Raw genomic sequence first — 70,453 nt, 5'->3', positions numbered from 1 at the left:
CAGAAATTAATGAGTCAGAAAACAAAACAAAGGTAGAATTGATCAATCAAAGAGCTGACTTGTTGTGGAAAAAACCTCACAGAGTAAAGAGATAAGCCACTAGCAAGCTTAAATCAGGGGGAGCAAGCACAATTAGAAGTGAGAAATGACAGATAAGCACAATAAGAGGACATTTTAGTATGTACTTTACAGAAGTCAAAACAAAAGTCAAAGAAATAAAAATAGAGCAAAAAGTTGAAGCCCTCTGTATCAGCTTGCTAGGGCTGCAATAGCAAACACCACAGACTCAGGGGTTCAACTACAGAAATTTATTTTCTCATAGTTCTGGCGGCTTGAAGTCCAAGGTCAAAGTGTTATCAGGATTGGTTTCTTCGGAAGCCTCTCTCCTTGGCTTGCAGATGGCTGCCCTCTTGCTGCCTCTTCACATGGTCTTTCCTCTGTACGAGTGGCCCTGTGACTGAATAACATAGGGCTATAGACAGAAGTGCACACACATGTTGTGTTCTATTTAGTAATAAATGTATACTAGTATTGAACAAAAAACTAAATGCATTGTGGGTAACAAGAGCCATGTTTCTCATCGTTAGAAAAAGAAATTAAAAGTAAAGAAAGAGCCCTGCTGAGTAGCTCAGTTGGTTAGAGTGTTGTCTCAATATGCCAAGATTACTGGTTCGATCCTGTCAGGGCACATACAAGAAGTAACCAATGAATGGGTAAATAAGTGGAACAACAAATCGATGTTTCTCTCTTTCTCTTTCTCTCTTCTTCTTCCTCTCTTTAAAATAAAAGAAATAAATAAATAAGAAAAAAAGAAGCATACACACACACACACACACACACACTAGAGGCCAGGTGTACAAATTCATGCATGGGTGGGGTCCCTTGACCTGGCCAGAGATTGGAGCCTATCAGGACTGGCCGGCCGGCCAGGGGGAGGGATCACGAGAGTCACTTAGGTTTTTATGTATATACTAGAGGCCCGTTGCACGATGATTCGTGAAATAGGCCTTCCTTCCCCTGGCTGCCAGCACTGGTTTTCCTCTGGCACTCGGGACCCAGGCCTTCACTTCAGGTGCAGCAGAGAAGCCAAGCTTCTTCAGTCTTCAGTCTTTGCTCAGGCCGGAGCCTTCAGTCTACACTCCGTGCCTGTGTATGCAAATTAACCCGCCATCTTTGTTGGGTTAATTTGCATACTCACTCCTGATTGGCTGGTGGGCATCACAGAGGTATGGTCAATTTGCATCTTTCTCTTTTATTATTGTAGATATAGATATTAAGGAAAGAGCTAGAATGAACACTGTGTGGGTTGGAATCTGAAATATAAGTATAAACCCATTATTTTACATGTATTTACAAATGGATTAACATAGAAATAAATATGGATGTGTGTATGAATGTGTTAGTTTACCCATGTGTATTTCTTAGTTCAATGACATCCTAGTAGCAATAAGCACATCCATATATCTAGTGCCCAGACCATGGTTTCTAACTACCATTTTCCTATTTTATTTTTAAAGATTTTAAATTTATTTTTTTATACTTATATTGATTTCAGAGAGGAAGAGAGAGGGAGAGATAGAAACACCAATGATGAGAGAGAATCATTGATCAACTGCCTCCTGCACACCCCCATCTGGGGATCGAGCCCACAACCTGGGAATGCGCCCTGACCGGGAATTGAACCGGCAGACTTTCGGTGCATGGGACAACACCGACCAACTGAGCCACACCAGCCAGGGCGCCATTTTTCTATTTTACAAAACTAAAGTTTCTTGTATAGATGTTTAATTCCAGAGCTTGGGCAGAGAAAGTAAAACATGAGCCTGGGATATATCCGGGTGCTGGAGAGTAAGGTAGAGCTCAGAAAATGATGGGTCTATTGTGAAAGATCCCAGGAACCAACCTGCAGTCATTGCTAAGGGCTGAAAGCTGTGACTATTTGAGTAACAAAGATTGGATTATAACCCTGTTCTATTTTCTTCCATAACCATGATCATCTCTTAACCTCCTATATAATTACCTTATGTTTTTGTTTATTGCCTCTCTCTCCCACTGGAATAAAAGCTTTACAGAGGTGGGGATTTGGGGGTCTGTTTTGTTTACTGATACATCCCAAGTTCCTTAACAGCACCTGGCATACAGTGCAGACTGGGTAAATATTAGTGGAATGAGTGAATTTCCTCTCCTCCCCACACTGGCACTTAGATTGAGGAAACGGAATATTCTAATGGAAACAATGAGGATTTTTCCAAATAACTGGACGCCAAACATCAGCAACCACCTCACCCTCTGATCCTCTGCCATGGTGCATGGGAGATTCACATGGCGTGCAGGAGCGGTCCTGAGGGAGCTGAGCAGGCTAGGACATCCCCTGAGGAGAGAACATGACAACCTGGGAGCCCTTTGCCCAGGGAACACTTTGGGAGCTTTTCCTCTCATGAGAATACTTGAAACAGCTGTGGTGAGTTTGCAACCTGGGTGAGAAAGCTGACTTGCGCATGGCTAAGTAAAGCCCATTGGAGTCTTTATCTCAAGGGGAACCCTCCCCCTCTCGGAACGTTGACATAAAGTGCTCATTTTATGGACAGGAGAAAGGAAATGTGGACAAGGTATGTGTTTTAGTTTGCTAGGGTGACTTAAAACAACACACATTTTTTAAAAAATGTATTTTATTGATTTTTTTTTTTTTTTTACAGAGAGGAATAGAGAATTAGAAACATCGATCAGCTGCCTCCTGTACACCTCCCACTGGGGATGTGCCCACAACCAAGGTACATGTCCTTGACCGGAATTGAACCTGGGACCTTTCAGTCCACAGGCCAATGCTCTATCCACTGAGCCAAACCAATTAGGGCAACAACACACATTTATTGTCTCGCAGTTCTGGAGGCCAGAAGTCTGAAACCAAGGGACCCACAGAGGGGCCGTGCTCCCTCTGACTTTGAGGAGAATCTTTGTTTGCCTCTTCCTCGCTTATGGTAGCCTCAAGTGTTCCTTTAGCATCTTTATCAGTGCAGTCTCTGCCTCTGTCATCAGGGGGATGCCTTTACAGCATCTTGCCTGGGTATGTGTCTGTCTCTGTGTCCAAATCTCCCCTTTTTATAAGGACACCGGTCATATGGGACAAGGTGACCTCATCTTAACTTGATTACCTCTGTCAAGACCCTGTTCCCAAATAAGGTCACACTTTGAGGGACTGGGGGTTAGGAGTTCAGCATATATTCTTGGGGAGACACAATTCAGCCCATAACAATAAGTAACTTCAAATCATGGAATGTTAGAGCTAAAAGGGACTTTTTTCTTGGAGTCTCTCCTCTCCCCTCCCACCCCCTAGTCTATACTCCTTCTCTGCATGACCTTAACCATGCCCAGGCTCTCCTGAAAGGGGACGTTGTCATGGAAATCCACCCAATATTAACTGTGGCAAAAATTATCTCAGTTTACCAGGCCTCCCATCCCTGTTGCTCTTGATCACCCTCCAAAATGTAGGACTCTGTTTCCTGCTGCTCTGGGTTTCCCCCCTCCTGGCTTAACATTTCGCGGCTCATCTACCTTCCGAGTACCCTCTGGAGCCCCAGCAGACAGCTTGGAATCATCAGAAAGAGTGAGAACAGCGTGAGATAGCCTTTGGGGAGCCCTGTGATCTGAACAGGAGTGCAGGGCAGCTGAGCATGTGTGGCACAAGCAGAGGACATGGAGACAATGAACAGCTGACTATAGATTGGAGGAGCTATGTGGTAAGGGCCTAAGGCAGCCGGTAACTGGGGAAAACATAGGAATGTTAGGCTAAGTGACCAAAGACTTCAAATTAAGCCACCAGATACATATTAAGTACCCAGCGGAGCACTGCCATGAGCTATGGGTGACACAAAGACATAACACCTGTTTCCTGCCCTCAAGGACATTTTAATCTTCTTAGGGAGGTTAGACATACAATTCCGGAGAAGTTAGATAACAAAATATTAAATAGCGGTTTACAGTACCACATGATCAATTGCCAGATGAACTGTAGAGCTGAACACAGGCTTCTAAAATTCCGAACCAGAAGTGATCATTTGGTTATTTATGGTCTAGACAGGTGCATATGTTCTTACTGGAGAAAAGGAAGGATTAACTGAGCAGGGCAAATCAATAAAATTCAGAGTTGTTTTATTTTTTTTTTTTAACAGAAATCAACAAAGTTGATAAACCTTTGACTAGACTAAGAAAAAAACAGAGAAGACTCAAAATCAGAAATAAAAGAGGAGACATTATAACTGATGCCAGAAATAAAAAGGATTACAATAGACTGCGCAACAAATTGGGTAAGCTAGAAGAAATGGATACATTCCTAGAAACATAAAACTAGTCAAGATTGAATCATGAAGAAATAGAAAATTTGAGCAGACCTATAACTAGTAAGGAGATTAAATCAGTAATTAAAAATCTCTCAGCAGAGAAAAGCCCAGAACCAGATGGCTTCGCTGAGAATGCTACCAAACATTTAAAAAAAGAATTAATGCCAATTCTTCTCAAACTCTTCCAAAATATTGTAGAGGAGGGAATACAGCCAAACTCATTCTATGAGGCCAGTGTTACCCCGATGCCAAAGCCAAACAAAGACAGTACAAGAAAAGAAAAGTACTAGGTCAATATCTCTGATGACTCTAGATGAGAAAAATCCTGAACAAAATGCTAACAAATTGAATTCAACAGCTCATTAAAATGATCATACACCATGACTAAGTAGGATTTATCCGTGGGATGCAAAGATGGGTCCACACACACAAATCAAATACCACCTAACAGAATGAAGGACAAACATCACATAATCATCACAATAGATGCAGGAAAAGCATTTACCAAAATTCAACACCTTTCCTGATAAGAAATACTCAACCAATGAGAAAAAGAAAGAAACTAACTCAACATAATAAAACCCATATATGAAAAGCCCACAGCCAACATCATACTCAATGGGGAAATACGGAAAATGTTTCCTCTGATTTTTGGAAGAAGGCGAGGCAAGGGTGTCCACTCTAACCACTTCTATTCGACATACTACTGGAAGTCCTAGCTAGAGCAATTAGGCAAGAGAAAGAAAAAAAGGCATCCAAATTAGAAAGGAAGAAGCGAAATTATCTCTGTTCAAAGATGACATGATTTTCATGTATACAACATTAAGGTTCCACAATAAAACTATTAGAATTAATAATCAAATTCAACAAAATTGCAGGATACAAAATTAACATACAAAAATTAGTTGTATTTCTGCACATGAAAAGTGAAAAATCTGAAATGGAAATTAAGAAAATAATCCCATTTACAACAGCATTAAGAAGAATAAACTACTTAGGAATAAGCTTAACCAAGAAAGAAGAAGACTTTGTTCACTGAAAACTAAAAAACATTGCTGAAAGAAATTAGAGAAGACACAGATGAATGGAAAGACATCCTACATTCATGGATTGGAAGATTTAATACTATTATCAAAATGTCCATACTCCTCCAAATGATCTGCAGATTCAGTGCAATCCCTATCAATATCTAAATGAGATTTTTAAAAACATGTATTTTTATTGTTTTTAGAGAGAAAGGGAGAGAGAGAGAGAGAGAAACAGCAATGATAAGAGAGGATCATTAATTAGCTGTCTCCTGCATATCCCACACTGGGGATCAAGTCCCAACCCAGGCATGTGTCCCAACCGGAAATCGAACCGTGACCTCCTGGTTCATAGGTCGACCCCCAACCACTGAGTCACGCTGGCCAGGCTAAATGACATATTTTTACAGAAGTAGAAAAACAATCCTATGTATAATTTATATGGTTCCAAAAAGGATCCTGAATAGCCAAACAATCTCAGGAAAGAAAAATAAAGCTGGAGGCATCACAATTCCTGACTTAAAAACATATTACAGAGCTACAGAAATCCAAACAGTACTGACATAAAGACAGACATATAGGCCAATGGAAGAGAATAGAGAGCTCAGAAATAAACCTACACATATATGGCAAAATGATCTTCGACAAAGGTGCCAGACTACACAATGGTGGTGGCGGCGGGGAGGGTAAAGTACGGGGTGGGGCAAAAGTAGGTTTGCAGTTGTGAGTACATGAAACATAGAGTTTATTCTTGTATTATTGTTTATTAATTGTTGTTTTACTTCCCATGCAAACATATTATCTTTAACCAATGATGGTGGGGAAACTAGGTATCTAGATGCAAAATAATAAAATGAGACTGTTCTTTTAAGTTTATTTTAAAATAACACTTTTTTTTAAGTTAACATGTGCATATAGTAGGAAACTGAAAAACACAAGAAGCAAAGAACAAAGCCATCCATAATCACAAGCAGTTTGTAGTCTGACGTGTCCTTCTAAGTTTCCTGAGCGTCTATCTACACAACTAAGCTTCCCTTTCTTTTGTAATTGGGATTGTACAGTTATGTATCATGCTTTTTCACACATCATGAATACTTACCATTTCAAAGCCCCAAAGCTATATGAGTGTTTTGGTAACCAAGAATGCACTGCACCAATGCAATCTGAAAGAAAATAACGGAATTCTGACTTTCTTGGAAACAGAAATTTCATAACAGACAAAAATGGCAACACGTCTCTAGATAAAGACATTGGCGGAATTACAATGAAAATACTGCATTCCCTTAATGTTCAATTAAAAATGAGACATAAAGCAACAGAGTACACAAAGTATAATGCTTCTAAGAGAATTCATTATGATTTATACTTTTAAAATATTAGCAAGGAGCTAATATTCCCTTTGAGACCATGGCTTCTTATTATAAGCTCTTCTGCACATTTGATTTTTTAAACAGGTGCCTAAGTTACTTTGATTTACATCTTTACATTTTTATTTTTTAAAAAGTAATATTTGTGTAAAAAAAAACACACACACAAAAAACAGGCATAAGAAAGAAAGTAAAAACTTCCCAACTTTAGAAACCCTTTATTTCCAACCTTCAGAACTGACTTCTGTTCCCAGTATTTTGGATAACCCCCTAGAAATTTCCTGTATACTTATAAGCATATGCATATGTGTCTACAGCACTTTCAATAAAAGGGGATAATACCATATCTGCCTAACTTACTCTTGCCACTTAATAATGCCTTTGCCAGCTTTTTATGTTTGCTCATATGGTCATTCTTTTTAGACTGCATAGTCTCCCTTTGCATGTAGGCCCCATCCTTTATCTACCGGTTCTTATCCAGGGCCACAGGTTGCTTTCAGTTTTTGTTATGTTGTGCTTTGTTATTGTTTTGCTGTTGTAAACAGTGCCGTGATAAACAGCCTACGCAAGTTGTGCGTCTGTTTTATTGGGTGAATAAATCTGGAGAAGTGGAACTTCATTGGGAGCCTAAGTAATCAGACATTATAAAAAGTCTCATAAATACAGACTTGTCTTATATATACTTCTTTGAAGTATAACATGTGCAGAAACGTATGCAAATAAGTGTAGATAGATGGATGCTGACCAAGTGAACTCACACACGTGTCAAGAAGCAGAACAGAATCAAAACCCCAGGAGACCCTCCTGCCGTTTGCCGGTTACTCCTTCCTGGCAGCATGAGTGCCCTCCCGACTTTGACTTCCATGAATTCCTTTTGCCTGTTTTTGAACTTTGTATGAGTGGAACCCAACAGTCTGTACCCTTTTGTGTCCGGTCTCTTTCACGCAGCATCCTGTTTGCAGGATTCACCTATGCCACTGCATGCAGTTGAAGTTCATGTGGCTCAGTGCTGCTTTCCATTCCATTGTGTGACTCTTCCACAGCTCACCTGCCCACTACCGAGGGGCATGTGGGGCATTTTCAGGGAGGGCTTATTCTGAAGAGTGCTTTATGAACACCAGCACCTGTCTTTGGTTGAACACATGCAGCCATTTCAGTTGGGTGTCCTTGAGGAGTGGAATTGCTGGTCATGGGGACAGGCATGTTCAACGTTAGCAGATCCTTCCAATGGATGTACCCATTGACACTCCCACCAGCAACGGGCAAGTGTTCCAGCTACTCCGTCCACATGCTTGCCAATGCTTAGATTTTGTCTGTGTTTTTCATTTTAGCCATTTTATGTTGACTCTTTTAAATATATATATATTTTACTGACTCGGAAAGGAAGGGAGAGGGAGAGGGAGAGAGAGAGAGATAGAAACATCAATGATGAGAGAGAATCACATACAGATCAGCTGCCTCTCACATTCCCCCCACTAGGGATCGAGTCTGCAACCTGGGTATGTGGCCTGACCAGGAACCGAACCGGGACCTCCTGGTTTATAGGTTGACGCTCAACCACTGAGCCATGCCAGTGCAGGAGCAGTTCTTAGAGAACCATTCTTTCTTTTTTTTTATATATATTTTATTGATTTTTCACAGAGAGAAAGGGAGAGGGATAGAGAGCTAGAAACATCGATGAGAGAGAGACATCAACCAGCTGCCTCCTGCACACCCCCCACCTGGGATGTGCCCGCAACCAATGTACCTGCCCTTGACCGGAATCGAACCTGGGACCCTTCAGTCCGCAGACCGACGCTCTATCCACTGAGCCAAACCGGTTTCGGCAAGAGAACCATTCTTGATTGGACTGCAGATCCAGAAAACTTGCTGGTGGGGGGAGGGAGGGCGCTGAAAGCTAGCTGGGCTTGATTGGGTCTTGGGGGTGCAGGTGATGGCTCGGGCCTACCCCTGCACCCAAGACGAGGTGGTAGTGGTGAAAGCGTCCCTTTAGAAACACAGCCTAAGGGCCCCGTGAGATCACTTGTGGCGAGAGGCAAGCCTGAGCTCGGGGAAGTGGAGAATTCAGCTCTGGATTCTTTAGTGGCCCCAGGTGGAAAACCGTTCCTTCTGGCCCATAAAGCAGCCGTCTGTGTTGCTGTGTTTTACTACCAGCGTTCCTCTGCGGCCTGGGAGAAGCAGGCCCAGGCAGATGTGCTGGGGGTGGGAGGGTGGAGGGATGTATGCACCAGACTCCAGGGACAAGCCTCGGGGACGCCTTTACAGATTCCCTTGTCACAGGAGCCAGGTGCAGCCCTCACAGCCAGTCCGCCCGAGGGGACGGGATGTGAAGCCTGTCGTTAGGGGACAGGTCAGAATCGCAGAAGAGCGGTCTGGACCAAAGGCATATATAGCAGGTCCTTGAATAATGTTCTTGCATTCAGTGTCATTTCATTATAATGTTGATGAGATGCCATAGGAACTTAATTCTTGCTTATGTCAGTGGAAAATTGGTTTCATTGTATGTCTCTTCACTTAAAGTCACAGAACCTATTGAAGACGCTAAGTGAGGACTTACTGTGCATGAGAGTGAGTGCAGCCTCTGCTGGCCCTAAGGCCTTCCTGCTTCTGCTGACCACAGTGGATTGTGAAGCGTGCAGTTAGGGAGCCCGACCATAGGGGGACTGTAGCACCCACACGAGCAGAGCTGAGGGGGAGTCAGCTGGGGCAGGAGGTGGGGGCCCTCCAGGCCCAGCCAGGCTACAGAGAACAGATACCAAGTGTCATCGCTCGGGCTCAGTGTCTGAGGCAGCAGCGTGTCCTGAGGAGCCGGAGAACAGGAGACACCTCACCCCCCCACCCCACCCCCCCGTGAAGGGAGGTGTGGCCCAGTCCACAGACCACCCTCACTTCTGACACCAGGTGCGAGTTTGAGGGTCCCCATGACCACCTGTCAGTTCTATAACTCACTGGGAAGACTCACGGGTCTCACGGAAAGCTGTTACACTCACAGTAACCGCTTGTTAAAGGGAAAGGATGCCAACTAAAGTCAGCCAAGGGAAGGGGCGCATCGGACACTGGCCTTTCTTTGCCTGAGAAGTTTCTGTGGCTGCTAGTGCCCGCTCTGCCCAGACTAGAGCCAGGAGCTCCCCTCCAACAGTGACCGAGGGGGGCGGGGGGTATATACATACCTCAGCGCCCGTGGCCCTTAACTGGCCGATCACATACCCTTCATAGGCTCCCTCCCTTCCCCATCTCATTTTGTCTCCATGGAAACCTCTCCTCCTTGTCTCAGGCTCTGCTTCTGGGGACCCCAGAGTGAGGCAGGTGAAGTAGCACCAGCTGTTTACCAGGACCTGGCTATGCCCGGGGCATCCCCAGAAGCTTGACATGAACCCATCGCGTCCCTAGTCACCCTGAAAGGAGGGGTCCCCGGCCACACTGGACACGTGAGGACACCGAGGCTCAGCGAGGCCTTGCCAGGAGCCCAAAGCAAGGCCACCGGAATCAAGGCTGGCTCTTCCCGCCATGCCCGAGGCAATGCTCTTAAGAGTAGGGGCTGGCACTGGGTCTAAGCTGCCCCTCCGTACCCCATGCTGAGCAACCCAGTGCCCACACATGGGAGATGCTTGGTGAGCATGTCTGGCCAGTACATATTGAGTCCTCACTATGGCTAAATAAATCCTTTTATACAGGTTACCTAACATCATCATTATCACAGCCCTAGGAAGTAGCTACTGTTACTATCACCCCTATTTCATGGATGAGGACCCAAGGGGAGAGGGACTGCCCAAGACCACATGGCTAGTCCTGGAAGAACCCCGAGCCCTTCCCCCATCCACCCCAGGGATGGATGCTGGTGGCGGAAGAGGGAGCCAAAGGAGCTAGGAGGGAGGAGGGGCAGCCACGGCTCACCCTGCTGGCAGCTGGATGCCAGCGCATCGCCCCATCTTGGATGGCTTCTGTCACACACAGGGTAAATCGGTCTATTCCCTGTGACTTACCTGCTAGCGGCAGCGCCATCCATCTGCTCATGAGCACAATAAAAAAACACCAAACGATCCTTGTGATTCCCAGTCCTGGGGTAACCAACTACATAGGCTGGAAGCCGCTTGTTAGTAAGTCTGATCAAAGTCTGGTTGTGCAATGATTAGAAACCAAGGCCTCTTCCTCCAAGCAGGGGGCTCATACACAACAGTGGGATGAGCTTTCTATTTGGGTCGGACCAAAACCCTAGACGGGTCAGTTTCCTCCTAATTTATACCCGAGTCAATGGGGAAAGCAGTGGAGGCTGAGTTTTTGCTCTGGGAGACCCATTGGCTCCGTGTCTGCATCAGGTAAGAGGTGAGGGGGTTGGGAGGCATATATTAAAATTCCCCATAAACCAAGATGGACAAGCCCCTTAGGAAAGCGGGCACCAGTGCCAGGTCCAGGGCTGAGCGGGGATCCCTTCTTCTCTCACTGAGGTTCCCCACAGCAGCGGCGGATGGGAGAGGGGAGTGTAGTCAGGGTCAAGCCCTGGAGACCACCAAAGGGACTGACCAGCCAAAGATCCCGTGGGCAGTAGGGAGGACCAGGTGGTTCCTTCAGTGAATCGTTCAGTAAATATTTATTGAGGACCCACTACGTGTCAGCACTGTGCACGGGGATCAGACAGTGAATAGAACAGACGGTGCCTGCCCTTGACGATCGTACAGGCCAGTGAGGACGATGGAGGAAGTAAAGTCCGCCGTCGAAGAGGGCCTGGGCACCCTCCCGAAGAGGAGTGTGGGGCAGAGGCCAGGCGGACCGCCCCCGAGAGAGAACAGAGAAGTCTTCATCCTCCCAGAGTCTCCGGGAACAGCCTGCAGATCTGGAGATGCCCCCTGCTGACCCCGCTGCGGCCTCCGAGCCCGTCTGTCTCCTCGCCCTCAACCTCTCAGGTACTGGACGTTGGCGCCTAAGAACAGGAAGTCCTAGGAGAGACAAGACAGAACAGGATGGCAAACACATCCTCTGCTTCAAAAATATGCCTCTGCGGTTTAAAAGGAGGCCCACGTCTGTGGAAACACAAGCTCTGCCAGAAACCAGGTCAGTACATAAATCGCCGGTGTGCCTCCGTCCCCAAGGTCTCCATAAAGCAAAGCTTTGCCAGCGACCTTCTCTGAGCGGCGATTTATCTGCCATTTCCCAACTGCTGCTTCCGGGCAGGCCTCATAACTGTCCCCTGTGCCACCTAAATGCTCTCTCCTTGGCAAATAATACAACATTGTGAGCGGCCGGGGTTTCCGCTCCCACTTCCTCGTAGGTTTCCATCACCTAAAGGGGCAGGGATTCTGCACTCAAGGCGAAGTCCTAGTCTTTCCCACAGCAAGACATCCCCTGCCTTTGGGTGTCAAACGAATGGACAGAATGGAGCTCAAAATTCTAATGAATAAGATAGCACATAGTACATCTTCCAATGACTTCCCGCGTGCCACACTGAGCTAGAGCCTTTCGTACTTGGCCTTGTACTGTCCCAGGAGCCCAGTAGGCCATGGGCTACACCCCATTTTACGGAGGAGAAAACTGGGGCCAGCTGCATGCATTGTCGCTCTGTCTTTGCTTAGAACAACCATCTGTCTGACTCCTTGTAAACTCCCAACCGAAGCTGGGTGTTGAGTATCTCAGCGCCCAAAAGACTTCTGGGGATGGGACTTTCAAATCTATCAGTTGGCCAGTGGGTCAACCTTCCTGACCACGCCGCTGCCCTTCACTCTCTTCGCAGCTGTTGTTTGCTGGATGTTGACGCTGTGCCAGGCACAACGCAGCATCTCCTTCAATGCTCCCCATCCCAGTCACCCCACCTTACCGGTGCCCTCCTAGAGAGATGCCCTGGACTGTGAGGCACAGATGGACCGTAAAATGCTCGATCAGAGCAGTGGAGAGAATAGTGAAGGATTAGATATATTCCTTGGCCCTAAAATAGTTCAGTAAATTATGGTCCATCTGATGGATGAGGCAGTACTTAATACTGGGTGGGGCGTGGGGGATAGATTGCAACAAAAAGAAAAAAAGAATAAGAAAACATGTATGAGCACTAGCAATGCAACTATTCAAAACACAATTTTTCAAACGCTTAGCGAAATAAAAAATACCGAAGGAAGTATATTAAAATTCAAACGGTGGGTGTATGTGGGGGTAATGGGTCTATGAGGGGGACCACACCAAACACATATTTATAATAAAGCTCTTCCACTTAAGCATTTAGAAGAAAGTTTAAAAAGCTACAAATGGCTTTTAGAACTCGGCCTGTTGGCATATCTAGGATTACAGTATTTAAAAATGAGCTGCTGGTCACTCACGGTGAGGGGGAGAAGGCTGTTTAGCACTGACCGTGTCACTACCTCCCGCCCCCACAGGAGTGAGTGCCACTTTGGAAGGACAGGTGGATGGCTCCGTGGCATGTAGCATCCCACCCCAGTCCCGGCCTTCCCAGCTGCAGGGCTGGGCTGGGCCTCACCCGCTGAGCGTTGGCCTCTGACCCTGGAAAGCTAAACAGCCCCCTCTCCATACCCCCGGAGCCCCCTGAGCCCCCTGGGCCACTCACCTTGTGGATCTGGAGAACAGGGTCGTAGAGCTGAATACGTTTCAGCAGAGGAAGGGGGAAGCCTGATGCCAATTTAGCTGGAGGTTGAGGCACAACATTGAGAGAAATTTGTTAATAGCAATTATAGACAAAGAGTTCTTTTTACAAAAAGGCCTCTGTGCAAACTCTATACACCGCACAGTCTCATTAATTATCACCAGACTGTGAGGTAGATATGATTATTATTCTCATTTTACAGATAAGGAAATTGAGCTACAGAGTGGCCAAGAAACGTGAACTTGCTCACACAGCTAGAAAGGGGTCGAACGGGGATTTAAACCCAGGAAGCTGCTACAGAAGCCTGAGCTTGCCGCCATGAGGCTATTTGAAAGGAATGGTAGGCATGGGGCAGGATGCACTCATTATAAGAAGCTGTGGGCATCTGCCCTCCACCCCCATCTTGCTTTCTATTGCAGCCAAGTGAAACAGGGCTTAGGTCTTTATGCTTCAGTGTTTAAAGGGTGTTGGCAACAGAATCAGAAATGTGAATTTAGAGGGGGCTGCCTTGTGCTCTCTAACTTGGTCTTTAGTCTTTCCCTTGCCACTTCAGGGGGCCCTTCTGTGAGTCTCTTCTTCTCTTAGAAGGCGTTTCCTGTGCTCTGAATTGTTGCCCCAGTCCCCAGCCTTCCTTAAGCCCTGGAGAGAGATGAGGTAGACTTCACCACTCCCATTGCAAACAGGCCCCTGAGGCTCCTAGGGAAGTGACTCGCCCAAGGTCTCATAGCCTGCAGGGGAACCCTGTTTCCCAACTCCAAGTCCAGTTCTCTTTCCCCCCAAAAGCAGTGTCCACTCTTGACTTGGAGAAATCCGTAGTGATACTTACCATTGACCTCCGAGTAGAGGGTGTTGAGAATGTAGTAGTTGAGCAGCGCCTCTAACAGCTCCACCTGGTGGAGAACAGGAGAATGGCACATGTGGCCACTGTTGACTTGGTCACAGCATTCTCCACCTGGCAGAGAACACTGACCCCGTGCGCCATATTGCCCACCAATAAACCTCCACACAGCCACCCTGGAGGTGAGAGGGTACGGTGTGTGCTGACATGGCAAAAGACTTGGAAAAGCAAATTTCAGATAGATACCTACATCAAGGTGTACACTTATATGTGTGCAAAAAGAGAAAAATGTTGGAAGACTGTACACCCAACCATCTTTCCTCTAGGAAGAACATCAAAGTTTGGCTTAGCCTTGTCTTAAATATTCAAAAAAATTTTTAACAGTGAGAATGTTTTCCTGAATTACTTGTGTAATAAACAAAATTTAAGATGCACAAGTTTTAACATTCACTATGTGCCAGGTATAGGACTCAGAGCATTACATATATCTGTTTCAGTCTTTACAATAACCTCTTTAAGTTGACACCAATGTCCCCATTTCATGGATAAGAAAACTGAGGCCATCAGAATGAAAGTGGCTTGTTAGACACTGGGCTGCAGGGTCAGCATTTGAATCCAGATTTATCTGATTCTATAGTTCTAGCTTTTTTTTTTTTATCACATGTTCCAAAAACTTAATACTTTTTTGTGAACCTTTACATATGTTTTATTTTATAGAACATTTTGCATGCCATGCCCAGATACAATATTAGTGTGTCATTATCCACTTTATTCTCTGAAAGGAGTCGTTCTTTGGGGTCCCTGTGCACAGTGTCTCTCCACACTTCGTGTGTTTATTTCCTCTTCGGAAGAACTTAAGGGAAAGTCTGGGAGAGGAGAACAGGGTGAGCGTGGTCAGAGGAGGCCAGTGTCCTTGGGACGGTGAAGAGGAAAACAACCAGTGCAAGTTCAAGTCGTCCCATCTCCTCCTCGGCCTGTGAGGAGCAGCTGCCATCACCCCACCTTCTCTCTTTTCAGAAATTCCCCCATGATTGCTCCAGCCCACACCAATCTTCCCATTCTCTTTCCTCCTTTAATAGGGGGCTATCTCACCACTTTTCTCTCTTGGTGGAAATCATCTCTTCGTTTTGTGTGCCCAGCAATTAATTTCTCTTGTTTTAATACAAGTTCCTATTTTCCTCCGGGGAACCCCCTTTCCAATTTCAGTCCATACTGTTGGGGATTGAAAATTCTGGCTCCAGGAAACCCAGCCTTGGCTGACTGGCCTTGTTGTATGTCTGGCCATAGTGATTGGCTAAAGAATGGGCACATGGCTAGGGTTGATCTAATGAGAGCTAGCACAGGGATTTTTGCTTTTTTAATGAAACCACAGGAAATTTAGGGGTTTTTTCACCAATGGGAATAACCTGCCTGAGAATAAAGCCAACACTGATAAAAGCAAACAGAGAGATGGAGATTCTTGATGCATTAATTTGAGCACCTGGGTCCAGCTATGCCTGGAATCTCTAGCCTTAGTAGTCTTCATTGTCTTTGTTTTGTTGTTGTTTTTTAATCACATGATTCTATATAGTCCTCTCATATGCTTAAGACATTTTTAGTTGGCTTTCTATTCCTTGCAGTTTGAAAAAATTGGTCCAATAGGAGATTTAGTTATGTATTTTCTTACATTGAGATGTAGCTTTTGCTTTGCCCTAGGTTTTATGTCCTTGAAAGCTTCTGTATTTTTCTAAGGCAGAGAACAGCTCTTCTCCTTTTCTTACTTCTACTCTTGGGCACCATAACATTGCTTGGTAAACACTCTGAATTAATCAATACCCCAATCATTTGATAAACAAAAACAATAACTTACATTGAATAGTCCAACTTTAGATTCTTTCAGTTCCACTTGTACCCTACAATGGATCAGAAATGGTTCAGAGATGTGGGTATTATGCCCATGGGATACCTAAGCCATGTGGCGTTACCTGGAAAGGAGGAGGCACTGGCTTGAGAAGGCACATGACTAAGGGTGGGGTAGGGGCAGGAGTGAAAAAGATGACTAACTAAAAACAATGATATCACCTTATTGGAAAGACTCAAAGAGGGGAGGTGGGTAGTGTAAAAGAGCTCAATCTTTATCATTTCAGGAAGTCAGTATAGCCGATGTCTAAAAGTCATAGATTAAGAAAAAGCAGTATTAATACATTCTTTAGAAGACTGGAAGTAATGGGGCTTATGTGGAAAGGAAGTTGGTGGAAGTAGGGCCAGTGGGGCTAAAGAATTTGGCTAACTGGGGCAAGATTTAAGTTTCCCTCTTGAATGTTGGGCCCCTAACATTGACAGGAGGATCTGGTCACATCTCCACCTCCAGTTACAGAGAATCAGCGAATGCCAGCCACATGGAGCAAGCCTGGTTGAGCGCCCCCATGTGGGTGGGAGGCTGACTTACTTTTCTGGCTTCAGGAACCCAGTGATCTTGCTGGTGTTGAAGGTCAACGTGGCCGAGAGGTTAGTGGTCTGGAGATTCCAGGGGAAGGAAACAGGTCTGAGTGAGGGAGGCTGTCTTCTCTAAATAAACAGCTCAATGGATTAAAGCAGGAACTCCTCTAGTAGACTATAGACTCCCAGAAGGTTCATTGTAGGTGCTGGATGTTTGAACTTGAACTTGAACATTTTTACTTGAAATTGTTGACTATGAGAACAAGTAAACTTTGAACAGACTGCTGAGAGCAAGTGTAGAGTGCCTGTCCCTGGAGATGTCTACAGGGCTCATTTCTCGCTATCTCAGGACTAAGATTCAGCCCTAGGAATAACAATAATCATGATAGAAATAATAGATTATATTTTCATTTAAAATATATTGATGACAAAAATTTTCATAACAATATCAAATTGTAGATATAGCATTTGGGTGCAATTACCCTCCCAGAAATTTGTCTTGTTGCGTTTCAAACCTAAAAGAAAAGAACAAAATTTTCCGCCCAGTGAGCAAGAGTCCCAAAAGGCTCAGAATCCCTTCTCTAGAAGACAGGGTCCACCGGGGAGGGAGGAACTCTCTCAGTGTTTAACTCAGAGGGAATGTAATCCAGGGACTTGGTTATACAAGTGATGGAATTGCTGAAAAGCCAAAAAAAAATAAATAAATAAAGAGAGTTGAAGTGGCAGCTCAGGGATTAACAGAGGCAGGAAGCTACTTCCACCTCAAGACCAGAAGAACAGAGAGAGTTGGGGTTATGGGAGCCACCATGGAGGAGACCGCCAACCCCCCCCCTCCCCCCGTCTTTGTCCTAGACAAAGAGAGGAGAAAATACTCTGCTTCTTCCTTCCTCCTGCCCTCCATTCTCTTGATAGTGCCTTCAATTGGCTGACCTAGCTGGATGTCAGAGTGCTGCCAGGGATCCTGGGAAATGTAGTCTTCAGGGGTCAGCTATAGGTACAGAGCAAACAGGTCCAAGACCCCTATACCTTCCTTCCCACAGTAGCCCAGACTCACTTGGTGGGAGATAAATACATTAAACAAATAAACCTGCAAACAGCTGCATAAGTATATTCATAATAAATGTAATGAAGTAAAATAATAGGGTGCTACAAGAGAAAAATGACAAGGAGCCTAAGGTGCATTGGGGTAAGAGCAATCAAGAAAGGCCTCTTTGAGCCCTAGCCGGTTTGGCTCAGTGGATTGAGCATCGGCCTGCGAACTGAAAGGTCCCAGGTTCGATTCTGGTCAAGAGCACATGCCTAGGTTGTGGGCTCAATCCCCAGTGGGGGACTTGCAGGAGGCAGCCGATCCATGATTCTCATCATGGATGTTTCTCTCTCTCTCTCCCTCTCCCTTCCTCTCTGAAATCAATAAAAATATATTTAAAAAAAAAGAAAGGCCTCTTTGAGGAAGTGATATTCAAGTTGAAATCTGAAGGAATTGGACCGGCAGTGAGTGGGGGGAAAGCACACGGGAAAAAGGAACAGCATTTACAAAAGCAAACCTTACCACGCCAAGCTGGAAGATAAGCTCCCTGGCAGAGTCAGGCAGGAGCACAAAGCCCTCAATCTCCATCTGGGGGGCCAAGGACAGGTTCCCAGGGCTGAAGTTCAGGACGGGGGCAGAGACCACTCTTCCCTGGAGCTCCAAGTTCATGTTGGGGTAGCGTTTCTCTAACTGGGGGCAGAATGGGGAGATTATGTCAAGAGAAGGAAACATGAGGGTTTGCCGGGAGAGCCTGGAGGGAGACAGATAACTCTGAGCATGCTTTCTGGTGGACTTTATTCCCATAAAATGCTCTGTGCCTTTTTCTCTTAGTGGTGTCATAGGACACCTTTCCATGAACACAGAGAGTGGTCATTATCATGGCAAAACCTTACAGACAACTTGATGCCCAGTAGGGTTAGATCAGTGACAGCACCCAAGCATTGATTCCGTTGTGCATGGGTCATGATGGCATTCCTTGGGATTCTCAGATGGCACCAGTAAGGCTGGGCAACCTGTGGTCCCAGGAGACCTGGGGCTCAGGCCCGTGCTATTGGGGCTTTGAAGGGAAGAAAGCCCCAAAGCCTGCAGCACTCTGGCCTTCACTGAGGGGCTCATTGCTCGTTTTCTGACTCTTGGTCAAGCTGAGAGGAGCCTGGGGGGTTTAAAGAGAGACCCCTGAAGGCTGGCCTGCACCACCGAGGGCCGAGGGAAGCCTTACCCGGGGGACGAAGGCGCGGAAGGACTTGGTGGTCAGTCGGATGTTGGAGGTCGGTGGAACCTGCAGTGAAGAGATGCAAAGAAGTTTTAGGGTTCTCCTTCCAGAACTGAAGGTCTAAACAGAGAGGGAGAGGTGGCGGGTGTTTCGGACTGGAACTTCTCGAATGCCCGGGGTTACCATGGCAGTGACAAGATGCCTGTCCTTCAGTCAACAGGGGTACATGAGACCGTGGGTACTCTCTGCTCTCCTTGGGGCACAGGTGACATGCAGGACCCACTCAGAGGGTTCATTTCAGTGAGATTTGCAGTCACACAGACCTAGATTTGGCTCCTGGCCTTGTCACAATGTGGTCTCAGGCCACTCCCTTCACCTCTCTGAGCTTCAACTTCCTCACCTGTGAAATTGGTTAATAATAGTCCCCACTTATCAGGGCATTGCGAGGGTTCCGTGAAATGGGGGTACAACACATCTGGCACAAGGCCTAGCATATAGTGAGCACTCAATGAAATGGTTATGTGATCCCGTCTGCAAGAGAAAGGACTGCAGCGCCGGTGGGAAGGGTGAGTCAGATGTGATGATGGAGGAAAAGTCACTCCAGTCATTCACCAGGTGGTCCCTGATTTATCACCAGGGAAACTGGATCATCCAAATGGACCACCCTGTGTTTCCCCACCATCCTGACATTGTTCACGGGCTACAAGAGCTGCTAGAAATAACCTTCCGAAACCCAGAAATATGAAAGACGTGATCCACTGTAAAATTTAGTATCCCTTATACAAAGCCACATTTGAGAAAGTTGTTTTAGAGGTAAGTGCTAGGAGAACTTTGTTTCTCCTTTTTACCATGAATCACTAAATCATGTTCCTTTTTACTTTGTCTACAAGGAAGCCCCCAGACAGATATTTATGGGTTCAGTGTCTTCCTAATTGTGCTTTATTTTTAACTTGGTCTTTTTTTTTTTTTTTTTAAATATATTTTATTGATTTTTTACAGAGAGGAAGAGAGAGGGATAGAGAGCCAGAAACATCGATGAGAGAGAAACATCGATCAGCTGCCTCTTGCACACCCCCTACGGGGGATGTGCCCGCAACCAAGGTACATGCCTTGACCGGAATCGAACCCAGGACCCTTGAGTCCGCAGGCCGACGCTCTATCCACTGAGCCAAACCGGTTTCGGCTTTAACTTGGTCTTTATTTCCTATTCTATGTAACTTTATGCATTTCATTCTCTAAAATCTTTTTTTAAAAAAAAAAAAAACCCACAAACTATCAGAGTGAGATAAATTATGAATTAGAATAACAGCTCTAGACTGAGGGAACGGGGAGAGAATAAAACCCAGACAAGCAAGCCACAAAGTCTTCCACGGTTATTATAAGAAAGAACTTTGATTTTGAGCTTCCTGGCAGCCAAAGTGAAAAGGGAAATTGTACTGACACATTTTTCCTGGTCCCAGTCTTTTTTCTTAGTCATAATTTATTACTTCACTGATGTAAATCAGGCAGAAAGGAAAGAAGGAAGGGAAGCCAGGTTACACCATCACTTGTAAGCATTATTCTGTCACCAGCCTTACCACATCATCTGTGATGGAGAAGTTCAGGTACCCTGCCTCATGATATACCAGGCTGGCTGTGTTGAAGACATAATCAGAGATGGCAAAGTAGACCATTCGGGTGTGTTCCTCAGGAAGGCTCATGATAGGAGCAAGGAAAGGAACTGAGGAGCGATGATCACGGTTAAAAATTTCAGCCTGGAGAGAGAAAATAAGGTCCATTTGAATTTTCAAAGTTTTCCTCAGGCGGGACTTCTGAGCTAGGTAGTCACCTAAACAGGTTGATGATGGGCCACTGGCTAGAGACACTGCCTGAAACTCCACCATTAAAGACGTTTTCCTTTGGGTCTTTCCTTTCCTGAAGTGTTGCATGTCCAGAATCCCTTAACAAAACACCCACCAGCTTTGGTGTATTAACCCCCAAGACCTATTGGCCAGACCTTCTGATTGACCTCATCTGCATGGTGGGCAAAGTGAAGCAGAGGAAGGGGAGGGAGGGGGAGCTACAGGCCTAGGAGTTTTCAGACACTTGTGAGAGGAGCCTGGCTCTGGGAACACTCCCCACCACTCCGGATTGCCCCGCCCTCAACACAGCTGGAGCCATGGGGTGATGAGGACAGAGCTGAACCAGGCAGACAGGAGGCTCCAAGAAAGAGCTGATCCTGAGGGACGAATGCCTCGCTGAGGCAGGACCCACCCAAGCCCCTGCTCCAGGACCCTCACCTTCAACATCACGTCCAGCATTTGGGCTGCTGCCCGAGGGGCCTCCATTAAGCTGTAATCAATGCCAGCGAGACGGTCAATCTCTGTTGTGACTGTGAACCAGGGGAGGGGCAGAATTAGGAGCCAGACAAGGAGAAGGGGTGAGGGCTCTGACTGACCTACACTCCGGTGATGTTCTTCAGAGCCCCCTGCCCCTCTGCCTCCAGACCCTCCACCCAGCCCAGCCCTGGGCAATGAGCTGCTTCATAAGAAAGAGACCAGCTGGGTCCTTTTGTCCCACTAGTGGATTAGCCATGCGGGGAGGGGTGTGCTCTGACTGAGCTTGAGTGGGTTCCAGGGACACACACACACACACACACACACACACGCACACACACACACACACACCCTGAGGGCGAGAGGAGCCCAGGTCTGGCAGCCCATTCACACCAGGAGCTTCATGCCAAGGAAGCTACACAATGAGGAGAATTCTCTAACAAAGGGTATTGCTCCCCAAGTTTATAACTGAGGGGAAACTGGCCTCCTATCAACACAAACCAATTAGCCAGGAAGGTCAGCATGTCCAGGGGGCTCAGACTCTCCCCGCTAACGCCCTGGAGGAACAGGGGTTCTATACCTCACACAGGGTTGTCCGTGCCCGCCTGGGCCTCCACTGGAGGGAGATGTCCACAGGTGAGCGTAGGGGCCAGGCTATCAGAGGACACCTCAGGCTATTTGGCAGGGGGTAAACCACAAACTTTACATGTGCATCCTGGACCCAGGGTCTCCACTTCTGAGGACTGTTCTACGATACACTCACATGTGCAGGCAAGGAGGCTGGGCGAGGTGCCTCCTTCCCCGTATTGGCAATAGCGAAGGAGGGCCCCAAGCCTGCATGCCCAGAGTCTGGGGACTTAATAAATAAATGAAGACACAGCCATCGGAGGGACTGCTACACAGCTATTAAAATGAGTTCTGTTACAACTCCGTTGGAAAGCTGTGTGGCAGGATCTGATAGTGTTAAACTATGCATACCAGGTGAGCCTGCAATTTCACTCCTAGTGTAACCCAAAGACATGCGTTTTATGAGCTAGAATATTCATAGCAGTGCTATGCATAATGGTCTAAAACGGAAACTACCAAATGACCTTCAACAGCAGAATGGACAAATAAAGGGAGGGACCTTGACTCGGTGGAATACTACACAGCAAGGAGGATGAATGCGCTCACTGCATGCAACAATATGGGGTCAAATTCATTTTAAGGTTGAACAAAGAAAGCCTTTGCTTTTGGTAAAAGACTTTAAGTCCTGCAAGGCTCCATCCATGGACAAAATGCAAAACTAACCTTTGCTGGTAGAAGTTGGGGTAGTGGGTACCCTCGAGCGGGGGGGTAGTGACAGAAGGAGACCCGAGAGGGCAATCATATTCTGTATGTTGATCTGGGAGCTGGTATATATGTGTTCAGTTTGTGAAAATTCTTCAAGCTGTTGACTTATAATGGGAGCACTTTTCTCTAAGTATTAGCTTCCACAAAGAGATTTTTTTAAATGAGATCAATTTATATGCACTGATATAGAAAGATCTTCAACATATACAAGTTACACAAGGACAATGTCTATCCTGTATACATTAATATTACTCACAATTATGCATATGCATCTATATTCATGAACAAAAGAATATATATGAATGTATGTTCACATGTATATGTATATGTATATGTATATGTATATGTATATGTATATGTATATTTGTATATGCAAAGAAAATATTGAAGAGGATACACCCAACACAGAGGTTACCTCTTGGAGGAAATTTTGAAGAGAAAAAGGGACTTTTAATTTTTACTTTCTATACTTCTGTCCCACTTAAGATTTTGTAAGATACATATATGCTCTTATGAGGATTAATAGAAATAAACTGTCTGGTGCGGGGGGCACCCTACCTGGAAGAGTTTGGAGATAAGGCTGTAGGTCAGAGGTCACCGATTTCTGGATCATTTCGCAAACCTGAAAGGATGGGAGAGAAAGCCTGAGTGAGTTCCCTGGCTTTGGGCTGGCGCTGTGCTAATTGCTTTAGTCACATTTCACATATTTGCTCATTGATCGTTGATGATAAGTACTTATTATGTGCCAGGCACCGAACAAACAGAAATAATCAGAGACACTTAGGTCCCTACGTGGACCCCAACAGGGACCAATCAGTCCTTCCAAAGTCGATCCCAGGGCTGGACATCTGAGTTAGGGAGTCACCTACACAGCCTGATGAGGGGACATCGGCCGGAGGCCCTGCCCTGAGCTCCACTATTACAGACAGTTCTTTTGAGCAGCCCTGGACTCCTGGAATTTAAAGGGGAATAGCAGGACTAGATAGTACGTAGATCTAGCCATCCAAATAAGTGTATATTTAATGTAGATACTTCCAAATGTCATCACTTAACAGGTTGGCTGGATTGGTCATTGTTCCCTGTTTCCTCTGACTCATTACAGCATGGCAGTGAGGTGCTGGAGAAGCAGGTTTGCATGTTTCCCAAACTCACCTCGCCCCCAGGACCCCAGAAGAAGAAAAGGCACAGAATGCAGCTTGCCACTCCAATCTGTGGGGATGCCTGCTATTCCGATTCAACCACCAGGGGGCACTCAGAGCCAAAGCAGAACTTGGGCCAAGGTGCAGGGATATAAGTGTATTTTCCTCTTTCCTCCTACATTACTTTCTCCCTCCCCAGGCACACACTGCTACAGACACAGCTCCAGGCGTATGATACCTCTGAAATGGGAGTGAAACGTTTTTGTTTGGCCAGAGATGTAAAAATTTGGAGATTTCACATAATTTTTTAAAATATTTATTTTTTAAATATATATATATATTTTTATTTCAGAGAGGAAGGGCGAGAGAGATAGAAACATCAATGATGAGATAGAATCATTGATCAGCTGCCTCCTGCTGGGGATCCAGCCTGCAACCCAGGCATGTGCCCTTGGCCGGGAACCCAACCTGGGACCCTTCAGTCCGTAGGCGGATGCTCTATCCACTAAGCCAAACCAGCTAGGGCTTCACATAATTTTTTAAATGGGAAAACCTGACACCATCGCTGCCTTCCCACCCAAGGCGGGTGCTCATGTGCTTGCCCAGGTAGGAACCGGGTTCTCACCTGGTTCACTCGCTCTTGAAGTTTCCTGCCTGGTTGCCGCAGGCATCTAAGTGCTGCTTTTCCTTTTGGCCTTTGTGGGGCAGTGGGGGCCGGGGAGCGAGACCAAGCAGAGGGCGGGGCGGGATCTGCTTGGCCCCTGCTTCCCACCCTTGGCCAAGCATCTAACCATTCTCTGCTTCACAGGACAGACTCAGAGTCCAGAGACCTACGTGTTGGCCCAGCTTACCCACCAACTCTGCGACCTGTGGCAGGTGATCTGTTCTCTCTGGGCCTTGGGCCCACGTATGACCTGAGCCCAGCCCTTGCGTGGCTCTGACATTCTTTTTTCTATTTTCTATTTTTTATTGATTTCAGAGAGGAAGGGAGAGGGAGGGAGAGATAGAAACATCCATGATGAGAGAGAATCATTGATCTGGCTGCCTCCTGCACGCCCCCCACAGGGGATTGAGCTCGAAGCCCAGGCATGTGCCCTTGGCCGGAATTGAACCCAGGACCCTTCAGTCTGCAGGCCGACACTCTATCCACTGAGCCAAACCGGCTAGGGCAGCCCTGACATTCTTACCTTGCTCTCCAGTATTTTTTGGAATTTGGACTCGATCTGGTTGTGGAAGAGATTCAGCAGCCACCTGGGGAATGGAGCACAGGGCCTGGTCAGCTGTGTGCCACTGAACACAGTGTCGGGGGGCGGGGGCAGCCAGGAAAGCCAGGCCCTGGCCTCCGGCGGGCCGGTTCCTAAGGGAGCCCTCCCTGCCCCAGTGTGGTACCTGCTGTGTCCCCGAGTCCCAGCTCCCAGCACACTCACTGATTCAGGGCATCTGGCATCCCAGCCCCTGCTGCCCCCCAAGCAAATTCAGTAGATTTGGGGGAGGGGCTCAAGAATCCACATTTCCCTAATCAAGGACATTCCACTCAAAGACACTTGCCCAAGGGCTTGTATGTTTTTCATAAACTCTCCTTTGGCCAAAAGCCCTGGTGTTCCTCCAACAGCCGAATTTCCTTTGCCTGAGGTAGTTCCTGAAAACTTCTGGTGGAAATGGCTCACCAGTACTCCTGGCTTGAATCTGCATCTATTAACCTGTTCCCGTGTTGGGCTCAGGCATTACGCCTGGACCTTGGTGCTTGTCAGAGGCCAGGTCGCTGGCTGGCTGGACCTCGGGCTGCAGCCAGGGGTCAAGCTGGCCACTGTCCCTTTGGTGACCTACCCCAAATCTCCCGACATGTCCACCTCCACATCACGGATGTGGGTGCTGCAGCTGGAGGCAGTGACCGTGGGCCTCCCCGAGGGCTCGCTGCCCAGGTCCAGGTTGACGGAAATGGTGATGCCCTTGACGTGCACGTCAAAGGAGCCGTGTAGCCTCCTGGAGGAGATGAGAGAAGATTGGTGGATTCCTAGGCTAGATCAGCCACCGTTTGGGGGGAAATCGGAAGCTCATTCTCACCCCAAAATAAGTGGAGCTGGAGCAAAAATTTAATTACAAAAACTTTTACAAATATTTATTACAAAGCAAAGATGTATTACAAAGAAGTCCATAAAAGATCTAGAACAAGCATGTCAAACTCGCGACCCGCAGGCCGCATGCCTTGTTTATTTGGCCCGTGTTAGCCTTTGAGTTTGACATGCTTGATCTATAAGAAAGCCTGGGTTCGCTTGTTGATAGTCAGGGATGGGCAAAGGCTCTCAGAAGCCACTAAGGAAATGGTCATACACTTGCCAGCACAGAAAATTGAAACTTCAGTGAACAAAAAATGCCACAGGCAAAGTAAAAAAAAAACCACACAAAACTGCATCATGAGTGAGCCAGAGCTAATTTCCTTAGCATATGAGCTCATTTCCTTAATACACAAAGAACAAGCTTATACTAATTAATAAGGAAAGGACAAAGTGACCGAAAAGAAAAGAGAGATCAAAGATATGAACAGGAAGTTTGACTGCAAATGAGCATGTGAAAGTTATTAAGAATAAAAGTCACAATGATGCCAGCTTCCACCGATCAGATTGATGAAACGTTTGAAGTTTTAACCGCCGGTGCTCGTGAAGGTGTGGGCCCCAGAAGCCCCAGGCGCTATGGCCGGGCGAACACCTCTGGAATACAAATTTGTGGGATCCCTCCGAATCACACACACACATCTTTGGCCCAGGAACCTGACTTCTAAGCCTTTACTCTGTGGCTCTTCTGGCCAAGATATATGTGTGGGGCAGCTCACTGAAGTGTCATGAGTAATAAATAGCATAAAAAACAGAAAACCACCTATAGGTCAATTAGTAGGGAAGGTTCAGTGAGCTGTGGGCATCAATGCTATGCAGCCTTTAAAAAGAATAAGGCCAGCCCTGGCTGGTGTGGCTCAGTTGATTGGATCATTGTCCCATAAATGAAAAGGTCGAGGGTTTGATTCTCGGTCAGGGCACATACCTACGTTGCATGTATGGGAGGCAACCAGTCGATGTTTCTCTCTCACATCAATGTTTCTCCCGGCTTCCTCTCTCTCTAAAATCAATGAACATGTCCTCTGGTGAGGATTATTTTTTAAAAAGGCCAACGGTAGTCTATCTAGACAATGGACTATTACTCATCCATAAAAAGAGATAAAGTCCTGATGTATGCTATAATGTGATGAACCTCAAAAATATGATGCTAAGTGAAAGAAGCCAGACACAAAATGTCACATATTGTGTGATTCCATCTATATGAAATGTCCAGAATAGGCAAATCCATAGACAGAAGGCAGACTGGTGGTTACCTGAGGGTAAAGGAGGGGGAAATGAGGCGTGACTGATTAGTGGATATGAGGTTATGTCTTGGGGTAACAAAATGTTTTAGAACGAGACACAGGTGGTGGTTGCAAATGTACCAACGCCACTGACTTATATACTTTAAAATGGTTAATGTTATATTCTGTGAATTTCACCTCAATAAAAATATTACATTGGAAAAAAGGTTAAAAAAATGAGGTAGATCTTTACATGCGCCTATGAAGAGATCTTGAATATACTTCAGTGAAAAAAGCCAGGGCAGAAGAGTGTGGTCTGATTTCTTTGATAGAATGGAACGAATGTGCATAGATAGGTGATATATATATATATATATATATATATATATATATATATATATTTATACTGAGCATCTTGCTAAAGTATTGTTGTCCAACAGAAATATAATGTGAGCCACATTGGTCATTTAAATTTTCTAGTAGCCATGTTAAGAAAGGCAAAAAGCAAGAGTAATTAATTGTAACTATCATTCCAACATGGAATCAATCTAAACATTATTAATGAGGTTTCTTGTGTTCTTTTTTGTACTAAAATCTTCAAATCTGGGGTTTCACACAGTTGTCCCAGCCTCTTTTCAAGTCCTCAGTAACGGCGTGTGGCAGAAGCTGCTACACAGACGGTGCAGGTCTAAAGTGGAAATACGGTCAGGTGACCAGGAAGAGACTGGGCAGCCCTCTTTTAGGGGCTGAATTGTGCCCCGCCCCCAGCCCATAGGTAGAGGGCCTAAACCCCAGTACTTCAGAATGTGACTGTCCTGGAGACAGAGCCTTAAAGGGGTGATTAAGTTAAAGCGAGCACGCTAGGATGGGTCCTAATCCAGTCTGACAGGTGTCCTTGTGAGAAGAGGAGTTAGGACACATGCAGAGACGCCCGGGTGCATGCACAGAGGGGTGACCATGTGAGGACTCACAGAGGGGCGGCCATCTGCAGGCCAAGGAGAGAGGACTCAGAAGAAACTAGACCTTCTGACACCTTCATCTCGGACCCCTAGCCTCCAGACGTGTGAGAAAAATAAAATTCTGCTGCTTCAACTGGGAGTCTGGGATATTTCGTAATGGGAGACAAACCCATCTTCCATCCAAGGACCTTGGGGGTTCAAAGTGCCTGGAGAGCCTCCCTTGACCAATGGCAAACAGGAAGATGGGTCACCTATCTGCGTTGGGGTAACTCAGAGGGGTGCCCCATCCACACTGTCCCCAGAGGGTCTCACTTCCCCCAGCCCCTATGGGTGCTTCCTTAGGTCATTTCCCAGATAAAGTACTTTCACTTGAAGCCTTGGGATCTGCTTTTGGGGGAAGCAAACCAAGAAAACACAGTATTATCTCACTTAGCTCATGGACAACCCCATCAGGGAGGCAGAAGATGGGAAGAGATTGGTCCAAGAGCCAGGACTTGGAACCGGGGGGATGGGGGTCTCTGGCCTTGGACTCCCTCCATCCACCACCTGGCCTTCTGATGAGTGAGGAACTCCTTGGATCCGAGAAGAATGGGACCAAGGCCAAGGGTCCGAGAGCCTGCGAGTCGAGCAAACTTACAGGAATGACTTGCGCACCTTCCACTTGCCCTGGACCTGGATGGAGGAGTCGGAGATGGACAGGCTCAGGCCCTGGCCAGGAAGGGGTGTCAAAGCAGAGCTTAGCAGCTCACAGCTGTGGATGTTCAGGCTGAGGAGAGAGACACGGAGGGCAGCATCAGCCCTGGCAGGGGCCTTGATCTCACCTTTTACCTTTCCCCAGTGGGGACTGGACCAGCAGGGCTGCTTCAGGCAGGTGTCTGGTTACCCCCACTTACCACGTGCCTGCTGTGTGCCCCACACCAACCACACAGCCATGCAAGCACCTTGCATCCATTGTGTCACTTAGCCTCACAGAAGGGTCAGGACTATTCTCGTTCTCTTTTCACAGAAGAGGTGCATTTGCCCAAAGGCACACACTCAGGATCAGAGCCTACAAATCTCATGAATCTGGGTGGGATCTGAGTTCGGCCCGTGCACACACCCCTCTGGGTTTGCACCTCCTTCCCCCTGCCATCCCCTCCCTTAATACATTCAGCTGTGTGTGTGTGTGGGGGGGGGGGGGGGGGGGGGCGGGGAGTGGGGATCTGATTCAGGGAAGGCCAAGGGCAGCTGGAGTAAAGATGCCAAAAGGGCTGAGGGCAGCAAACCAAGACGACACACTGCTGTGGGCCATCAGTGGGAAAAGAATGGCCAAGTTCCATTTTATTTGCCTGGCAATGAGTAGGTGCTCAATAAACGCTTGCTGATGGACTGAATAAAAGAAGGAAGGAAGGAAACAATGGTCGTGAGCAGGGAGGGAGTGATGAGTTGTGGGCTCAATTCCCCTCCTTTCATTGTCTGCCCCTCAAACACTGTTTCATGCCTTTTTTTTTTTTTTTAGCATCAGTTGCTCATCTACATATATAAAAGACTAATATGCAAAATGTCCCCTCGGGAGTTCAATCACTCGCTATGATGTGCACTGACCACCAGGGGGCGGCACAGAAGGAAGGAAGGCCCCAGCCGGCAGCCGGAGGCCCCAGTGGGCCCTGATCGCCGGCCAACTCTAGGGACCCTACCCATGCATGAATTTCTATGTATATAATAATCCTTTGAAGCCTCAGCTCAAATGCCACCTCCTCTGGGAAGCCTTCCTTGATTCTTCCAGATGTTCAAACCTCAGCTCTAACCCTTGGGCCACTGTATCTAAAGTTTAAGGTCTATCTTCCCTTCCAGGGGGTCAGACTGGAGCCTGGATTATTATTTCCCACAGGAGGTAGCAGTGTCATCCCCATTTCACAGGTAAGGAAACTGAGGCTCAGGTCCACAGTCAGTATGTCTTCGTTTATATTTGTTTCGTGAGCAAAGAGAGGAGCCAGTTCCCTCCCTGAACTTCCTTCTGAACTCGGTGAGAAACTATGCCACTGTCTGTCCCAGAGGGGTCCTGACCCAATCCTCGGGCTCTCCCTCCCTCTCCAGGCTCCCAGCCCTGCCCAGCCGGCTCGGGGCCCCAGCAGAAGGGAGCCCCACCTGTGGAACTCGTAGTGCCCACGTCCAACATGTTTGATCTTGAAGTCCCCAGTGAAGTCGGGCAGCATGATGTTGTGCAGCTCCCTCTGCAGGGCCACCAGCCCCTCCTTGGCCACTGCAGACAAGAAGGAGCTGAGAGTCAGCCGAGTCGGCCTGCCTCTCTCCCCTCCAATCCCTTCAGAGGCTCCCCCCACCCGGGGAGAGACGCCGACTTCCTTACTAACGCTCATTCCAGTTATGGGTTACTGAGCCCTTCTGCATACCAGGTGGTTTGAGAAACACTCAGGATATCCCGGCGTTACATGGGTTACGTGCCCATTTTATGGACGAGGAAACAGAATGCCCGTGTCAGCAACTCCACGAGGGGAGAAGGGCTGTGTGCTTGTGTGGGTGGTTCTCGTTCCTTCGTGCCATCTAGCCTGAGTAGAAGAAACTGTCAGGATTCTAGGGATAGAATCCAGGCTTTGGCATCTTTCTAGCTGGGTGACCTTGAACAAGTCCTCAGCCTTCACTTTCTCCATCTGTCAAAACGCAGTGAGGACACTTTCCTCCTTGGGGTGCGCGAGGATGAAAGGAAACCCCTGCAGAGCACACGGGGGCTGGAAGGATCAAAAGCACCCCTGGCGTGGTGCCTGGCACACAGCAGGCCTCAGCAATGCCGGGAACAGCGAGGCGGGTTATATAGTAAAAATACTGGAAGGACTAAAAAGTCCAACGCCAGAGAACCGGTTAAATAAACATGGCACTTCCACACGCGGAAAGGGACAAAGGCAAATTCTGCTTGATTTAGGGTTTCAGTATAAACAGGACCTTCTGTTTGTTCTGAAATATGAGGGAGCCAGGATTCTGCCCTCAAGGAGGACATGCCCACACCGTTGACCAATGGCCTGCCTCTTTTCAACGTGCCTTCCTCCCTTGGCGAAAGCTTGTGCCGGTCCCTGTGCGGACTGCTACCCCTGGCCTCTGGCTAATCCCCACTTACCTTTTCTACCTCCCCTCCTCGGGAAGACTTCCCTGACTGCCTTCTCTGCCCCCAGCCAGTCTGGGCTCCCAACACCCTTGCCTGAGGGAATGTTATTGCCCCATTTAATAGATTAGGCAATTGAGGCTCCAAGAATAAGGAGCTTTCCTTGATCAGTTCGGTGGGGAGCAGTGTATAAATACCCGAGATCCCTTGCCCCAAGGATGGATGAATTCTGATGCATTGTTTTGGCATCTTTTAAAAAATACTTCTACTTTTTTGCCCATTCTTTCAATGGAGGTATAAAATACGTCAAGTACCCAAAGGGCACTAATCGTAAGGGATTGCCAGGTAATTTTAAAGCTTCGATACACACCTATAACCACCACCCCAGCTGAGAGGCAGGCAGCACCTTCCCAGCACCCTGCAGGCTCCCTCCTACCCCTCCCGGTCTCCACTGGCCAGAGGTAACCACCGTTCTGACTTCTGGTTTTCAGGCACGTATCTTCAAACTTTACCAAGGATTTCCCCAGTGGAACTGTTGCAGTCCCTGGGTAGGAGCTGGTTTAATAACATTCCCCTCCTGCCCTCTGCCCTCTCCCATCTCCCGTTGCCTCTCCCCTACGGTGTGTCCTGAAATCAACTCCCAAATCAACTGCTTGCACCCAAATCCTGTCTCTGTTGGCTAGCAGGAACCCTGCTAAGACAAGTAAGTGCCTGAGCGACTCAGCGGTTGGGTGATGAGGCCAGAGTTTGAGCCAGGGCCGCCTGGCCGGGAAGGCCGCCTGGCCGGAGGAAGAGCGTCCTGTCTGTGCACCGCCGAACCCAGGGCAGCCTGGTGCCAAGCGGGTCAGCCAGTCCAGCCCTCAGCCATCGCTCCTTACCGTACTGCAGGCCCTGGTCGGTGATCCTGGCGACCAGGCCGGGGTTGGCCCCCGGGGCCCCCGGGGAGGACGCGAGCAGCAGCCCCAGCAGCAGAGAGGGCAGGACCCTGGCGGGGGCCCCCATCCTGGAGTCCGGGTGGATGGGCAGGACTGCGCAAGTGCTGGCGGGGCCCAGCTTCCTTAAGTAGCTGCTGCGCTGGCTGGGGCAGCTCCCGGGTGGGGACGGGTTCCTGGAATCAGGGCGGGAGGGGGAGGCACAGGGCCTGGAACCTGCTTGCGACATAGCTGGGGTCACGGGTCATACTTAGATGCCGGTTGCTGCTGCCCCAGGGTCAGAGGTAGGTCGGCCTGGCCCCAGGTGACAATATCTGTCCACCCTGCCCACACGAAGACCCCATGTTCATTGCTAGGAAGGCCCGGGTTTACACACCAGGGGACTGACGCTCAGAGAGGCCTGGTCACATGCTCACGATCCCACACCCAGGAAAGGGCAGAGCTGGGAGTCCAAGCCAGTCTGGCGCCTCCAGATTCTCTCTTCTTTGTACTCCACTCTGTTTGTTTAAGAAAGAACCACCCCCAGCCCCAGCCCGCCGTGGGGAAACAGGCTTCCTCCAACCTTGGTGGTGGTAACATTTCAGGAAGGTCACGACGGCCAATCAGTGAACACCTGCAGGCCCAGCCACCTGACCCAGAACTAAGCCACCGTGTCGCTGCTCCAAGTGCCCATTGCTGCGCTGTGTGAACCAGGCAAGGAGGAGGGGACCCGACCTAAAGCGTCCCACAAAGGACACTGGTGACGTTAACGACGAGACAGCCATTGAAAGCCAGGCTGCAGCAATCAGTGTATTTCCTGATAAGGAAAGAGGGCAATGAGGGGTCGGTTTCTAATGCACCGTATAGTGAGGTTCTGTTTCTTTGCTCTATTTCCATGTTTGCCAATCAGGAAAATTCTTAGCAAGGAGTTATGAGAGATTGTCTCTGGTTGGATGGGCAGGATTATAGGTATTTAAAAAAATCCTTTTGCCCTGGCTGGTGTTGCTAAGTGGTTAGAGCATCGGTCTGTGCACCAAAGGGTTTGATTCCCATTCAAGGGCACGTACCTGGGTTGCAGGTTTGATCCCTGGTCAGGACACATGCAGGAGGCAACCAGTTGTGTGTCTTTCCCACATCGATGTTTCTCTCCTCCTCCTCCACCTCTCTCCCTCTCTCCCTCCCTCCCTTCCTTCCACTCTCTCTTCGGCTGAGGATTAACCAAAAAATATATATATATAAATAAAAATAATAAAAATCTTTTTGCTTGTTGGTATTTAAGTTTTTTATTGGGGGGGGCATGGTTCTGGATAATACTGTATTTGCAGTAAGTAAAGATGATGAAATTTCATTTGGGAAAACAACTCATTGGGTCCCCAAGGACTCCCTATATTTGTGAGTTTTGTTCTACTCTCACCTACGGGAAGCCTTCCCTAATCTCCCCAGGTTTTCCTGGATTAGAGAAAGGCACCCTCTGCGGTCCCAGAATCCTCTGCACTTTCTCCATCACAGCATTATCCATGCTCTGCTGTCTCATAATTGTGGTCCTTTAAAAATACGGACAACAGTTCTTACTACTCCTCCCATCCAAAGCTGGAGTCTCTGTGCCCGCCCTTGAAACTGTCTCAACCAATCAAATGCGGTGAGGTGACAGTGTCTTCCCAGCGGGTCACGAAAGGCACTAGAATTGGGATTAAGAGGGGAACTCCCCACGCTGAGCACACAGCCCAGGCCTCTCAGCTCCTCTGTCATCAGGCTGCGGTCCTGTGAGGTCCTGGCTGTCGCCCCAGCCGCCCGGTGCTCCTGGAGGCAGGGTTGAGAGGACTCAGCCATCCTGGGGGCTTCTGCTTCCTGGGCCCAGCCCGCCGGGGTGGGGACCGGTCTTTGCTGGGAGTCAGGAAACCCGTGTCCCAACTGGCTCAGCCCTGCCTGGCCTGGGACCCTCAGCAAGCCTTGTGTCCTCCAGTGCCTCAGTTTCCCTCTGTAGAATGAGGACAGGGCAGGGGACTCCCCTGGGCCCTTTCACCCTTGGAGAGTGGGGAGAGGACAGTGTGAGAGTGAGGACCCCATGGGGACACAGGGGTTCGTCTTCTGGTGGCAGTGGGAAGATGTCCCAGGCTGGGGGCCATTTGTGGGGGCTGGGGGAATTCCCACAGCGCAAACATTGGACCTCAGACCTGCCTGGCCAGCGTGCCATGTGGCCTCGGGCCAGGCCTCCACCCCATAGGTGCTCCCCCTGCTCAGGGTGCCTTGGTGACCCAGCAGGGGCCCCCAGCAGCAGTGTGACCCCAGTGCTGGTCAGAACCCCCGGGCCTTCCTCCTACCAGGCCGTCCACCCACTTCTATGGAAGCCACAGCTGCCACCACCGTGTCACCAGGAAGTCCCACAGCAGTGAACATGCTCCCCCTTTCAAAAGAACAATATTGACTGTGTTCTGATTACAAAGGTTGAAAAGGACTCAGAAAACCCAGAATTTGGAAACCACAGTGCTTGGAATACTGAGTGGATGTAGGAGATAGCTGTTTAAAGAGTGAATGAGCATACAGCAGAACACAGTGCACGGTCAGGGGTGTGGACTCTGGGACCAGTTGGCCTGGGTGTGAATCCTAACTCTCCCACGGGGGTACTTTGGGCACTCCATGACTCAGTTTCCCCACCTGTAGCTGGGCTCAGCCACCGGTGGTCAGAGAGTTCTGGCTATGGTTGTGTCACCCCTGAGCCCCTCACCAGTCTCCAGCCCTCACTGGGCTTGGACACCCCGACTCCATTTTTGCTCTTCTAGTTTAGGGATGCCAGTTCCTGGGCCCGCAACTTCCTTCACCAGTTTCCTTAAGCCTTTCTCCCAGCTCTATAAAGAGCCTCTTCATTTGAATCCCAAGAGCCATCCGAGCTGGCTTCCGGTTTCCTGCCTGGACCCTGATTGGCACAATTAGGGCACGGATCTTTTGTAGCAAACGCCTTCCTCTTGTGGAGAGCTCTGGTCTTGTGTGGGGACAGTGGGCTGGGAGAGAGACAACTAAAAATACACAGAAACGAATGCCACCAAGAGAGTCTCGGGGGCCACTGAGAAAGCCTTTGTGGAGAGCTGACATTCTGCTGGATCCTGAAGGTCACGTGGAGGTTTTGTGGAGGAGGGAACTGCTTGAAGTGGGAAGCACAGACAGCAAGGGAGCCTGGGTCTTTGTCTGCGCTCCTCTCCTGATGGGCTGTGTGACATGGGGCAAACCATGCCGCTCTCCGATCCTCACTTTCCCTCCAAGTACAGATGACGGTGTTGGACCAGGACAGCATTTCTTGAATCCTCCAGGGCTCCTGTTTATTTATTTTTAAGTGTATTTTTATTGCAATATAATTGACCTATAAGGGTAAGGTATATCACGTGTTGATTTGATATATTTATATATCCTATATAATAAAAGCCTAATATGCAAATCTACCGAACAGCAGAACGACTGGTGGAACGACTGGTCGCTATGATGTGCACCGACCACTAGGGGGCAGATGCTCAACACAGGAGCTGCCCCCAGCCTGCAGGCCCCAGGCCAGCCAAGGCAGGTGCCAGCAGGCACCCCCCGCCCCCGCCCCGCCCCGATTGCCATGCCAGTCTCCCTGCAGATGGGCCCTGATCGCCGGCCAGGCCTAGGGACCCTACCCATGCACGAATTTCATGCATTGGGCCTCTAGTTGTAATACGATGGCCACTGTAGCATGAGCTGACACCTCTAATGATTACATAATTATCATTTTGGTTTTGGTGGTGGGAACAATTAAAATCTAGTCTCTTGGCAACTTTAACGTTCATAATACAGTGGTGTTGTCTCTAATCACTCTGCCATGTATTAGATCTCCAGGACTTATTTATCTACTAGTTCTAAGTCGCCTTGCACACCATCTCTCCTACTCACCCACCCCCAGTCCTTGTAACCATCAGTCTACTCTCTGTTTTTAGGAGCTTGGCTAGTTTAAAAAAATACCATTTGTAAGTGAGATCACACCGTCTTTGTCTTCCTCTGTCTGACTTATCTCCCTTAGCATAATGCCCTCAACTTTCATCCATGTGTTGCAAATGGCAGGCTCTCCTTCTCCCTCATGGCTGCAGAGCATTCCGTTGTATACACATGCCACACAACTACTGCATGCGGAGAAAAGGAAACTCCCGTGAACTGTTGGTGGGACTGTACACCGGTGCAGCCACGATGCAAAACTGTATGGAGGTTCCGTAAACAATTAACAAGAGAACTACCATGTGACACAGCAATTCCAGGGCTGGGTATTTATCCAAAGGAAATGAAAACAGGATATGGATGAGATACCGGCACCTCCATGTTCATTACAGCATTATTCACAACAAGATCGGGAAACAACCTAAGTGCCCATGGATGGGTGAATGGATTCGGATGTGGTATATATACACCAGGGATCTTGTTTAAATGCCAATTCTGATGCAGGAGATTCCTTTGGGGGCCACGACTCTGCATTTCTAACAGGCTCCCAGGTGGTGCTGATCTTGGACCGTGCTTTGAGTACAGGGACAAAATGAGCTCCACGTTCGCAGTTCTGTATCTCTGCTCACTTCTATTTTCAGTGCACTTTCCCCTGACGGTGCCCACACTCCTGAGAGCGTCAGCTCTCGCTGGAAGACAAGGATGTTATGAAGACCTGCGGTTCTGGATCTCGGTAGGGTACTTTGGATTTGAGGCTTTAATATTGTTGGCAGCCCCTCTCCTCTCTCTCTCTCTCTCTCTCTCTCTCTCTCTCTCTCTCTCTCTCTCACACACTCTCACACACACACACACACACACACACGAGCCCTGAGGCATGTGGATGTACAGAAGAAAAATAGGAATGTCAGTGACAATCCAGTGTGGTTTAAAGCTTGTGTATCACCTACTTGGGATGCTAGGGGACCCACTGGAGCAGGGCTGGCCGAATGGATACACAGCCCTCACTCCAGGGGGACCCCAAGGAACCTGAGAACCCTCCCATCTCTCCCTCCCCATCCCCTTTGCCCCTGCAATTGGCAGCATCTGAAATCCCAGCAGTGGCCTCATTTCCCTGGGTCTTGATAGCTTTGGGGACCCTAAGGAGCTTCTGTTAAAATGAAAATTTCTCAGCCAGAAATTCTTTAGTATTTGCCAGAGCTCACTTTATTGGATTCCTTTCCTGGAATTCCAGAGGGCCCTTGCTTTTACAGATGGTGAAACTGAAGCCGAGAAGGGGAGAAGACTGGCCCAAGTCACACTGTGGGCCCAGCCCTGAACCCTGCTTTCTGGCCATCCAGGCAGGCAGCTCTGGATTATACTTTGAGAATCACTGACACAGTGGCTTTGAGTCACTATGAATTCAGACATGAATTCAAATCCTAGATGATTTTGAAAGTAAATATTTACTGAGCACCTATTATATGCCAGGCATTGGGACTGCAACTATGGCAAGTTCTTATAGTATAGAGAGAAGGAGTTACGGGATTTACTCACATTTAGAGCTAACTTTGATTACTACTTGTCAGGTCCTGGGCCCACAGCTTGCACATATATTTGATTCCCATAACCACCCTGTGAGGTAGGTATTATTATGATTCAGATAAGAAAACTCCAAGCCCAGAGAGTTAATTGCCCAGGTTCACACAGCTGATAAATAGCAGAGCTGGGATTTGAACCCACAGTGTCTGGGAGCGCAATACCACCGATTCCTCCCAACAACCTCACCCCTCTGCTTTTCAGAGGAAGAAATAGAGGATGGGAGAGGGTGAGTAACATCTGGACAGATGTGCAGCCGTGCAGAGCTGGGTTGACTTTGAAACTAGGGCCCGGTGCTCCCTAGCCCGAGCTCTGAGTGACCTCGAGGGGGCCACAGCACCTCCCTAAACCCCAGACTCTGCATCCGGAAATGGGGACCCCTTGTCTGCTTTCAGAGTCGTGAGGGTTAGATGAGGTAATAAATGTGAAGAGATTGGCCCAGGGCTGGGGCACTCACGGCCTCTAACGGGACGTGGCAAAACGCTGAGCACGGTGTTCGTCTCCGCACGGCCCTCCCCTCCTCTCCCCACATAGGGCACCCCTCCATCATATTTCATGTCTCCCTTCCCAAAAGGAACCCCAGAGGGCAACACGTAACCCCCAAAGGAAGCTGATGAAATGGTGAGCCTTTAGGAAGCCTGGAGTAGACAGTTCTTCCTGCTTCTTAACTGCGTTATCGGCATATATTTCACATACCACAGCACGCACCCATGTAAAGTGTACAGTTCAGTGGTTTTTGCTATATTTACAGACTTGTGCAACTATCCCAGTGATCTGATTTGAGAGCACTTTCAACACCCCCCAAGGAAACCTGCAGTCAGCAGGCCTGCGGAGCGGGCATCGCCTAAAGGGAGAAGCTGGCAGATAACTTTGTAGGCAGCCTGGCAGATAACTCAGGTTGTCTTGGGGAATGCTCCTCAGATCACACCTCCAAACAACTGCCTATTTCTCAGCCACTAGAGAGAGGTCCCCAGGGCAGTATGTTCCACTCACCAGTCCTTAGATGCAAGAAATGCTGCTTTTTTTCCTATGGAGTGGGACAGGGGCTGCCTGAGTGTTTTGCAGAGTAGAGGCTAGGGGGCGGGGAGGCAACTATGTCCAAAGAGGATGGTGGGAGGTGAGGTGAGGTGGGGGAGGCAGGGCTGTGTCCCTGTACTTACCAGCTCTGCTCCCGATTCCAACCAGAGGGGCCTTTTAAAACGTGAACTGGACTGTGCCATTCCCTGCTCCTCTGTGTTGTGTTCCCGCCCATGCTCTTCCTCCCAGCCTCACGGGCCGCTTTTCTGTTCCATTTCAGAGCCTCCACTAGGCAAGTGGGAAACGGTGCATCCTCTTGGTGGACTAACTGGAGAAAGGATTTTGTTCCCCGACCCTGACACCTGCTTACAGTGCACAACCGGTACAACTGAACTTGGTAGTTCGGCCTTGCACGTCCCAAGCATCAGACAGACAGGATTTTGACTCCTGGGAGGAGCGGAAAGAGCCTGGGCTCTGAGGGCAGAGGGGGTGGGAATCCAGCTCTGCCACCGGCAAGCTGCTGATCCAGGGAGAGTAACTCAATCTAAGAGGACTGGCCACTTCCCACGTCGGGGGATGAGCGTGCCGTGGGGTTAAATAAAACCGTTCATGTGCTGTGCTTGATCAACGACCCTCCCTTCCCCCTGGCCCCAGAGCCTCTACCTCCATTTGTCAGAGGATTGGTGATGTTGGCAGAAGTGTGTCCATTTTTCTTTAAAAACACCTTTTATCAGCTTTTTCATCACTACAAACGCTTTTGTCTGTTTTTATTACCGCCAGCCTGGAGGAAGTCTGAGCAACAGGTTCCTAACTTGTGCCCACCTCCTCCACTCCTGCCCCTCCAATGCTTTCAGAAGTCACAACAAAACATTCTAAAAGCTAAATCTGGCCATGTCACCCCACACCCCACTGACTGTTTCAAACTCTTCCTCACCCTTCTGGTCTCAGACCAAATGTCAGCAGCTCAAAGAGGCCTTCCAGAAACGCTCAATCAATTTGAAATAAAATGCTATTAGAGCCCATCTAATGGCCTGGGACAGCCACACCTGATGTTCCATGGTTCCCGGAGGAGACTCACGAAGAGTTCAAGGACGGTCTGGACTGGTGATCCGGCTTCCACGCCAGCCTGGAACGTCACGGGGAAGGGCTAATTGCAGCTGAAAATGCGATTGACTGAAAACTTCAATGGCCTCTGTCCCCTGGCCCAGTTCTGCTTTGGGCCCAATGGCTGGGCAGGAGAGGAGAGCACAGATTATGGGAACCATTATCCTTGGGCCCATGTGTGGGGCAGGGAACACAGGCTTGTCAGGATAGCTGTTCAACAGCGACACCAGGTGGCAGTGGCAGGAACAACATCCCAGTGGACCCATCTACACAGCACTCTGACATGAGGCAGCGAGACCCCCTCTGGACTCTTAGCCAGTGTCCAAAGAGGAACAATGGCGCTTTTTGCTAACAGAGGCATGTGGGGCCCCAAGATAGTAATTAGAAAAATAAAGAGGCGACTGTATCTGTGCCGTACACGGATGCTGCAGGCCATGCTGGGTACAGCCAATGAATGAATGAATGGACATAAAACAGGAAACAATACCATCACACAGAATTCCACATTAAAAAAACCCAGGTGTTTCTCTTTTTCATTCTGTGTGTGTGTGTGTGTGTGTGTGTGTGTGTGTGTGTGTGTGAAGCACAAAGAGACATATTGTGGTTACACAACTGAAAGGCAATTCCTGGAGGAAACGTCTGGGCAGGCTTAGCTTTGGAAAGAAGCTCATACTCCCTAAAATACACACCGCACACTTTCCCAAGCAACAGGCTCTCCACGCTTAGGTCATTTCTAAACCTGAGTTCAGAGAAGTTTGCAAGGGTCTCTGGGTCAAGAGCTGGAGGGCCGCCTGGAGAAGGGGGCCCCACGGGCCTGTCAGGAACAGTGCTGACCACCCCTCAGCGGCTGGTGTGCCGACCGCCCCAGCACCGATGGCGACTTCAGTTGTAGAGAACATCCGCTCCAAACAGCAGGAAGTTCTAGGAAGAGATAGAACGCTGTCAACAGCTGGAAGCGCACCGCTGTGGTGCAGGCGGGCTGCTGGGTTGTTAGAGAAAACTTCGGGAGAGGGCAGAGTGGGGCCTGTCTGCTGACAGAAAGGCAGGAGTGAGGGGCACTCGGGGTCGCGCCTCTGGGGTCTGCACATCACAACGCCGGTGAACGTGTCAGCAGCTCTCAGACGTGCCGACCCCCGGGCAGCTCCGGGGCCTTCATTTGTCACCCCGGCCTCATGGCAGCTCAAGGGGGGCCCTGTTCCAGCCAAAGTTGCCAACCCACTTCCCCGCGCGCCTTCCCGCCCTTGACTCAGAACTTGCATAGCTGAAGAAATGAAATGGTGCCATGGGGTCATTATTTCCTTTAAGGATGAACTTGGGAAAAGGTGGGCAAATAGGAGCTGTGTTTTCCCTGCTCTCTCACCTACTTTTCCACAGTCTCTTAGCCCTATTAGTTCCCTAGTCTAAAGAGTTGGGGGTTGCTTGGACGTTGGGAATGAGGGAGGGCAAGGAATCTGGGTGATGGGGGTTTCCCATGGGGCCACGGGGTTCTGAGGAAAGACATTGCCTAAGGTAAGGAGTGCAACAGGGCGTGATGGTTTTTGCAGAGTGATCAGCTTCGCTGGGACATGCTAGGGCCTCAGGGTGGCATAAAGGTGGCTGCTGAGCCTGAGTTGATGGACGTGACTAGGGATGTGACCATAGTGGGGAAGGCAGAGCCTGGGCAGGAACCCTGGGGAACTCCCTCTGGGAAGGAAGGGGAAGCAGGAGGCAGCAAAGGAGACTGAGGCCCCAGGGAGAGGCGGCTGGCAAACAGGAGACGGGGCTCTTTGAAGCTAAGAAGAATGCTCCCAAGAAAGGGGTAAATATGCCCGATGCTGCTGGGGGTCAGGCTGGGAGAAGGGCAGGAGGAGGTGGTCCGTACTGGTATCTGAATTCGCCAGACACTGACCAGGCTTCATACCCACAGGCGTAGAATGGCGCTGATGCAAATGAAGAGGCATGCAACAGTAATTAAATGCAGCCACCTCAGAAAAGAGGCTCTGTGTCACCGAGGGAGTTCCATTTTTACCAAGTGTCGGGTGTGAAGGACGCAGCCAACAGTTAAAAGCAGGGACCTGGCCCCGGCTGGTGTGGCTCAGTTGATTCGAAAGGTCGCTGGTTCGATTCCTGGTCAGGGCACATGCCCAGGTTGCAGGTTGGATCCCTGGTTGGGGTGTGTGTGGGAGGCAACCGATCAATGTTTCTCACATCCATGTCCTTCTCCCTCCCTCTCTCTCTCTCTTCCTCTCTGTCTAAAAAATCAATTAAAAAATATATGCAGGGACCTGGCTTTGGATCTGGACGTCATTGAGTAGCCATGTGGTATTCCCGAGTCTTGGTCTTCCTTCTCTGTTTATCAAGCGCATCCACCTTCCGGGCTGGCTGTGAGGGTAGAAAGTGCTTGGCCCGGGGCTTGCATAGGGAAAGCTTTCCAGCACCAGTTGCTGTTGGGTGGCGACTGGGAGAAAAGCGGCCTTTGGGACTCACCTGGTAAGACTGAAGCACCAGGTTGAAGAGCTGGACGTCAGTGGGCAGCGGGAGAGGGTAGCCCTTCTGCAGCCTCTCTGCAATGGAGGTTCAGGACAGGATCAGGGAGGAGACGGGAGACGATGGGGCAAGCGGCCCAAGAGAGCCAGGCGGGCGGCCTCCCTGGACTGGAGAGAAACCTGGGACCCTCGCGTTCCCGCCCCAACACCCAAGCTCAGGTCCAGGACCTGAGCAGGCCTCCTGACCACGATCACCCTGCTGAGGGTGAGCACCCTGCTAGCGGACACCAGGCCCGAGTGGCCACCAGGGGGCGCTGCTCGCACGGGTGTGGACAGCCTGTGGCCATGTGATTGGGGGTATCTGCTTGGGGTTGCAGGAAGCCCCTCAATGTTTAGGAGAAAAGCAGAGATGGGCGGTGGCCAGGGGGCAGCTCTTCTGCCACCACCACATCCTGAATTAGAACTCGGGAGGATGCTAAATTCAAACCTGGTCTCCGAGGTCATTATGAAGCTACATGTGTCAAGGTGGGAGGACGAGTCTGACTCCATATAATAATTTGTTGTCCTCATTTATTATTTTTAATATTCTAGTCACGTGTTATGTGGGCCTCTCTGTGTGCCGTCGCCCCTGGCTATGCCAAGGTTAGCGGCTGGCTCACCAGTGTGGTGAGCGTAGGACCTGAACTGAGACCCTTCCTCCCTGGCCTTCCTCCCAGAGTTGGAAAAAGACCAAGGGCCCTGGCTGCAGAGGTGGGATGGAACCCAAGCTCCACCTCTCACCTGCTCTGTGGCCTGGTCATTTAACTTCTCTGATCTCCTCCCATGGAAGTTGGAGATATTAATAATCCCCCCACTCCTAAGGATCGGATGGGCACTTAACAAGAATGCCACCCACGTGGAGTTGCATTGTCTTCATTCCTATTCTGGGCCAGATGCCATTTGAGGTTCATTTGAGGTGAACACCCCTAAGCCCCCACAACTGGAGCCAGGTGTTAGATGGCTCTAGGAACCCTCCCCACTACTTCTCCCAGGACTGAACATCAAGCGCTTCTGCAAAGCCCCTTACCGTTAACCTTGGGAAGCACAGTAGTGGGCACAATGTAGTTCATGACGGCCTGCAGCAATTCCACCTGGAAACCAGAAGGAGGACGGGACCCACGTCAGGGCATAGAGGCATTTCGGTCTTCCATCATGCTCCCTCCCACACAGGGCACCTCCCAGCTGGAAAAGGCTGAGAGATGGACCCAAATGATGTGAAAACTCTGCAGCCCAGTCAAGGTCACGGGAGTGATCTCTAACTCTAAAGGTTCCAGTGGTAACGCAAGTTCTAGACTATACGGTGCAAGGCAGAGGTAAAGATGGTCAGCAGAGAGTATGTAAATGTGAAAACGTCCTCTCTCAGGCACTGTGGGCTGGAGGGCACACTGGCTCACCCTTTCCCCGGGCGATTCAGCAATGCTCATCAAAAGCCTTAAAAATGTGTGTGTTTGGTGGGCTGCAAACATGCCTCTAAGGCATTTATCCTGAGGAGGTGACTAGGATGTGGGCAGAAACAGATGCAAGGATGCTCAAAGAGTGACGAATATAATAAAAACAATGGAATACTACGCAGCAGTAAAAAAAAAAAAGAATGAAATTCTGCCATTTGCCACAACATGGATGGACCTGGAGGGTAAATATGTCAGACAAATAAAGACAATACAGCATGATTTCACGTATATGTGGAATCTAAAACAAACAAAAACAATAATGGACTCATAGAAACAGAGAACAAACTGATGGTTACCAGAGGGGAGGGGGATGGAGGGATGGGTGAAAGTGGTGAAGGGGGTTATAGCGTGATAACTTGGCACAGTGACAGACCGTTACTGGACTTAGTGATCACATTGTAAGGAATATAAATGTCAAATCACTGTGTTGTACACCTGAAAACTAATATAATATTGCATGTCAATTATACTGTAATTAGAGGCCCAGTGCAAGATTGAAATTCCCATGCAAGGAGGCACCCCCCCACAGGGGGCCGGGACCCGAACCTGACTCGCAGCATCCCCTGGCCCCCCTGCCTGTGTCTGCTCCGGGGCCGCTCGAGCCGCTGGGCCGGCTTGGGCAGGCCCCCCTGCCTCTGTCTCCATCTCCACTCCAGGCCTCATCTGCACTTGCAACCTCCTCCTGTCTGGTCGTGACCATTACTGAGTCCCAGCCTAATTTGCATATTATCTCTTTATATATAGAGATAACAATTTTTTATTTTATTTTATTATTATTTGTTTTTTTTTAATATTTCTTTATTGATTTCAGAGAGGAAGAAAGAGGTAGAGAGATATAGAAACATTAGTGATGAGAGAGATCCCCACTGGGGATCGAGCCCGCAACCCGGGCATGTGCCCTTGGCCTGAATCGAACCTGGGACCCTTCAGTCCGAAGGCTGACACTCTAGCCACTGAGCCAAACTGGCCAGGGCGAGATAACAATTTTTTAAAAAGCAGCCTCCATGTCCACATTTGGGGAACCATCTGGAGGACATGGTGGCACTTTGATACTAGGAAACTACGCAATTGTTATGCATGACATTGTAGAAGTACAATTATCATCACATATTCATGATATTTTTCGAGTAAGGAAAAGCGGGCTATAGAAACCACAGAATTCCATTTTGTTATTGAATATGCATAGCAAAAGGTGAGAAAGGATATAGTTTAAAATATTAACTAATGGGGAAATTAGGAAATGGTTTTTATTTTCTTTCATTTGTAAACCTGTAGGTTCTGATTGTTCTATAATGTATATGTTTTGCTTTTGCAATGAAAAAAAGAAAAGTCAACAATAATGTAATACCCTCAAGAGCATTGCCTGCAGTGGTGACATTTACAACTTGTAATTACGCACATTTTTGTTTCTGGAACAATTGAGTCTCCTTTCCCAAGCTGTAATTCTCTGGGCTCATCAAACATGGTGCCCTTTTTCCCATGAATCTAGGAACTTAAAATTTTTATTTTCTGCAGAAGCAGCAGTTGGTTACCCACTGAGTCATCGCACTATTGTGCCTTGGCACCAGTACATCCATGCGAATACAGTGAGGTAGCTTTGAGCCCTTTTTGTTGTTGTTGTAATCTCTCATCAGATAGAAATGGCTGGTTGGAGTTCCATCAGATTTGGAGGGACATTGGGACGGTCTGACTTTGGGGTGGCACCCACTTGGTGGGGTATTGGGGCATTTCAGAGATCCAAGGAAATGTTCTCCAGGGGCTCACCGAGCGGCCACGTGTAGTAAGGCGCTGTGGACAGAATCAGCATGCTGTGGCTTCTAATGGGAGCCACGAGGGTGATGCTCATTCAGGGCAGCGGTTGAAGAGCATTTGAGCTGCGACTTCCGTGGGCAGCTCACCAGCAGTGCCCTCCTTGGGCGAGGGAGGCAGGGGTGAGTCTACTTAATGATGGCGGGGGATTCCAGGTACTGGATCATCTACCTGGGCTTGTGAGAACCCTGCTCCTCTCCCTCCCACCTGCCCTTCCCCATCTCAGTGACTCTACCACTCACCCAGCTGCTCAAGCCAAAACTCTAGGTGTCGTTCTTCAATGCCCTTTCCCTCACCCCACACGTCACACCTCTCATCAAGTTTTGCCTGGCCTGGCCAGTGTGATTCAGTGGTTGAGTGACGACCCATGAACCAAGAGGTCACGGGTTGCAGGCTCAATCCCCAGTAAGGGGCGTGCAGGAGGCGGCCAGTCAATGTTTATGTTTCTACCTATCTCTCTCCCTTCCTCTCTCTCTAAAGTCAATAAAAACATATTTTACAAAATTAAAAAACAAAGTTTTGTCTGACCTTACTTCCAAAGTACATGTCCCCAATCTATCATCTTTCTCTTTCTTCCTGGCCTCGTCTCTCCCACGGACACATGCACCCATCTCCCCATTTATTAATGTGGTCTGACCTTGTCCCCAGACTCCTTGCTTCTAATCCCAGCCCGGGGCAACTTTCATCAAGGTACACATCAGATCATGTCACTCTGTATGAAACGGCTCATTGCTTCTCACTGCCCTTCCAACACCATCTACTCTAGCCCAGAAGGCCCCGGGTGAGCCAGCCCCAGGGCCTTTGTCCCTGCTATTTCTTCTGCCTGCGGCAGATGTTCCCCTCACTGACTCCCTCATCCCAGATATCACCTCCTCGGAGAGGCTCTCCCTGATCCCTCTGTCTAACCCTCAACCTTCTCATCCCTGTCTACCCCACTTCCATTTGGTTTTTCATAGCACTGATCGTGACTGAAGTAATCTTCCTTCCGTATTGTCTGCTTTCCCTGTCTTCTTCATGAGCATATCCCCACACCTGGAGCAGCGCCTGCCATAGAGCAGGTGCTCAGTAAAGTAATTCATTTGTTCATTCAACAGACATTTACTGGGCAGATCTCCCACACCAGATTGTGCACATTTAATCCCAATTAAGCCTCACCATAGTAACTCCAGTGGGAAGGATTATCCCTGACGTGTGGGGAAGGGCTGAAGTTCCCAAAGGAAAGTGACTTGCCCAAGGCCCACAGTGAATAGGTGAGGAACTGAGATTCCAGCTCAGGTCTCTCTGCAACAAAGCTCCTCCCATCATTACCTCACATGCAAATCGCATGCAAATGACCAGTGGCCTCCTGAAATGATGCCATGAGCCCAGTGGTCTCCAGGACCATTATCTTAAAATCAGGGGAAGGAAGGAGCCTCCGAGGGCCTCAGACTCACCGAGAAGGGGCCGATGTCTGAGTGCTTCAGTTCCAGGAGCAGCCTGTGAGAAGGGGAGGGGCGGGTGAGAATTCAGTTACTGGGGAGGAAGGGCCACTCTGGTGAAGGCTGCTCGGTTTTCCCTCCCAGTAGTCATCCCGCTTCCTCTGGTCACAGCCCCCTGATTTTTCCTTTGGGGAACCACCCATTCTCTACACTGTCAGTGCTGAGCTGGGGGCGGGCCGGCCAAGGGGCAGATTCCACCTCCCTGGCCACAGTGATTACTTCAGGCATGGCCCTGTGACTCATGGCTGGCCCAGTGAGAAGTGGTCTCAGCTGGAAATATTGGCAATGAGGTGTTCTTTTTTCTCCAGGAAGCTTAGGGAGCTGCTGGTGACCATCTCTGTCACCGCCTGGCGATAGCCCTCTGGAAAAGGGAGCCAGCACAGGGGATAGCAGAGCCAAGAGACAGAGGGAGTCAGAGTCCCAAGGACATCACTTAAGCACCTGGATCCACCCTTGCCTGAAACCCTTGGACTTTTCAATGGCCTGAGCCAATCAACTATCTCCTCTTTACAGCCTTTATGGCATTTTAAATGTGATCTCAGAGAAAGGGAGAAGTAAATGGCCGTCTATTGAACCCCTATCATTCACCCTGTTGAGTACTTTGTCCCAATGAATTCCTGTAACACCCCAAGAGGCAAGGGCCGTCACACTCGCATGGTACAGCTGAGAAAACTCACACTCAGAGAGGTCAAACAACCTGCCCAATGCCACACAGCTAACAATGAGCAGAGTAGGATTTCTAATAACTCCCCCGAGGCCAAAGCTTTGGCTGTCTCCATTACAGCACAAAGTTTGAAAACTCACTCTTGTTCACCAAGACTTAGGAGCCTCAGGACCCTGTGGATTATTTCAGGAAGTCTGTGCTCAGCCATCACCCAGCTGCGTCCTCTCCGGCTCCTCTACCTGAGAGGCCCACGGGAGTTTCAAGGAAAAAAAAATCCTCCTGTTTCCAAAGCAGTACCACTTCTCAAAAGGATGTCACAGAAATGAGCAGCATGGAGGCCTCAGGGACCGAGGTCAAGGTTAAGAAGGGTACCTCCGTGCCAGGGCGAAGCAGGACCTGGGCAGGAGCCTGGCTCCAGACTCAGTTTAACCAGCGTGAGTGTGATTAAGAGGTAGATGCCAGGTCTAAATGTTGGGGCCATGGCACCTACTCTCTCCGGGTGTCTTTCTTTTTCTTTGTGTCACCTCTATCCCCCCTCTTCCTCCTTTTGTGTCTCTGTCTTTCCCTGAGATGCTCCCTCTTCTGTGTCTCCCCATCTGCCTGTCTGTCTCTCTGTCTCTCACGCTCTGTCTCTCTTTCTTGATGTCTCTTCCTTTCTTCCTTTGTGTGTGTGTCCCTCTCTCCGAGTGTCTCTCTTTCTCTGTCTCTCCTCCAATTTCTGCATTTCTCTTTTTCTGTGTCTCTCTTTTCCTCTTCCTTATCAAGCACTTGTTTTTATCCCTTGAAGTGTTCCAAACACAACAACACATATTAATGCCTCATTTCATCCTCACGACAATGCTGCTGTGAAAGAGCAATGCTTGGGCGTATTTACAGCCAGGGACGCCGACGTTTGGAGAGCTTGTTGCTTACCACGGCGAGCTGCGCTTCGAAAGCAGGTGCCTGGGCGTCAGACACCACACTCCCACACCTCCTCTGCCGGGGTTCACATGGACCCCAGTCTCCTAGCGGGGAGGGCTGACAGAGTCCCAGGGATGGGGGTGAAGACGTTGAAGTGGGTTTTCCAAGTGCCAAGGAAGGCCGGGGGCATGGGAGGCTGCTGTGGTTCAGTGTGGAGTGGCATCAGCCAGCACTGCCCAGCCACGAGTTGGCCCACAACTGAGAGGTGCCTGGGACGAGGGACCTTCAGTGCCCAAACTGGGACACTCCGGGAAAACTGAGATGGCTGGTTACCCTACGACGTGTGGCCTTGGCAAGTCACTTCAGCTCGGAGTGTTAGTTTCACTGTCCGCGAAATGGGAGCATTGTGCCCTCGGCACACTGTTTGAAGCTTCAATGTGATGGGTGAACGGGAAAGCAATGGCATAGAACTTGGCACACCGTAAGGTCATTCATTGCAAGCCCATGGACCCCACGGATGAATGGGCAGCTCCCTCCCCCTGTCCCACAGGCCCACTTACTTGTCCAAGCTGAGCTCCCCCACAAGCCTGTCGGACACGGCGCCGACCTCCACAGAGGCGTTCGTGCTCTGCAAAGCAACAACCCAGGAGGTGAGGTGCTGGCCCAAGGCCTGGGGGCTCTGGAAGGTCTCCACAGCCGGGAGGGCCAGCGTGTGTGTGTGTGTGTGTGTGTGTGTGTGTGTGTGTGTGTGTCGGGGCGGGGGGGGGGGTAACCTCCCTTTTACTTCCTCCTTGTTGATGAGTCCTGGGCTGGGACCAAGTACCATTTTCTCCCCGGCTTCTGAGTCCATGTCTGAGTTCCCAAGCTACTTGTGAGTCGGGCCATAGGCCAGCCCTGTTCTCACAGCCATTCATTCATTTATCCATTCAACCAATATTTGGTGAGTCAGAAAACCGAGCTTCCTGCCTCAGCGTTCCTGCCCGCTGTCGGCCTGACCTTGGGCGACTCTGTGAGAACCCATTTAATCTGCAAAGTGAGGAAAATGGGTCTCAGTTTGAGACTGCACAGACCTGCCTGCGGCCTGTGAGTGCCTCCTGGTGGGGAGAAAGTCTGGCCTCACTCCCAGCGGCCAGAGTGGGTGCCCCTCAATGTTCGCGGTGTGACACAGTGATCAAATGAATGAGTGCACAAATCAACAATGGAATAAAAACTTGAATAAGTGAGGGACTAAACACACCAGTGAAGGAATAAACAAAGATATGTGTGGATGAATACATAATGAATGAAAGAACAAATATACAAATGATCAATTGAACAAAGGTATAAGTAAATGAATAAATGAATAATAATGCATGTATAAACCAGAAGAGATTTAGCATATTTCAAGTTAGCAATCTAATGAATAATTGAATGAATAAATGAATGAACAATACACACATGCATAAATGACTGTAGATATGAGTGAATGAATCAGAAACAGTACACACATTTCAAACCAATGACGAATGAATAATTGAATGAATGAGTGCCTGCAGGAGCCCAAAGCAGTTCGTGTAACGGCTCTGGTCACAGGCCCTGGAGCTACAGAGTCCAGGTTTGAATCTGGGCAGGCCTCACACTGGTGCCCTGACCCCGAGGGCGTGCTCTCAGCCCTGTCCAGGGCTCCCCATCGGCCCACACCCTGGAACAGCTTACCATGCCAAGCAGGAAGAGAGGGGCCAAGGAGGAGTTCGGGAGGACAGCGAAGGCCTGGGCCTCCAGGTCGGGGGTGCAGGCAAGGCCAGCGGGGGACACGGTGAGGTGCGGTGGAGAAGAGACTCTGATGAGGAACTGCATGCTCATGTTGGGGAACATCTTGGCCACCTGCAGCCCCCAGTGGGGACAACCAACAAAAGGGACCCTTTTACTGAAATGTGTCCAAATCCTGTCTTGCCCTGGCCCTGCATAAACACCTCCAATGTCTTCCCATGGCATTTTGACTAAACCCTCAGACTGCACCATCTGGCAGCTGAAACCCTGCCAGCCCCACCCCACACCCCTCCAGTGCCAGCCACGTGGGACTCCTGTTCCGCAAATAGGACCTGCTGTTTCCCCAAGACCCTTTGCACTCTGTTCCCTCTCCCTGGATGCTTGTCCCTCCATTCTTTCCTAGCTTGGCTTTATCCCTTCCCTCCGGTCTTAGTTCAAATGTCACCTCCTAAGAGAGCAGTGGTGGCTTCAAGGGGGAGCAAGGAGGGATTTGGTGACACCCATCTCTGCTGGCCTCCTGTCCTCCCCAGATAAACTCAAAGTCTGAATAAAAATAATGTGATTGTTATGCAAATTGAGCTTCAAGACAATTCCCTTAGCTACCGTATCAGTTACCCCTTGAAGTATCACCACTGAAGAGGCTGTTCAATACTGAATATTTGTGTCCCCCTCATCCCCAAATTCATATATCGAATTCCTAATCCCCAGTGTGGCTGTATTTGGAGATGGGGCCTTAAGGAAGTAATGGCAATTCAATGAAGTCGTAAGGGTGGGGCCTTGCTCTGATAGGATTAGTGCCCTAAAAGAAGAGACACCAGAGCTCTCTCTCTCTCCCTAAGTGCTCACAGGAAGGCCATCTGAGGACATGGCAAGAAGGCAGCCATCTCCCAGCCAGGAAGAGAGCTTTCACCAAAAACCGAATCAGCTGCCACCTTGATCTTGGACCAGAACTGTGAGAGGTAAATTCCTGATGCTTAAGCCACCCAATCTGGCGTTTGGTTATGGCAGCTGAGCTGTTTCAAACAGAGGCTTTCTGTAGCCGCCTTGTCTAACGACCTTATCAGCCTATTGGCTTCACCCATCACAGTCTGCATTTCTTTTTTATTGTGTTGGGTGCCTGACTAGTCATTTTCTCTCTCCACTGGACCAGAGCCCCAGGAAGGCAGGGATATGGCCTTTCTGGCAGGATACCCAGCCCAGGGCCCCCAGCACACAGCCACTCTCACACCTGAGCCTTTCTGTTTGGCGGTGGGCTTTGCAAGCTACTGCTACCCTCTCAGGCTGGACTACCCTGGATCTGGAGGGGGCTCTTGTCAGGCCGCTCAGCAGAGCCCTGTCCTCCCAGCACCCCCGGGCTGATGCATGAGCTGACTACAGCGGGTGGGGGGAGAGGGCAGGCCTTTTCTTACCTGGGGTATGAGGGTTCCAAAGAACTTGGTTGTCAGATGGAATTTGGATTTCTTTGGAATCTGTAGCAAGAGAAGAAAAAAAAAAAAAGATTCTGGGGAATTATGTTCTAGATTAGGGGGGCAAATTCCATATGAGGGCGAGAGACGGAATATACAAACACAATGGCCAGACCTATAGGACAATGGATCAATGATCCAGGGCTTCTGCAGCAACCAACCCAGGACAGTCAGACCAGCTCCGTGACTGCCAGCTGCCCAATCTCTTTTTCCCCCCAAAAGTCAAACATGCTCTTAAACCAATCATATCGGATGCCCAGCTTCTATTAACCCACATCCAGCTTCCCCACCCGACAAGCTCCGTGAGCGCACACCTGCGTGTCCCCCTCATCCCCAAACTCACGTATTGAAGCCCTCTCTTTCTCTCACTAGAAAGCTTTCCCACGCCCTGCCTGTCTTTGAGTCTCTGCCAAATGCAAGTGGTGGCTGACCCCTTTGCCCTAAAGAGTTCTCATTCGGGTGGTCTTCATTTATTTCCACAGCGGTTAGGCGGGGCCTCAGCATCCCTGTGGGACCTCTACGGAGAGGGAGAACATGACATCTCTTCCAGGAGTGGCATAGGAGGAATCCCACGTGGTTGGTGACTGGGTTGGGATCAGGTGGCACCTAGACTCTGGAGAGGATGGCCTTCTCCTCATTTTACAGATGGGTAAACTGAGTCCTAGAGCGGGACTCAGCCATGAATATATAGAGACAATGAGGAGGAGGACAATCAAGGTGACATGATGCTGAGACTGGATGACAGAGCCTGGCATAAAGCAAGGACTCAGTCAGTGCTGGCTGTTACTAGGAGCACTCACCAAGGACTCCCACATGCTAAGCCTGTGCTGAGTGCTTCCCATGCATTTATATCTCATTTAATTTATATCTCATTTATATCCTCACCACCCCCTTTGGAGGCCGACCCTGTTATTGGTGTTTTACAGATGAGGAAACTGAGATTCTGAGAGGTGGAGTAACCGGCCGAAGGTGACCCAGCTGGAAAAGAGGGGGCCAATCAATATTCGAACTCAGGTCTGGCTGACTCCGGGGTCCAGACCTCGGTCTCCCCAGTGTGCACAGACTCAAATCCAGACCGTCTGCTGCTCTTCCCACATCCACCCCCGGCCCGGACGTACCATGTCATCCTTGAGGGTGAGGTTCAGAACCCCAGCCTGTTGGTACACCAGCCCAGCCGTATTGAAGAAGTAGTCGGAGATGCCCAGGTACACCATGTGGTCATGGTCCATGGGTAAGGCCAGCGCCGGCGGGGCGAAGGGCGGGGGGCTGCGGTGGGCCAGGCTGAAGAACTCCCCCTGGGGGTGGAGGCGACAGAGTGAGCCTGGGCCTCCTTCAGGAATTATAATTCGACATGTTTATTCCAGGAAAAATGGGTTGAGGAGACCAACCCTGCGTTCACAGAGGAGAAAGCCGCGGCCAGAAACTAACAATAGCACCACGCATCTCCTGGCGCCACGGTCCACGTGCCCTGCCCACCAGCCCTGCGAGGCAGGTGCGACCATGCTCATCTTACAGGAGCACCCCCCCCCTCCCCGCCCCCTCCGGAGCACAGGGGGTGAAGTGGCTGGCCCGGGTCACTCGGGTAAGGGGCGGAGCCGGAATGGGGCCCGGGCAGCACACTCCCAGCCATTCCATTGGCTCTGCCTCAGCCTTGCCCGGAAGCACAGGAATTCTACTAAACGAACAATGGGTTCTGTGTGCTTGTTTTTTCATCCATCAAGTTAGCAGCAGTTTTAAAGAGACAGGTGAACTGTTGTGAGTATACTTGTACTTTATTTTATTTTTAATATATTTTTATTGATTTCAGAGAGGAAGGGAGAGGGAGGGAGAGATAGAAACATCACCGATGAGAGAGAATTATTGATTGGCTGCCCCTTGCATGCCCCCTACTGGGGATAGAGCCTGCAACCCAGCCGTGTGCCTGGACTGGGATTCGAACCCATAACCTTCTGGTTCATAGATCAATGCTCAACCACTGAGCAATGCCGGCCGGGCAGTACACTTTTGTACTTTAAACCCATAGAATCCAGTTTATGGTAAAAGCACTCACAGGCTCGGAGAACATATTTTTATATGTTTCTGAAGAGCAATTTAGCAACACACTGCAAAAGCAAATAATCTATTTAGCTAAAAAATAATAATGTTGAGTTATAAAGAAGCAAATTGTAGGTGAATACATATGGTCAGATACTATTTATGTGAAATTTAAAGGCCTACAAAACATACTGTGTAAGAATTACAGACACACGTAGGCAAGAAGGACATACACCGACGTCCTCCGTGTGACTAACTCAGGAGGGTGGGATGGGTGGGTTTGGAGAGGAGGCCCAAGAGGGCCTGAGCTATTTATGTCTACAGTGTTTCATTTTTTAAAAAAGTCAGAGGCCAATATGACAAAATGGTAATATTTCTTTTTGTTTTTTTAAATCCTCACCTGAGGATATGCTCATTAATCTTAGAAAGAGGGGAGGGGGGGGAGAGAGGGAGAGAGAACATCGATGTGAGAGAACATCAATTGGTTGTCTTCCATAGCATCCACCCGTTCAATAAATATTTATTGAACACATGCTATATGCCAAGCACAGTGCAGGGTGCGGCACATACAGTGAAGATCAAAGCAGTCACAGCCCTGCTCTTGTGTGTGTTTGTACGTGCATGTTAGTAATAAATGCTGCTGAGGAAAATAAAGCAGATAGAGGGCAGGAGGAAGGAGCTGTTTCCGTGACAGTGGTCTGAGAAGGGTCTCCTGGAGAGAGGATATTTGAGTAGAGACTTGGAGGAAGGTGGGGAGAGCCGGGGGGAGGGGGAGGAGCGGGTCTCTGGGCGAGAGCCTCCTGGACAGAGGAGTGGCCAGGGCCAAGGCCGGGGATAGAGCAGGCCGAGTGTGTTCCAGGAATGACAGGAGGCAGGCGTGCCTGAGCAGGGAGAAGATTCGGAGGCAGGGTGGTTGAGAACTGAGAGGAAGGGGTGGAGTCTTTGTACGATTTGTTTCCCAGGAGGATGGGGAACCCCAGGAGAGGGGGTATACAACTGTGGGTGTAAGTCTCACCTTCAGCTGCCCATCCAGGGTCTCGGTCGTGGCTGTCGGTGGTGCCAACAGTGAGTAATCGATCCCAGCCACCTTATCTATTTTGGCTGTCACTAGAGGGAAAGAAGACGGACCATGAGCTGGCTCCCTATGGCAGCATCTTTGGGGCCTTTGATGCAGGGTCAGCATCCCCTGAAGTTGAATTAAGAACTGTAGTGCTTGTTCCGTTTCCACCTCCTCCAGGGAGCCCACCCTGAGTTCCCTTTAAAGGAAAATGAATCCACACCCCAGATTCACAGCCATCATCTTCCCCCCCGTTCTTCCAACAGCCCCTAGATGAAGCTAAAACACAGGGTAAAGGAGCAGAGAGACCTGGGCTTGCATCAAACTCTGTAAGACCTTGGACATGTCCTGTTGCTTCTCTGAGTCACTTTTTGTCATTTGTAGAATGGGGTGAGAGCAGTGGCTCATGGTGCCGGAGGACTAAGTGAGAAGAAGTGTATGCCCTATGCCCTGTACATGTTGGGGCTCGAACACCAGAAGGCACCGATATTAGCATCAGTAATATCCCAGGCTGAACCCCGGCTGGCTCAGGTCTGAAAGGTTTCTCTGTCTCCCAGCAGCAAACAGTGCAAATTAAATAAACACCGGACCCTCCTTTAGCCCTTTCTTCCTGTGTTAGAGGCTCAGAAATGGCAGCCTGTCCAAGATGGCACGGAGCTGGGACTCAAAGCCAGCATGTTTGTCCTGTCTGGCGAGGCCAAACCTTGGACACTGCACCTGCACTGCACATCCCCAGGATGGGCTGTGTCCCTGGAGGGGCTGGGTGGTGCCTGGAGCAAGGTAAAGCACCATCGGTGGGCATAAACCACGTGTCTGCCACGCCAGGTTTCCGGGGGGATCCCAGGGCAAGTCACGGCTCCTTTCTGAGTCGGTTTCCTCGTGGTAAAATTGGGAGGATATGCAGACTCAGTGGGGTGTTGTGAGGACATGAAGAGACAGTTCTACCGGGTGCAAGGCACATGGTGAGCACTCGGCCAGGGGAGTCCTCCCTCACTTACGGGGGCTCTTCACAGTTTGCCAAGCACTTGGGGATAGAGAGAGTGTCTCCGTTTTAAAGATACGGAAACTAAGGCCCAGAGAGGCAAAAATAATCAGTCTCAGATCTCAGGACAGTATGTGTGTCTGGCCTCAGAGAGCTGAGGGCATTTGGTTGCAGGGGTAGGAGAATGAGTGGGTGTTTGTCCACCTCCCTTCTGGACTTGCCACAAGGACCTGGCCCAATAGGGATCCAGTGTCGATTGCCATTTGAAAGCAATCTGTTCTACCCCTTCACACCCAGGCCCAGGCTCCGTTACATTCTTCCTGTCTCCCTACCCCTCAACCCCTTCTACCTCGGTCTCCTCGACCCCATCCAGCACTCACCTGGCATTGTCTGGAAAAAAGGTTCCAGCTTGGAGGACACAGACTTGGTCACTACCTCGCAGATCTGGCGAGAACAAAAGAAGTGATCAGGGAGGACTTCCCATAGTGTAAACTGTTCTTTGAGAATAATGACCTGGACATGTCTTGCTTTCCTGGAATGTTTCCTTGAAAATCATGTAACGAATCCAGTTTCCCTTTTCTCTTTGGCCACCAGGAAGCTCAGAGTCCACCATGTAGCTAGGGAATAGTAACTGTATATGACTGGATGATCAGCATGTCTGCATTTTATTGACTACTCAAGTGTGGAACTTTCTTATTGGGTATTTAAGTTTTCTCTGTTTTAACGTGGGACTTTTTTGTTGTTTGTATTTATCCATTTGTTTTTGCTGCCTCAGATCCTTTGTGGAATGAGGTAGTGAAAAACAGGAGGTGGTCGGTGTCAACCTTCTCCCGTCTGTGCTGCTGGGAGCAGGGGACAGACCTCTGCTCAAGCCTGGGCACACTCACGGTTGCTGAGTATGGCCAGACGGACGCTCCCTGACCTCCCTGCCCCTCACATGACTCACAAGGAAATAAGCACAAGTCTGAAAAGTCCTGGGTCACATGCTGATTTTGCCACCAAGGGAGTCACTTCATTTCTCTAGACCCGTATTTTCCCATCTGTAAAATGGAGCTCGACAGCTTCTATTTTCCATTCTGCTGCTCTTCTGGAATGTAGCCTTGCCACCCCCATCAGGAGGTGGGTCTGTGAACTCCCCCCTGGAATCTGGGGGGAGGGGGTGTGTGTGGTGGCAGAAGTGACATTGTGTAACTTCAGAAACCAGGCCATAAACGGCTGTGCAGCTCCCACTTTGGCCTCTTGAAATGCTGCCTCTCTGGTCCTTCCTCTGAGAACTCAGGGACAGGCTGTTTAGCTGCCTGCAGAGCCGAGCCGAGCCTTCAAGTGTCTCCAGCCCAGGCACCAAGCCCTGAGCTGTGGGTCTCCCCTGATGGGACCCAGTCAGCAGGGCGGAGACACAAGCTAAGCCGCCCTGTTGATTCCCTGACCTGTGAGGGTTGTAAAGGGGCAGTTGCTTTATGACACCATATTTGGGGCTCTTTATTTCCAAGCCAGACTTAGCTGGAAAACAGGATAAAAGTCGCAGGCCTCCCTAACTGAAGGCATGGGGGCTGTGGGGCAGGGTGGTCAGATAAGCCCCTACCTTCACGATTGGGACTTGCCCCCAAGTGTCTCGTGACTTTTGCCTCATTAATCCAACCGAGTCTCCCGGGCCTCGCCTTTCTTGACTGTTGGGCAGCCCCTGGCAGGTGGGCCACTGTCCCCCAGAAATGCTCCTCCTAGAGTCCCAGGACCCCGGACTCTGCCCGTTCTCCGCCTGTCCCTTCACTTGCTCTTCCCCGGACCCCTCGGAGCTCCTCTTCCCTCTTGCATATCGGAGCTCCTTCCTCCCGGGCTCCCTGCCTTCTGCTCACCGGTTCCCCCGGAGCCCTGCCAGGCACCCCCAGGCCCCTGCTAGGCCCACTGCGTCACCTGCACCTGTGTGAACAGCTCCCCACACCCCACAACTCTCCCGGCCTTGCTCCCAAGCGCCAAGGAGTTACAGTGCCAGAAACAGCCCCAACCAAAGGGAGCTGAGGGTTGGGGGCTAAATACCCAGCTTCCTCACCCCTTTGGGGCGGTTCTGAGGTGTGTGCCTCCCGGTTCCTGAGAATCGCCCACAGGACTGAGCCCCACTGTCCCCAGCGCTAGCCCACTCAGAATGTCCCAGCCCCTTCTACCCCCTCGCTGTTCTGCCTGGGATCCCCTCCCAATAAATGTCTTGCACCCGAATCTCTGTCTCAGCACCTGCCTGGGGCAGGGCACCCAAGCAAAGCCCCCTCCTCCCTGCTCCAAACATGGGGCCAGTGTCCAGGGTGTGCCGCCCACACCTCTCCCCGGAGCGCCAGCCTGAGGGCCCAGCTGCCTCCTGGCCACAGGCCCCCAAGGCCACCTTGTCTTAGCCAAACCCCTCAGGTTCTTACTCCTCCTCAGGGCTGTCCCTACCCCCATCTGCCCAGAGGGCATTCACACTTCCCTTCTTCCCCTAGTCAATCAAGTTATTGTATCTGGGGGAAGGTGGGAGGGAGCCAGGAGGGAAAAGGAAAGGGATAAGGGAGGGAGGAAACTTGGTTTCCTGAAGTGTGTATCTATCACCTAAGACTCTGCATGTCCCAGGAGGACTTGGAAAGTCATTCTCTGAGGAACCTGCGCCTCTTCTCCACGTGGCCCAGGGTGGGAAGGACAGCACATCTGGAACCTGGGCCAGCTGCACACCTGGGCTGCTTGCCCATGGCCACTGGTTTCCAGTGCTGCTCGCCCACGTGCCTCCAGATGGCTCCAAAGCACAGCAAATCGCATCACAGCCTGGGCCTGGCTTCCTGCTGCTGCCCCTCTTCCCTGGCTCCATCCACCCTCCCTCCCCCCCCCCCCCCCCACCCACACACACACCTGACACAGACTTGTTCTTCCCTCCCGCCACCCTTCACTCTGGATTCCTTGAAATTCCACTCCCCAGATCACTCTTCCCATTTCCAGCCCTTCCTGGCCTCATAAACACCCTGGCCCCTCATTTATCTTTCATCCGTCCGTCCATTCATTCATTCAGGCCAGTACCCTCTTCTAAACAATCTCTTGTTATGATTAAGAACTTTGCCTCTGAGGTGGGGTGGCTTGGGCTTGCATTCCAGCACTATCACTTCTCTGTGTGTCTCAGTTTACTCGTCTCCAAAAGGGAAAATCATGATATACACCCCCTCGTAGGGATTTTGTATGGATTAAATGCTAATTCTTGTACAGAGTTCTCTGCATAGTTCCAAGCCCGTTGAAAGCACTCTGCCTATGTAGGCCATCCTCCTCACATCACCACCATCATCTTCACCACCACCACCTTCACTACCACCACCACCACCACCACCTTCACCACCACCTTCACCACCACCATCACCACCACCACCTTCACCACCACCACCACCTTCACCACCACCACCACCTTCACCACCACCTTCACCACCACCACCTTCACCACCACCATCTTCACCACCACCACCTTCATCACCACCACCACCTTCACCTTCACCACCACCACCTTCACCTTCACCACCACCACCTTCATCACCACCACCACCTTCACCACCACCACCTTCATCACCACCACCACCTTCACCACCACCACCTTCACCACCACCACCACCTTCACCACCACCACCTTCAGCACCATCTTTACCATCACCATTTCCCCACTATCATCGTCACTATCATCTTCACCAGCAGCAGCAGTATTATTGCTTTTGAGCTTGGCTGCTATCAAGGGGCCACTCTTAAGGTGTTACCAAGAAATAATCTGTTTTAATAGTTCTGAATATTACATATGTGCCAACACTCCCCTCATACTATCACTTCATTACAAAGACAGGTGAACTATGGGTCTGCAAGGCTGGTGGGAAGCACTGCCTGCCTTATCTCCATAACCCTTGCATCCTTGTTGACGAAGGTTTTTTACAGACAGTGAAACTGAGGCTCAGAAAGGTCAAGTACTTTGCTCAGGTTTATACACCTAGTCCAGCCTCAGAGCCAGACTCAAAACCCAGAAATTTTGACTCTAAATGCCATTGTATAATCCACGGTTACATATTTTGATAACCATGCATTGATTTAAAAAAACAAAAAACAAAAAAACACCACCACAACTTTTGACCATGCCTTCAGATAAATGATCTCATTGTCGTGCCTTTGACTGGGAAACCAGCGTCTCCTGCCTGAAGACTGCACAGCGTCCTCCATCTCCCCGAAACTCCTGCCCCGACGCTGGCCTCTCCCGCCGTTCTCATGCAGTCAGAGAGATCGTTCTAAGGCACAGATCAGCCCGGGGCACCCCCTGGCCTGAAACCTTCCCTGGTTCTCCCGTGCCCTGAAGCCCAGCTTACGTGGCTTGTGAGGCAGGCTCAGGGGCGTCCTGCAAGCTGATGGTCTATTAATGGAAAGCCAGCCCGATGAAGGGCCCCTTTCCTCTGCTGTACAAGTTGTGTGGGGCCAGGAGAATGGGGGTGAAGGCAGGTTTGGAGGACTGGCCAGTGCTGCCGTTCATACCAGTTCCAGCCTCAGAGAATAGTTTGGCCGCCTCAGCGATTGCACATTTTTCCGGGTGGGGAACACCAGGAAGGGGGTTCGGAGTGGGCGGGGATGGGGCAGGAGGCCAGAGGGCTAAGAGAAGAGAGGGCTGGTGGGGAGAGGATGGCAGTTTCTTTGCAGGGACGAATGTTGCGGGGGGGGGAACAGAGGTAGCCCACGCCGACGTAGCAGTTTGCTGTGGGTGTGGGCGGTGACCCGTTCTTAGCCTCTCACTGGACTCCTCAGAAAAATAGACATGCCTGGCTTTTAGAGCTGGAGTTGTGGTTGCAAAGGGCTGGAAGGACTCAGGGGGTCTGGTGAGGGCAGAAGTGTCCAGTGATGCATGAAGTGAGTGGACACCGAGGGCCCCTCCCGCTCTGACCGGAGCCCCTCCTACCTTGCTGTTCAAGGCCTTTTGGAGCGAAGACTCGATTTTTTTGTGGAAGAGTTGGATCAGCCACCTGCAGATTGACATGTGGGGCAGCGTGAGGCTTCCCAGGTGTCCCTGGGCTGCGCTGGGAAGGTTGCCTCATCTGGGAAGCCTTCCTCCCTGCTCCAAATGGGCACAGGCACCCTGGTCCCTGGGATGCACGCGCCCCAGCACACACGCCTCTGCCCCTGTGGGCAGGCACCTGTGGGTAAGGTTATTTCCTCAGTAGGCGCTCAGCTGGGCCCCTGCCCCTTCTCAGCCTCATTCCTGGCCACTCCCCTTCCCCTCTGCACTCCAGCCACACGGCTCTGCCAGATCCTCTGTGTCCTGTGCTTCCTCCCACCCCAGGGCCTTTGCACGTGCTGTTCCCTCTGCTAACACACTCCCTGTCCCCAACAACGGCCTCATTAACTCCTACCTATTCTTTTCATCTCAACTCAAATGTCATTTCATGAAGGAAGAACTGGCCAAGCCCCGGACTAGGTCAGATCCTCCTGTTCCATGTGTTTGCCCACTCTGTACCTCTTTTTCTTCGTTTTTACATCCTTTTTGCAATTCTTTGTGAGCTACTCATTAGTGTAATGATCTGACTAATGTTTGTCTTCCCCGCTGGGCTGGAGGCTTCAAGAGAACAGGGACTGTGTGGCTAAGAATCTGGGGCCAGATAGTCTTGGGCTGACTCCCTTCTCAATAATCACTAGGTATGAAAACTCAGGCTGTTTCCTATGCTTTCCGAGCCTGGGTTGTCTCCCCTGAAAATGGATTAACCTCAGTGTCATTGTGTGGACTGAATGAGAGAAAGCGCGTGCTTAAAACAGTGCCGGCCACACCGTGAGCTTCCAATCGCTGTTAGCTAGCTGCCTATTGCTACATTGGTATTGGCCAGTGGTCGGCAAACTCATTAGTCAACAGAGCCAAATATCAACAGTACAACGACTGAAATTTCTTTTGAGAGCCAAATTTTTTAAACTTAACCTTCTTCTAACGCCACTTCTTCAAAATAGACTCGCCCAGGCCGTGGTATTTTGTGGAAGAGCCACACTCAAGGGGCCAAAGAGCCGCCTGTGGCTTGCGAGCCGCAGTTTGCCGACCACGGGTATTGGCCACTGATGTTTCTTGAGCACGTTGCATAAGCCTGGCGCATAGGATTCTTAGTAGATATGTGTTGAGTGGCTGGCTGGCTAAATGCCGGCAGCTTTGTGGTGAGGATTGTATAATACCGTGCACAGCCAGTGTTCAGCACAGAGCCTGGGGCAATAGATGAGCTCAGTAAGTCTGCGGGGTGCATGCTGAGTGAGCCAGGGCCCCCCGGAGGCAGGGACGGTGTCTGCTCCCTCAGAGGGCTCCTGTCCTCCCCTGCACCCGAGGCCTCTAAACAAGGCCTGCAGGGAGGCGACGCTCAGGACATGTTTTCTCAACACTGGGATGATTAGGACAGTTCTCCTTGACGTCCCTCCTGCCACCCACAGCCCCAGGAGGCCATACCCCAGGTGGCCGCCTGAGATGTGCACGCGGATGCTGTCAATGTGGTTGCTGCAGCTGGAGCAAGTGACGGTGGAGTGGCCTGTGGCGGGGTCGCAGCTCAGCTTCAGACCAGCCGAAATGGAGACGCCTTGCACACTCAGGGCAAAGTTGCCGCTGGTTTTGCTGAAGGGAGACAAAGAGAAGGCTTGGAGCAGCACTTTCTTCCCCGCCAACGGCAGAAGGTAGGGTTTGCTATTGTCCCCACTCCAGGCTCAGAGAGGGCGGCAGCGTGCTCACGGCCACACAGCCGCTGAGTGAAAGCTGGAGTCCGCCCTGAAGTTTCCACCCACATCCGCCTGGCAGAACCCTGCTCTCACCCACCGCCTCAGCCTCTGCCCAGGCTGTGGAGCGTGGGGAGCATTCCTCCACCCCTCTGAGCTCCAGGGTCCTCATCCAGGGCCTGCAGCAGCAGTGGGACACCAGCTGTGCCACTAAAAGCTGGTTGTCTGGGGTCAATGACTTTAATGAATGAGTGTCCTTGTTCATTCGTGGGGTTCATAACGCCTCCGTCGGGGATGAGTTTTGGATAAGACGGTGGACATGAATGCAGGTTGTCAACTCTTCTACAATGCAATGCAGTATTACTGTGAGTGTGTGTGTGTGTGTGTGTGTGTGACCAGTAAGTGAAATAATAGATACAAAAGAGCCCACGTGAAGACCTCAGCCATTCTTGTAGGGAACGGACAGACCCAGTGTCCTTGTAAGGGAGGGCAGAGTCACACCCTTCTCCTCCATGTCCTCCCTGGATTCCCCACAAAGGAGAGACGTTGCTAAAGCGACTGGTCAGTCTGAGCCACTATCATTAGTGGACAGGGTCACTGTGGTGAGAGCCCAATATTTAGATTCAGGGTATAGTTTGGATGATTTGCCCGAATCTTTTACCCCTTCCTGCATCCATACCCTCGCCATTGCCTATGGTTTGTGTGTCAGGGGAGGCGGGGGGAGGGAGAGAAGGAACGGGGAGGAGGAATGTGCATCCATGCACTTGACTTTGGGTATAGCCATGTGACTTGCTTTGGCCAATGGCATATGAGTAGAAGTGACCATGGGCCAGTTCTGAGTACAGACTTTAAGGGGACCTGTATGCTTCCTGTTGTCTTTTTGCATCCCGGCCATCACCAAGAACATGCTCTGGGTAGCCCACTGGTCCTGAGAGGAGGAAGAGATTCAGGTGGAGAAGAGCTGCCTCAGCTAAGCCCAACCTAGATAGGGGAACCCCAGCCAACACATAGATGTGCAAGTGATAATATATGACCTGTTTTAAGCCACTGAGTTAGCAATGCTTGTTCCACGGCAATAGCTAGCTGTTAAAGGGGTGAATTAAAGGTCCCACTTCACCTTCCATCCTAAGCCACATGCACTAACTCAGCCTTGCCAGTGTCCTGCATTGAGATGAGGACAAATGTTCAGCTACTAAACAAGGGTTATGTTGGATCTTCTGTGAAAAATTCCCCCAGGAACACTGGGGGGACAAGTGGTGATGGGCAAGGCAAAAATTGGGCATTCCCGAGATCCTGGTGCTCATCCCTTCCAAGTCTCACTAAGAGCTGACCCACCCACGTAACAACCCCAGGCTTGGGAACGCACATGAAATTCTTGCGTGCCTTCCATTTCCCGCTGATCTTGACACTGGCATCTGTCACGGAGAGCGCCAGGCCCTCGTTGGGCAACAGTCTTATCTGGGAACTGGGCAGCTGAACTTCACGGATAACCAGGCTGCGAAGAAGAAATGTTTTGTTAGCCTCCTGGGGGCCCACACAAGGACTCAGCCAATGGTTCGTGTAGAATCATCCTTCCCACCCACGCCCTCCACCCCATCCCTTCCAGGCCAACCCCGAAGCTATGAAAGCAGCCTTGGGAACCCTGGGCATTGGGCAGGGTGGCTAAGCTTTGAAGTCAGACAAATCTGTATTCGCATCCTGCTCTTACATGTACTATTGTGTAGCCCTGGGCAGGTCACTTAACCATCCTTGAGCCTCAGTTTCCTCATTTGTAAAAGGGGCACAATAAATTCTATCTTGCATGGTGTGTGACGATCAATAAAGATACATGTTGTCCAACTGACGACAAGTTCTGTAAAGGGAGGAAATGTGCCTGTCTTTTTTTCACTGTTGTAGCAAAGCCTGCTGTGTCAGACACATAGTAAATGCTCACGAATATTTGTTGAGTGAATAGGTGTATAAAATTCTCTACAGAACATGGTGGGCCTTCCACCCAGCACCCACACCGCCTTATTGCGTTATCAGAGCTGTCATTTAACTTTTCTATGTTGCTCCAGAGGAAGCTGACTTTGCCTCCATCTTCACGGGGGTGACGCTTCGGATTTGGGCATAAGCTAATTAGCAGATTCTATTCCTCAGACCACGCTGCGTGGTTCAGGAGTCTGTACATAACCTGAGATAAACCAGCGTGAATCTCGGGGGTTTTGCTTGAGGTGCCAGGAGAAGGGGCTCTCCTGCCACAGGACTCGCAGTGCTGCAATGCTGGTGGCCATCTTGCCTCTTGGAGAAGACACCTGCCCGAGAGTTAGACCCGCCCAAGGAGGTGATTCCAAGAGGTGGCCAGAGAGAAACAGGTGCAGTGACATTTGCGTCCGCCTCCAGCTGACCTGACGCTGGACTACTCCAGGGACCTCTCAGCCACGGGAGCCAGTAATTTCTGCTTAGGCGCTTTTGGATTAGGTTCTCTGTCCTTAAACCCTCTCCCCCCAAATCCTAACTGATATATGGGCCTACCACAGAGTTTTAGGGTTCGTGACATGTCCCCCAGGGAGTCATGGCGAGTGCCTGAGAGACCGTTTTTATGGTGGAAGCTTGGGGGACTCCACTCCGCATTTGGGAGTCTGTGGCCTGTGATTCTGGCTTTGGGAGCCCCGGAACCCTACAAAGTCCTGCACACTGACGATTGAGCGCGACGGGCCTCACCTGTAGAAGTTATATTCGCCTTTCCCCAGGTACTTGATCTTAAAGCTTCCTGAGAAAGAGGGAATCTCGATCTTCTCCAGCTCCCTCTGCAGCGTGGCCACCCCCTGCTGGCGGGCTGCGGGGAGAGAGCAGGGGTGATTGTCAGGGGCACAGCCTGGGAGCCTGGGTCCCTGTCCATCGCAGGACAGGTGGGATTGAAAAGGTCTGAAGCTACAGTTTTCTGTCAAGGGCCAGAGAGTAGATATTTTTGGCTCTGTGGCTATTACTGTCTCTGTCACCACCACTCAACTCTGCTCCTATTGGCCCAAAGCAGCCATGGACTGTATGTAAATGTGGGTGTGGCTGTGTTCCAGTACAACTTCATGGACGGCGAAATTTCGATGTTGCGTAATTGTCACATGTTGTGAGATATTATTCTTCCTTTGGCTTTTCTCAATGTTTAAAAATGTAAAAGTCATTTTTAGTTCCTGGGCCGCACAAAAACATGCGGTGGGCCCTAGCTGGCTTGGCTCAGTGGATAGAGTGTCAGCCTGTGGACTGAAGGGTCCCGGGTTCGATTCCAGTCAAGGGCACATGCCCGGGTTGCGGGCTCCATCCCCAGTGTGGGGTGTGCAGGGAGGCAGCCAATCAATGATTCTCTCTCATCATTGATTTTTTTTTTTATCCCTCTCTCCCTCTCCATTCCTCTCTGAAATCAATAAAAATATATTTCTTTAAAACGCGGTGGGCCAGATTTAGCCTGCAGGCTGTGGTTTGCCAACTCCTGTTCTAAAATATCACCCCTAAACACCCAGCCATGCATCCAATGGGCATGGATCGCACACCTACGCTATGCCTAGCTCTGTGCTGCGCCCTCACAGGTACTCCATCTCTCTGGCTTTTGGACATGGTCTCTATAGGGCCTTTGTATGTGCCAATCCTGTTGCCTGGTCCAAGAACCAGCAAAAAGGCAAACAATACCTGAGAAGGAGTAATTGGTAAAATGAGGGATCCCAGGTTTGTGCTTTCCAAGAACCAGTTAGAAAGTACTACTACTACTACTACTGATAATAAATAAACATCTATCAAGCTCTTACTCTATGCCAGGCACTGTTTTAGGCCTTGGACATGTATTAAGTTACTGAATCTGAACAATCCTAGGAAGTAGGTCCGTTGTCACCCCCAATTCTCAGATGAGAAAACTGAAATTCAGAAAGGTGGTCACACAGCTGACAAGTGATGAAGCAGGATTTGAATCCAGGCCTTCTGGTCCCAGAACCCGTACCCTGAGATGAGCCTTCTGCGGGGGAGGGGTCAAAAGGAAATAACACACACATTGTCACTGCCTGGGCGGGGTGGGGGGTTCAGGGGGGATGTGGGCTGGCCGGGATCTGTGGGTCGGCAGGGGCCAGGTCATGAAGGGTCCCGAATGCCATGCCCAGGGGTCAGGGCATGAGGCACTAGGTCACCACTGAATAGTGTAAGTAAGGAGAAGGACACAAGCAGGTCTGCTGCATTTCAGAAAACCCACTGTGGTTTCCACCTGAGGTGTGAGTAGAAGGGGAAACCGGGCATGCTGTGACAGAATCTGGAGACTTCCCGGTTTAAAGGCTGAGCCCAAGCCTCTGCTCCCGGCAAGCCTTCAGCGTCACCCCAGCACTGTTCAGAGAAGGGCCCTACTCCTGTCCCCCTGGGATTCAGAGGTATCCTGCCTGTGTTGCGGTAGGAATTCAGGGATGAGAGAATTCCTGGCTTTGGTGGAATTCCACTGCTGTATCAGGTCCCTGAATCGGGACCTGATACAGCAGTGGAAACCAGGGCCTGAGGTTCTGCCTTCTTGGTCTATTTCTCCGCTCTTCTGCAGTTCATCGTTCTGCCACTGGGAGGCAGCATCGAGCAGCCCGACGCAGGGACATCAGACAAGACCAGAGCTCAAATCCAGGCGGCCCTCTGGCCTACCGAGTCAGTGCCTTCTCCAAGTTTCAGTTTGCTCACGGTAAAGGTTGCTAGCAGCAGTATATCCCACCCAGGGGGACATGACGATGAAACGAGATGATGTGTGTAAAGCTCCTAGCTCAGAGGTGAGCGGGTCAGCAGAAGCCGCTTCCTGCCCCACACTCCTCTATCTGGGGCTGGATGAGTGGCCTGGGGGACCCAGATGGGTACTGTGCACAGTATGGCTGCCAAGCCCCTGCCCTGGAGCTAACATTAAGAAGGGCTGTCCCTGTGCTCCCTCTGCCCCTTCCCCTCCCTCCCCTCCCACTTAGCCTCCTCGCTGCCTGAGCTCTGCCCACGCTGAAGACTGAGCCAGTGACCTGGAGGCAAATGACAGGGCTGAGAGCAAGCTTGGGAAGAAAGTAAAGAGCCTAGAAGCCGGAGTTGAGGTTTGGGTAGAGGGAAGGAGGGTACCATGAAGATGAAACCCTTGGGGGCCGGGACTTGGAGTCCTCCAGGCCGCGCACTCCGGTCCCAGTTCTGCCACTGCCCGACCCTGTGATCTAGGGCAGTTCTCCTTGCCTCAGTGTCTTCATATGTTAGGTGGGTGAAGGCCTACTTTGAGGAGCTGTGAGCATGCCGTGCACTGGAGTTAAAGGGCTGCACCCAGCAGGTGCTCAGTGAATGCTCCTCGGGGTGGGAGAGGAGGGAAGGAAGGCCTACCGTAGTCCAGGCCCTTCTGGGTGATCCTGGCCACGATGCCGGGGTTGGTGGTCTCCGTCACAGCTGTGCCCAGGGCGGCCAGCACCACCAGGGCTGCCCACCTCGGTGTGTTGTCAGGGCTCCTGGCCATGTCTTCGTCCTCCAGAGCTGGCAAAGCCTCAAGGTCTTGGCAAGCAACTAGGGACCTACAAAGGAGCCGGCTGGGGAAACGCAGGTTACACTAGAAGCTAGAAAGGAGGAAGGAACTGGGGTGGGGGCGGGAAAGGGGGAGGACAGCTGCCTGCGGTTCCCCATCGAGGCTGGGGTCACAGCCCCCGAGGCAGCCAGAAGTGGAGTCTGGGAGGTGTGTGGTGTGGGGAGTGTGTGTGTGTGTGTGTGTGTGTGTGTGTGTGTGTGTGTGTGTGTGTGTGAGGCTCTGGCAACATTCCCATCCCCCTCTCTGAGCCCACCCACAGCCCTTCATTTAAGGACGTCTTGGAAGCTGGGCGGTGGGTACATCAGACAGAGTTCATTATAGTTTTCTTTTTTCCTGTCCTGTTGAGATATAACTGACATATATAATAAAAGGATATATACAACAAAATGGTGTTTTTTTTTGAGATTCAGTTCTTTTTATTCATTTTTTTAAGAGAGAGAGAGAGAGGAAGGGGGAGAGAAAGAAACATTGGTTTGTTGTTCGACCTATCTATGCATTCATTGGTTGATTCTTGTTGAACCCACGACCTTGACATATCCAGACGACGCTCTAACCAACTGACAACACCTGTCCGAAGCCAACATAAAGATTTGATTTATGTATACATTGTGCAATGTATACACAACCAAGCTAACACACCCAGCATCTCACATCGTTATACTTCTGTTGTGTGTGGTGAGAACGCTTAAAATCGACTTTCTTAGCAAATTCCAAGTATGCAATATAGTCTTCTTAACTATCGTCACCATGATGTACACCAGACCCCCAGGACTTACTCATTTTACAAGTGAAAGATACATTTTTCTTTCTACTTTTGATTTCCTCGGTATTTTCCATGGTAAAACATGTAAGGAAATAGAACCTTTAGTGTTTTCTTGTCCTGAGAGGCAGTAGTGATAATAATTGAATGCTCGAATTTGGGAGTCCAGGATCTGAGTGTGATTTTAAATCTTAGCCCTGCCACTCGGGTGGTTAGGCCTTGGTCAAGTGCCTTAACCTCTCTGAACCTCAATTTCCTCTTCTGTGAAGTGGGGGTAATCAGGGTACTCTCCCTCCCTGGGTGACTGTGAACGCAGAAGGGGCTTTAAACCATGCACAGCCCAATGTCCCTGCGTAACAAACACACAGATGATAGCTATTCGTGTCACCCTGACCTTGAAGGTAATCCATGTTCATTGGCCCAAATCTGAGAAGTAATAATAAAAAATGTCATGCAGTCCCCATTCTAGAGACAACAAGCAGAAGTGTATTTTAGAGTATTTCTCCACCTCCCCCGCTCCTTCTTTTGGTAAACATAAATAGAGTGTGTGCTTTCTTAACAAAGAGAAATGGGATCACACTGTTCAGTTTTGTAAAGTTCTCTCTCTCTCTCTCTCTTTTTTTCCAATAAACAGTATGCAGTGAATGTTCTCCCTGAGCACTAAATATTCTTCTACGTGCATCATATTTCATTTCTTCATCCCACAGTTTTCTTCAAGTTTTCATTTTATTCTTTTTACCCCTTCTTTTGACAGATGTGGGAACTGAGGCTTTGAGAGTGGAAGTGTTTTTCCCACAATCACGCAGCCAGCTGCTAGCAGAGCTGGGATTCAAGACTGCCAGACCCACCAGACACATCCCACACCAGCCTGAGTCCTTCAGTGCCTTGGGGATTGGGGCGGGGGCGGGGGGGGGGGCGCGGGGGTTCAGGGGGATGGTGGAGGATGTAGACACTCTCCCCCCAATCCCCAGCTTTCTAGACTGGTCTCTGTCTGCTGAGCTCCTTCCCCTCCCTTTGCAGCAACCTCAGGCCCTGGGTGGGCAGGAACCCTGCAGGGCAGCCAGCTCCGTCTCCATGGTGATGAGAGAAGGGGGTGGGTCCTCAGGGGAGGCCAGCTTCTCTCCTGCTGGGTCCTCATCAGCCCCCTGGAGCCCTAGCTCCCCCCGCCGACTTTGATTTTAGGAGTCTAATGAGGCCCGCTGAGCCAGGGAGACAAGAGACTTCCCGAGTGTCTTTTCTTTTTCCTTTCTCTTTGCCTGGTTCTAAGAGGGCTTCCCTTCACGCTCCCATCCACAAGGAGAATCCTCCCGGCCTGCCTAAGAATGGAAACAGTGGCTACGCACAGCATCCACTGTGCTCCAGACACTTTACATGGCTTACCTCCCAGCCTAGCATCACCCATGAGGGAGGGTCATTTTGCTCCGCTTTGGAGATGAGGGAACGGAGGCGCAGCGTGATCCTGTCCTTAGAACGTTGACTTTTTCCAGAAGAAAGTGCACTGGGCTTGGAGCCTGCAGACCTGCGCTTCTAGTCCCAGCCAGGCTACCTGCTCTGTGTGTGACTCTGGTCAAGTGCTCCGAGCCTTCTGGAGCTTGGGGAAGCGGTGCCTGTCACGGGGGTCCGTCTGAGGATCAAATGAGATAATAGGTAGGAAGCAATCTGCATGGAGAGGTGCCAGGACACAATCCTTCACCTTCAGGAAAACGCACTGGTGGCACCACACGCTGAGCTCTCAGGGCTCCGGTCCTGGGTTTGGGTGGGATCCATGCAGAGAGAGAGGAGTTCATGGCTCACCTGGCCTCTGCGAGCCTGCCACTGGCAGCTGGGCCGG

The 70,453-nt window shown here is 49.9% G+C and overlaps 2 protein-coding genes across 4 annotated transcripts; both read right to left on the bottom strand.

Moving 5' to 3' along the window:
* Positions 1-11,298: 11,298 nt before the first annotated feature.
* LBP (lipopolysaccharide binding protein) lies at positions 11,299-32,009 on the bottom strand. 3 transcript variants are annotated; one of them, XM_008149751.3, is made up of 15 exons: positions 31,860-32,009; positions 30,015-30,129; positions 28,525-28,653; positions 25,422-25,577; positions 24,782-24,845; positions 23,014-23,077; positions 21,088-21,179; positions 20,386-20,562; positions 18,815-18,874; positions 18,118-18,285; positions 16,579-16,646; positions 16,000-16,042; positions 14,139-14,202; positions 13,277-13,353; positions 11,299-11,663 (listed from the first exon to the last, which is right to left on the bottom strand). In XM_008149751.3, exons 1-15 carry the CDS (start codon positions 31,981-31,983, stop codon positions 11,619-11,621), a joined length of 1,446 nt encoding a protein of 481 aa, XP_008147973.3. In that variant the 5' UTR covers positions 31,984-32,009; the 3' UTR covers positions 11,299-11,618. The 3 variants fall into 3 exon arrangements, with proteins under 3 accessions (XP_008147973.3, XP_054579838.1, XP_028013535.2); XM_054723863.1 differs by lacking the exon at positions 31,860-32,009 and adding an exon at positions 30,278-30,370; XM_028157734.2 differs by lacking the exon at positions 28,525-28,653.
* An 8,020-nt stretch (positions 32,010-40,029) lies between these two features.
* BPI (bactericidal permeability increasing protein) lies at positions 40,030-67,894 on the bottom strand. Its single transcript, XM_008149628.3, has 15 exons — positions 67,667-67,894; positions 65,030-65,144; positions 63,693-63,821; positions 62,067-62,228; positions 60,549-60,612; positions 56,005-56,068; positions 54,601-54,692; positions 52,670-52,846; positions 51,495-51,554; positions 50,032-50,199; positions 48,897-48,964; positions 46,728-46,770; positions 43,062-43,125; positions 41,997-42,073; positions 40,030-40,451 (listed from the first exon to the last, which is right to left on the bottom strand). The coding sequence occupies exons 1-15, from the start codon at positions 67,794-67,796 to the stop codon at positions 40,413-40,415; spliced, it is 1,452 nt and encodes a 483-aa protein (XP_008147850.2). The 5' UTR covers positions 67,797-67,894; the 3' UTR covers positions 40,030-40,412.
* Between the last annotated feature and the right edge of the window lie 2,559 nt (positions 67,895-70,453).

Source organism: Eptesicus fuscus, chromosome 12, assembly GCF_027574615.1.
Source record: "Eptesicus fuscus isolate TK198812 chromosome 12, DD_ASM_mEF_20220401, whole genome shotgun sequence".
Lineage (NCBI taxonomy): Eukaryota > Metazoa > Chordata > Mammalia > Chiroptera > Vespertilionidae > Eptesicus > Eptesicus fuscus.
The sequence above is the reverse complement of the archived record's forward strand: the minus strand, read 5'-3'. Positions and strand labels throughout refer to the sequence as shown.

Excerpts from the sequence above, each read along its gene's own strand:
- LBP (XM_008149751.3), bottom strand. The coding sequence starts at position 31,983 with ATGGGGGCCCCCGCCAGGGTCCTGCCCTCTCTGCTGCTGGGGCTGCTG. Across the intron at positions 13,354-14,138 it reads CCTCTACTCGGAGGTCAATG|CTAAATTGGCATCAGGCTTC; the intron begins GTAAGTATCACT and ends CTCAACCTCCAG. Across the intron at positions 11,664-13,276 it reads CTGTTCTCCAGATCCACAAG|GACTTCCTGTTCTTAGGCGC; the intron begins GTGAGTGGCCCA and ends TGTCTCTCCTAG.
- BPI (XM_008149628.3), bottom strand. The coding sequence starts at position 67,796 with ATGGCCAGGAGCCCTGACAACACACCGAGGTGGGCAGCCCTGGTGGTG. Across the intron at positions 48,965-50,031 it reads CTCTCTTCCTGCTTGGCATG|AGCACGAACGCCTCTGTGGA; the intron begins GTAAGCTGTTCC and ends GTTGCTTTGCAG. Across the intron at positions 43,126-46,727 it reads CAGACATCGGCCCCTTCTCG|GTGGAATTGCTGCAGGCCGT; the intron begins GTGAGTCTGAGG and ends TCTGGTTTCCAG.